The 60948-nt window shown below is 43.8% G+C and overlaps 2 protein-coding genes across 3 annotated transcripts in view; one reads left to right on the top strand and one right to left on the bottom strand.

Moving 5' to 3' along the window:
• The first annotated feature begins 281 nt into the window (after positions 1 to 281).
• NCAPG (non-SMC condensin I complex subunit G) lies at positions 282 to 45321 on the top strand. Of its 2 annotated transcripts, none has more exons than XM_073646993.1 (21): positions 282 to 525; positions 8954 to 9160; positions 11792 to 12020; positions 13016 to 13161; positions 13257 to 13341; positions 13415 to 13607; positions 14471 to 14620; positions 15995 to 16135; positions 17500 to 17623; positions 18823 to 18912; positions 21019 to 21198; positions 21285 to 21395; positions 22760 to 22879; positions 27044 to 27304; positions 28531 to 28712; positions 29990 to 30164; positions 30271 to 30432; positions 40367 to 40496; positions 43558 to 43629; positions 43718 to 43787; positions 45094 to 45321. In XM_073646993.1, exons 1-21 carry the CDS (start codon positions 415 to 417, stop codon positions 45212 to 45214), a joined length of 3060 nt encoding a protein of 1019 aa, XP_073503094.1. In that variant the 5' UTR covers positions 282 to 414; the 3' UTR covers positions 45215 to 45321. The 2 variants fall into 2 exon arrangements, with proteins under 2 accessions (XP_073503094.1, XP_073503102.1); XM_073647001.1 differs by lacking the exon at positions 282 to 525 and adding an exon at positions 8764 to 8861.
• A 15107-nt stretch (positions 45322 to 60428) lies between these two features.
• Positions 60429 to 60948, bottom strand: part of LCORL (ligand dependent nuclear receptor corepressor like) — a 109579-nt gene continuing 109059 nt past the window's right edge. Inside the window, exon 9 of the mRNA XM_073646971.1 lies at positions 60429 to 60948. This exon is cut by the window's right edge and continues 72 nt beyond it. The gene's annotated coding sequence lies outside the window, so the exon portion shown is untranslated.

Genomic DNA, 60948 nt, shown 5'->3' with positions numbered 1-60948 from the left:
TGCCAATGACTTTGGGGCACCCTGCCTGTATACCAGTGCTTGGCACATAAATCCCTTCTGAAAGGTTTGACCCCCTGTGGCAGAATCGCTATCTCCAAAAATAAAGTTCAAGTCAAACACCGTGATGTCCAGGTGACGGCCGTAAAGCAGTTTCCGTCACTGCCAGAGAAACGTCGCGCAAAAAGAACACTATTTACAACGGCGGGACGGCTGCGCAAGCGCATAACTCCTACCAAGTCGGGAACGCGCCGGCAGAGCACGTAGCGTGGCGTGATCAGATCACGTGACAGACGTTTAGTATTCCACTGTGCGCACTGCGCAGGCGCAGAGTTTGAAAGCTGGCGGGTTGTGGTGTAACGGAGTTCGTGTCGTTGTGTCGCGGTGATAACGGGCTCTGATACACGGATTGCAAACATGACGGTGGAGAAGAAAGGGCTCCAGATAAAACTGGCCCTGGACCTGGCGCAGAAGCCTCACCAGAATATCCCCAAGCTGGTGTCCGGCCTGAGAGTCACCTATGACAAGGTGGGTGCGGAGACCCCGTCATCTGATGCTCCTGCTGGACATATCATATGGTGACTGTACATAGGCGCAGTGATAGAATTACAGGGGAACACCACTCATTGCCTATAGGGGGCGGGCAGGAATAACCCTGTATTGGTGTGCGGGGGGTCTCAGCTGCAGGGCGGCTCTGGGTGCGGGGGGTCTCAGCTGCAGGGCGGCTCTGGGTGCGGGGGGTCTCAGCTGCAGGGCGGCTCTGGGTGCGGGGGGTCTCAGCTGCAGGGCGGCTCTGGGTGCGGGGGGTCTCAGCTGCAGGGCGGCTCTGGGTGCGGGGGGTCTCAGCTGCAGGGCGGCTCTGGGTGCGGGGGGTCTCAGCTGCAGGGCGGCTCTGGGTGCGGGGGTCTCAGCTGCAGGGCGGCTCTGGGTGCGGGGGGTCTCAGCTGCAGGGTGGCTCTGGGTGCGGGGGCCCCAGCTGCAGGGCGGCTCTGGGTGCGGGGGCCCCACCTAGTATGGGCAGTCTGGCTCTTCTTGCACACAGCACTACTTTTCCCACTGTTCTCATTCTAGTGCTTTGACTGTAAAGCCGGGGCCTCATTACCCCTGTACAGGCATCTGGTGATGCTTTTCCTCAGTGTCCGCTCCTGTGCAGGCCGCTCACTGCTGGTTATTGCTGACCTGTTACTGTCTAATATCTGATATTGTTTGTTCACGTCCTTTCTGCATCAGTCAGTGCTGTGATATCTGCTGGACAAGATTCTGATTCTTAAGAATAAATACTTGGAGACGCGTTCCAGGCTCTTACAGAGTAACTATGATATGTGACCACACACGCAGCGTAAAGGGAACCTGTCATGTCCTTTTTGTCTATAAAGGCCCCGTCACACTTAGCGACGCTGCAGCGATCCCGACAACGATACGACCTGTCAGGGATCGTTGCTATGTGGTCTCTGGTGAGCTGTCAAACAGGCAGGCTCACCAACGATCAGGGGAGCAGCGACATCGTGGAAAGAATCTTTCCACGATGTCCTGGTTACCAGCCTGCTGAAGCAGAAGCAGGCTGGTAACCATGATAAACATCGGGTTACTAGGGGCACACGCGCACCTAGTAACCCGCTGTTTATCATGGTTACCACTCTGCTATGGTGAGCGGGAGGTTACCGCTCACCGTAGCAGAGTGGTAACCATGATAAACAGCGGGTTACTAAGTGCGCGTGTGCCCCTAGTAACCCGATGTTTATCATGGTTACCAGCCTGATCGCTGCTCCCGCTGGTCACACACAGTGATGTGTGCTGACCAGCGGAAGGGCAACGACCAAAAAAAGGTCCAGGACATTCTGCAGCGATCAGCGACCTCACAGCAGGGGCCTGATCGCTGCAAAGTGTCACACATAGCGACATCGCTGGTGAGGTCGCTGTTGCGTCACCAAAACCTTGACTCAGTAGCGATCTCGCTATGTGAGACGGGGGCTTTAATCTGCCCCCAGTGTATTAGTATGTAATGTGCATCACTGACATTGTTTTCTCAAAGAAAAGCTCCCAGTAGATAAGTGGAAAAACACTTTATATCATTAGGGGATTCTCTCACATACCTCTCGTTTCCATAGGGGGGCAGTTAGTCACGCTGTTCAAAATTATTCATGCCCTCCGCATGTGATTGTTTGCAGTGACTGGCCTGACGTCACGGTAAGCACCTAGCAAATCCCTCGCACTGCCCATCCGCTCCCCAGGCATGCACACTGACTTTGGGTGTACAGCCCCAGCTTCATATCAGAAGCATGCTCCGGAGGCTTACCCTTTTATCTTGAACTGTATTGACAGCAGCGGCCCCCAGAGAGGACACTTTGGCGCACATAGCATGCACACTCGCATGTCGTATAGCCACTAACTCACAGCAGCTCCGCAGCATGCCCACATCTGATATGAAGCTGGGGCTGTACACCCAGAGTCAGTGCGCATGCCCGGGGAGCGGATGGGCATTGTGAGGGATTTGCTAGGTGGTTGCCGTGACATCAGGCCAGTAACTGCAAACAATCACATGCGGTGGGCATGACTAATTTTGTACAGGACCGTGACTGAACCAGTAAAAAGCGCCGCCCCTATGACTGAAAGTAAAGGTCTGTTATGCAATCTACTAATGGTATAAAGTGTTTTTTACACATATCTACTGGGAGCTTTTATTTAAGAAAACAATGTTAGTGATTGCACATTGCAGAATATGGCTGCAACACATTTCACTGTAACTAAAGTTGTATGTAGTTACAGTAAAAATCATTGAGGTAGTAATGCATGTAGAACAGGTTTAAAGAGGTGTCCATGACTTTAACATTGATGGCCTTAGGATAGGTGATCAATGTCTGATCGGTGGTGGTGTGACACTCGGCACCCCTCTGATCAGCTGCTCTTGGAGTTGGCCGTGGCCAGGACTGACCAGTTACAGAGCTGCTCTATCTACTGTATAGTGGCTGTGGCCGGTACTGCACATCTGCCTGCTATCTAAATCAGTAGGATATGTGCAATAACCGGCCATGACCACTATACAGTAGACTTAACAGCTAAGTAAATGAGCAGTTCCGGTGTCTGCCAACACCGAACAGCTGATCAGCGGGGTGTCGCACCACCACCGATCAGACATTGGTGACCTATCCTAAGGCTAGGCCATCAACGTTAGTCATGGACAACCATCTAAAGCCAGCAATGATGTGGACTTGGGTCAGCTTTTTTTTTTCTTGCATGTTACAGTGGTCTGAAATCCAAATTAAATCTCATCCTAAATCCCCAACTATTTGATGCCATAATCAAAATGATTTTCTAATATACTTGAATTAAAAATTAAAGCACCACTCCAGCGCGTTTTTTTGATCAGTAATAGTACGTCTTACTGACCTGAGCCTATTGGACCAGGTATGTACTATTACGCATCACGGGATCGCTCCCACACACAAGCATTGCGGGGCGATCGGCGCCTGGTGTCAGCTGATTCTCACAGCTGACATCGGTGCTATGTGCAAGGAGCGGTCCTGCACCGCTCCCGGCATATTAACCTCCGAAATGCTGCGATCTAAGTCGATTTCAGCATTCCGGGAGCAAGGGGAGGTAAGCGCCGCTTACTTACCTCCTCTCCAGCGTCCCGCGCTGTCTGTGCCCTGTCCTGGAAGTTATCATGTTGACCCGATGTCATCATGACGACATCTGGGTCACCAGACAGCAGGAAGTTTCTTTGATCATGCGCAGTGCGCGATCAAAGTAAATTCTGCCTGTGCAGCGCTGACAGGCTGTATAGCATAGAGATGCTGCTGCATCCCTATGCTATACAGGCGATCAGCCTGCAAAAAGGGAAAGTCCCATAGTGGGACAAAGTGTAAAAGTAAAAAAAAAGTGTAAAAATATAAAAAGGAAAAAAAATAATCCTCAAAATGTAAAAATTACTGTACCCATAAATAAATGTTATTGTGAAAAAAAAACAAACCAATAAAAGTACACATATTTGGTATCGCCGCGTCTGGAATGACGTGACCTATAAAACTGTCCCACTAGTTAACCCCTTCAGTGAACACAGTAAAAAAAACAAAAACATTGTTTTTTGCTTCTTTTTTATTTATCATCATACCGCCAAGCAAAAAATTGAATAAAACACGATCAAAAAGACTAATGTAAATAAAAATGATACCGCTGAAAACGTCATCTTGTCCCGAAAAAAACAAGCCGCCATACTGCTCCATCAGCAAAAAAATAAAAAAGTTATAACTCTCAGAATAAAGCGATACGAAAAAAATTAATTTTTTTCTGCCTAGCAAAAATCGGAATAGAAAGCGATCAAAAAATGTCACATGTCTGAAAATGGTACCAATAAAAACGTCAACTTGTTCTGCAAAAGACAAGCCGTCACATGACTGTCGGCCGAAATATGGAAAAATTATTGCTCTCAAAATATGGCGATGCAAAAACTAGTCTTTGCAACAAAAAAAAAAGCGTCTTTTAGTGTGTGACAGCTGTCAATCATTAAAACCCGATATGAATCTGGTATCGCTGTAATCGCACCGACCCGAAGAATAAAGTCGTCTAATCACTTATACCGCACGAGGAACGGCGTAAAAAATGAAACTCTAGTGCTAGGGTTGGGTTTTTCAAAAGTAAAGAAAAATGATAACGATATGGTGACTAGTGTTGAGTGCAAGTGCTCGCTACTTGAGTTTGCATCGGGTGCTCGGGTATGTACCGAGTATCGCGGGTGCTCGAGTGACATGCTCGAGTCTCCGCCCTATATGCTTCACGGCCGCTAATTATTCAACCAAATTTTACATGCAAAAAGTTCCCTTCCGAACCCTGCCTTGCGCCCAAACAGTGTTTTTTTTCCCCCACATATGGAGTATCGGAGTGCTCAGGAGGAATTGTACAACCAATTTTGGGGTCCATTTTTTCCTGTGACCCTTGCAAAAATGAAAAAATTGGGGTCTAAAGTAACATTTTTGTGAAAAAAGTTAAATGTTAAATTTTTTTCTTCCACATTATAATAATAATAATTCCTGTGACGCACCTGAAGGGTTAACAAACTTCTTGAATGTGGTTTTGAGCACCTTGAGGGGTGCAGTTTTTAGAATGGTGTCACTTTTGGGTATTTCCTGTCATAAAGGCCCCTCAGTCACTTCAAGTGTGAGGTGGTCCCTAAAAAAAAAAAAAAAAAAAAAAAAAAAAAAGGTTTTGTAAATTTTGTTGAAAAAATGAGAAATCGCTGGTCAACTTTTAACCCTTATAACTTCCTAACAAAAAAAAAAAATGTTGGTTGCAAAATTGTGCTGATGTAAAGTAGACATGTGGGAAATGTTATTTATTAACTATTTTGTGTGACATATCTCTCTGATTTAAGGGCATAAAAATTCAAATTTTGAAAATTGTGAAATTTTCAAAATTTTCACCAAATTTCCTTTTTTTTCCCACAAACGCAAGTGATGTCGAAGAAATTTTACCACTATCATGAAGTACAATATGTCACAAAAAACAAATCTCAGAATCAGGGAGATCCGTTGAAGCGTTCCAGAGTAATTACTTCATAAAGTGACAATGGTCAGAATTGTAAAAATTGGCCCGGTCATTAAGGTGCAAACCACCCTGGGGGTTAAAGGGGTTAAACTCAAGTCCCTTGCCCCCTGTCTTATACTCACCTTCTAGCATCTTCCCAGTTTTTCCGGTCCCCTAACGCCATCTTGTGAGCGCTACGTTACAGCCTTTCAATCTACAGTAAGTCTATGAGAGTCCAGAGCGAGGCTCTCATAGACTTACATTGAATAGTGACCTCCAGCTCCTCCAGCAAACACTGGAGCAGTCAGCAGGTGACAAACTGCAGGAGACGGACTGGAGCAGCTGTGAGAACAGATGGAGGCGCCGGAGGGTGAGAATGTGCCTGGGGCAGCTGAGTGAGGTTTAAAGTGCCACTCCAGGAGTGAACTAAAAAAAACAAAAAAACAACTGCTGGAGTGGTGCTTTAACTGCATGAACAGCTTTTCTTGTTTTCTACTTCCTTTTGATGAGGTTTCATTTGAGAATGCTATTGCCTACTGGGATGCTCAAACGAAGCATCATCAGATAAAAATTGTAATCACTCCCTCCTTTACCCTAGTTAACAATAAAGACGTGTTCAAAAGTACGATCTATTGAAATCTAAAATTATCCCAATCTGTAAAAACTACAAGGGCTCACTCACTTGAGTGAATAAATTGGGCAAGTGCATACCCGATTTAAAAAAAAAAAAAAAAAATGGATTGTACTTGGCCAGTGTAACACTATGGGGCAGTGCACATATGTCATTATATTCTCACGCCGATTCGGCATGCAAAAACAATGGCAGCGAGAATTGTATTATGTGCACCCATACATGTCTATGGGTGTGTGTGAAATATTGAACTGCACTCGGATGTCACTTGAGTGCAGTGCGATTTCTGCAGACATCGGCAATGGAGGAGATGGAGAAATTACTTTCTCTGTCTCCTCCACTGCTGTGCTGCGGTTCTGTCATGAGAGAGAATGAGCGCACAGAGCCATGACACTGCTCACACTCGCAGCCGAGCTGGAGCCGAGGGTCACTAGCATATTGCATCCAATGCTATACAATCGTGTGACTATGGCCTAGAAGAGAAAACAAATTTGGTCACCACAATTCCACAAAAAATACAATAAGAAGCAATCGCAAAATAGTATTTTTTAAAAAAAAATTAAGATCCCTGTTACTCTCATGTTTTGAGTCAGTTTCACAGGTTGACAACTTATAGTCAGTCGGCCGCCCTGGGGAGTCACAAGTCCCATTTTGGCCCGGCAGGAGCAGCAGGGGGCCAGTAGAGTAGGTGGTCATACTTCAGTGACTGCATCTCCCATGAATACTCATATGTCGCCTCCTGATCACATTACCCGTATGTAGCCGAGACTGCAGAGAGAAATGCCTTTTTGGTTTTCTGTAAACATACATTTAAAAAAAAAAATGGCCAAGTGTTTGTATACATGTATGAAAAAATTATATATAATAGTTGCGGCACGGTGGCTCAGTGGTTAGCACTGTTACTTTGCAGCACTGGTGTTCTGAGTTCACATCCCACCAAGGACGACATCTGCAAGGAAAATCTGTGTTTTCTCCTCGTATTTGCCTGGATTTCTTCCCACACTCCAAAGACATAGTGAATGTCTGTTCTCCATCTGCAGCAGGCGAGTGTTAGCACAGTAAGGAGCTCTGTAAAACCACTAGCCGTGGCAGCTATCGGCTGGTCCGTGGGGGTGTCGCCTCTCATATTTATGACTTGTCAATATGTGAGTTTTTACATCACTTATATAGCGCCATCATATTCTGCAGCATTTTACAGACATCATCACTGTCCCCATTGGATAAGGAATTTAGACTGAGCCCAAAGTATGTCTTTGGAGTGTGGGAGGAAACCAGGGGAGAACATACAAACTCCTTACAGATGTTTACCTTGATGGGTTTTGAACTCAGTACTGCAGTGCTACAGTGTACACTGAGCCGCCGTGCTGCGCTTTGAAGGACTTGTCCGGCACCACTAGCTTCCACATTGGGAAGTGAATGATGCAGGAATGTGTAGACGCAAAATTACTGGCACCTAAGTGGAGCTGGACAACCCCTGTAAAAGTGTCTTCCAGTGAGGGGGGAAAAAGATAAATGATCTTCAAATAGTAAGGTAGACAATGTACTGTGATAGTTGTGTTAGCCCAGGAGCAACCTCTAGTAGTCACTCTATCCTGGGGTTCTGGTCACTTTGCTCTACAACATTTCTTTTGTCAGTGCTTGACTGGAGCTGTGTAAGAAAGGGGGCTGGCTTGCATGGTCATTTCTATAGCTAAACCAGCCTCCTTCTCTGACTGTTCATAGAAGGATGGGGCAGGCTTACTTGTACAAAATTAGCTGTGAAGCCGCCCCCTGCTCTACTGCCCCCTGCACTGCCCAGGTAACATGCTGTCCTGGGTGAAGTGGCAAGCAAAGGATCTTGGCGTGTGGCCTAATGGGACTGTGTTGCTAAATTATTGTTTAAAATTGTTTTGTTTTCACGGGGAAAAAAAACATTTAATGAATTTGACACCGTTAGTAGTTGGAAGGTCGTAATGGGTATCACGTGATCAGCTGCAACCGTGGTTAGGAAGAGGGAGCTGAGACTCTTGTGGCTCAGACAGAACATCAAAGCTGCAGCCAATCAGTGATTGTCTGCATCAGTCATGTGATATCCCTCGGTTGTCATACACATTGATCAGTCTCATGAAACTAAACCATTTGGCTTGTGGACAGTGAGAAAGAACTTGTGCCAGAAGTGGTAAAGTGTTGTCGGCTTTCACGACTGCATTGTGCACATCTGTTATGTTGGAGCTCTGGACTAAGTGGAAACCTGAGACCTGACTCATCAAGGCTGGCGGTTTGTACCACAGACTCGCTGAGCGGCACCACATGTATTATCAGTGAGCTCCTCTTAATGACTTTGTCAGGTCCTCATGTACTGCAGTCCATGAGATGGAGGGGACGTTTCTGCACTAGTTTATGCCACTGAGTTGTGCAACAGTTTTGCAACACTTCAAACCATTTTGCACTAGATTTCTAGCAAAAACTGCTCTGTAATACTTGGTATAATTGAATTATAGTTTTTATTTTATTTTTTTGGGTCCCCTATTTTTTAAAATTGAGAAAATGTCGATTTAATATTTACCCTGCATTTTTTTTGAGGGAAAGCCAGCTGTAACATGGCAGATTTTCTCTCCCTAAACGTTTGCCATCAGGAGGAGGTCCGGAGGCTCCGTACACCTTGTAGATGGCTGACCTGTCCTCTAGGATCCAGCAGTTTTGATAAGCAACACGCCCTTTAATGGCAAGCAAAGTGTGTGTTTTTTTTTTGTTTTTTTTGTGTGTAATATTTCCAGTTTTTTTTAATTTTAAGTGATCTTATTTGTTCTGACTTTTATGTTATAGATTGAAGATAAGTCTATTTTCCTTGAGGAATTCGTCCATTACTTGAAGTACCCTTTAATAGTGTACAGGAGGGAGCCGGCCGTAGAAAGGGTGATGGATTTTGTGGCCAAGTTTGTAACATCGTTCCACAACTGTGACAGCGAGGAGGAGGATGAAATGGATGAAGAGAACTCCCCTGTGAATTACCTCTTTAACTTCCTTCTTCAGGTTGGTGTGAGCACTGCTTCGCTTTGTTACTCCATATCCCTCTGTATGGGATTGCGTTTTATGGTAAACGGTGCCTGACTACTACACAGCAGTATGCAGGGGCTGGTGCAGAGCAATGTAGGGGCTACAATACATAGCCTGGTGCATGGAGCGTGCACTGATCACTTACATAATGGTACTGTACAGCAATCTGATGAAGCCAGATAGACAGCTCAGCTGTTGGCCATTTCCCCTATTTAAAGGGGCTGTCCATTACAGGACAAGCTGTACTGAACGTCCCCAATGGATATCATTAAGATTGGAAAAAATAATAAAAATGTCTGTGATGTGTTCCCCGACAATCACATGACATTGTGCGTCATACACCGCAGCGATAGCAGGCACTGATCGGAGTTCTGTACGGTGGCCGTCCACTCATAGAACAGCGAAGGCTGCAGCCAATCAGTGGCTGCTGATTGGCTGCAGTGCTTATATGATGTAAACAATGCCAAGTGGCTTTCATGATGCTATGGCAGTAGCAGCCATTCGTTGCAGTGTAGCTCTGGCATAAGGCATTGTCTATGAAAGGTTACTCCTGTTTTCTATGTTATTTCTCTCTCTGTAAATTCCACTTCTTTGTACAATCTGTTTATATACAATATTGCTGCTCCTACATTTTTGTTTGAATGCTGCAAAGTACAAAATTTAAGCAGCTAGGACAATCAGCTTTGTGTATTTTTATTGTTCAAGCAGATCTGTTGCCAAATTTCACAGTATAACCTGTATACATTATAAAAGAAGCACTCCTTTGAATTTTTTCCCCCTAAACCTGTGTAAATGTTAGTGTAATGTACTGTCGGCTTGTTAAAGGGAATCAGTAAGCAGGTTTTTTTCTATGTAATCTGAGGACAGTAAGAGATGAGGGCTGAGGCACTGATTTCAGCGATGTGTCACTTATGAGGCTGTGTGCTGTTGTTTCAATACAATGAACATTTTATCAGCAGGAGATTATCACTCCCAGACTAGCTCCCAAGTGTCAAGTCGCCCAAACCTGCCCCCAACACTGATTGTGTATTGACAGTAAGATGCTAATGTACACAGAAAGCTGTGGTGTGGGCGTCTTTCTGAGCTCTGCTACATCTAAGAACTGATTTGTATCACAGCAGCTGCACCCAGTAAACTAAACAATGCATCACTGGAATTGGGGTCCTTTTTTCCTACATTATCCTGCTCCCAGATGAGGTAGCAAAAACCTGGTGACAGGTTCCTTTTAATACACCTACCAATCGCAGTCTTCTCCGGTATCCAGCATTGTTCTGCTTCTTTTCTGAGACCCTTGATGTCTGACACTCTTGGGATCAAGCTGCGCTCTATGTGACCCAGCAGTGGCATTTACAATGTAAGCCTATGGAGCGTCAGAACGAGGCACCAACCATAGACTTGCATTGTAAAAACGACTATATACGCCCACCTACCTACGTACACGCACGCCCACCCACCTACACGCAGACAGAGGGACGCTTGGCCCGCTGTCTGTCAATCAGCATGATGTTGGCAGTCATGCCCTGTCGACAGAGCAGAAAAGAACCCGGCACTCTGTCGACGTGACGTCAGCAGCGTCCGCTGGAGCTGTCTGTGACGACGAAGAAATACGCCAGGCATGCACGTAGCAACTACCTGCCTGTTAGTGTTTAGACACATTTATTTATTTTACAAAGTCCCGGAAAACCCCTTTTAATGGGATTCTTCTTTAACTAAATCGAATACCTGATGAGGCTTGTGTACTTACTTTGAAAATCCACATCAGAATGGCTTTTTATGAGCCCTAATCGAACTGGACTCATAAAATGTTAATTTTAACATTAAGTGGGAAAACTTTCAAAAAGAATCAGACACCCATTCTGATATGGATTTTCACAGTAAGTACAACAGCCATATCAATTTAATAATGTGCGTTTTGTCTTGTGAAATCTAGTGACTGTACTAATAAACTGAAGGCTTATTCCCATCTCGGCCTTTCATAGCTGACACGCGGCTCCATCCAGTGGCTGATTTCATACTCCACAATCTGTATTTCCCATAGATGCGAATAAGCATTTAACGTGACAAATGCTCTTGATTAAAAACCTCAGTTTAGTGTCGCGTCCTCTGCGGCCTGTGTACCGGACTCAGAGTAAGTTGCCTGGTCTAATCCTTTTGTGTTTGTCACCCAAATCTTACTAACGTGCATTTTTCTTGCGAACACATGAAATTCATAACTGTAAGGTGATCTGACCGTAGGATCAGACTACAGAGCCATGACTGGGAGCGGTGCACAATACCTGCTGCCCGCACACGTGTCCCGGCAGGTATCTGTAGATGTGATGTTCCTTCTCCGCTCAGCTACCAATACTGAAACGATCTGAGCAGGGCTAACCCTTTTTAATGTCTGGAAATGAGAATCTTTCTTGATTCTAAACTCCAGTACATAATTCTTTCCTGTTTTGTTATGACACTACATGGCCACTAGATGGCGGTGGTGATATGGGAAAGGCACAGAACAATAGCAGCTTGTGTATTATGTCCATGTACTTACACTTTATGCAGATGTAATACTTCTATGTTGTATCTCGGCAATTATAAATTTTATTTTTTTTTTTTTCATTCTTTCAGTCTCACGCTGCCAACAGCATGGCAGTGAGGTTTAGAGTTTGCCAGCTGATCTATAAGCTGTTGGTAAACCTGCCAGAAAATGCTCTGATTGACGACGATTTGTTTGATAAGATCCACGATGCCATGCTTATTCGCGTAACAGACAGAGTGCCCAATGTTCGGATCCAGGCAGTGTTGGCTCTGGCCAGGCTCCAGGACCCAAGTGATGTGAACTGCCCAGTTATCAATGGTAAGAATTAAGTGATGCTGGTCTATATGGGCTCGTCTCACCAGAGACATTTACGTGGTACCAATGGGATATGCCATCCATGTCTGATCGGTGCTGGTGCCAGCTCTAGGACTCGCTCCTATCTCCAGAATAGTGGTCTCCCAATCTCCTGTTCCTATTGGTTCATGGCAACAAGTGAGGGGAGAGATGGCGACACATGCGTCTCATTCATTTCTTATCAGCGTTCCTAACATGGATAAGTGTTTTCCCGCCTGTATTTCAAGCTCACAGTAGTAGTGGAAGAAGAGGGCCGACCGGCGCGCCACCCGGGTGGGGGTGAGGGGCCGACCGGTGCGCCACGTGGGGGGAGGGGCCCACCAGTGCGCCCCCCCTTCTCCACTCCCTGATGGTGAGAACAGGGAGTTGGGAGACCACTATTCTGGAGATGGGTTAGGGTCCAGCACCTATCAGACAGTTATACCATCCTATTACTGTTCCATATGTGTCTCTTGTGATATCATCTGCATGAATGGTATCATCTGTGATTTTATTTTAGAAGTTGATTTGGGGGCTGAGTCTCATTTGGAACCTCCATAAATTAAAGCTTCATGAAGGGTCTAAAGAGTGGTCTAAAAACAGCAAATGTCACATACTCGCTTACCGATCCCTGGCCTCTCCACTGGTACCGCTGCTCCCCAGGTACCTGCTGGTTTCCTTACTTTCTCTACCATTGATGTCTACAGACACACAGAATATTCCACCTCATCCCTTGTAGCCCTTTACCATGTGGGTCATAGGACCCATTCTCGGCATAGATGCAGAGCTTGGAGGTGAGATCTGCAGACGTTTGTCATATCTTATGGAGATGCCATACACGTCCATAGTAGGAACATACATACATACATACACATTTTTTTTAACTCATAGGCTGAGCTTTCACTTTGGATTTAGATCGATTTTCCGCAATGACTCTCTTCACTCGCCTTTTGGGCCCTTACATCTCCTTTGTTTTCTAGTTTACATGCATCTATTGGAAAACGACCTGAACCCAGAAGTGCGGAGAGCCGTGTTGTCGTGCATCGCTCCATCTGCCAGGACTCTACCAAAGATTGTCGGCCGGACCAAGGATGTGAAGGAGCTTGTGAGGAAGCTGGCGTACCAGGTAGTGAGGGTGTTGCTGATAGTTCAGCATATGGCTAATCTATTGTACAGATTGAATTTGCCAGGTGATGTGTTTACTCCTGATATCATACATAGGTCTTAGCAGAAAAGGTCCACATAAGGGCACTGACGATCGCACAGAGGGTGAACCTCCTGCAGCTGGGGCTGAACGACCGCTCCGGTGAGTGATGTGAAAGCTGTGCGTGTTGTCCGGTTCCTATATGGCGGTTACTTTAACGCTTCTTGCTTCACAGCGGCAGTAAAGGAAATCATGCAGAAGAAGCTACTGCAGTCGTGGCTGAAGTACACAGAGGGGAACGTCTTGGAGCTGCTTCACCGGCTGGATGTGGAGAATTCTTCAGAAGTCGCCGTTTCTGCCCTAAACACAATGTTCGCTCTCTCCTCTGTCAGTGAACTTGTGGAGAAGTGTAAAAACATTGATGAAAGGTAAAAATTACTTATTTTTTTTTTAAATTTGGACATTTCTGGCAAGTCTGTTATAGTGAATTCACCTTTATTTAGAGCTCTGCGTTTAGACGTTCCTCTGTCATTCCTCCTGAATAGTTATATATTTGGGCAATTCCATTTTATAAGGACACACTCCGACTAATAACGCCCAGTTGTCAATTTATTCATTTTTATTTTTTATTAGGATTATCAGAGGAACGGCACCAGATAGCGTTCAAAGAAATGATGATATATTTTTTTTTTATAATGTAAAATAGACGTGACTGACAGGCGATCTATTGGACACCCTCACATTGGAGCAAAATTCTATTTTTGTTCTTTTGGTTTATCCTTCTATGAGTCATTTTATTGTTCTGTTGATGCAACTTTCAGAGAGTTTTACACCATTTACTTTACAATATAATGTACTAGAAAACAAAAAAAGACACTAATAATTTAAGGGTTCATTTTTACAGTGTTCAACATGTGGTAAGAATGACCCGTGAACATGATTCTTTAAGTCAATGCGATTACGTTACCAAACTTATTTTGTTTCTGTGCGTTAAATGAACTATATGTTGGTTATGATACAGACGCAGCAGTACCAAATATTCTTTTTTTGTATTTATGAAATGGGAAGCTGAAGATAATTCTAACCTCTAAGTTTTAAATTTTTTTTTTTCATTTTACTTATAAGCCACCCCCTCCCAAAAGCAGGCTGTACATGTGCGTCCAATATGTGTGAGGGCTCATAAAGGAGCATAAGTGCTGCTGTCAACGTGGTCTCAGAGGACCTGCCGTGTATGGAGTGGGCGCAGTGTTGTGTGGGTGGGATTTCTGATCACATTTTCTTTCTTCCTTAGGAAACTGATCCCTTTGGACACTTTGAGTCCAGAAAATGTCTTGTACTGGAAAGCACTTTGTGAATACTTCAAGTCCAAAGCTGATGAGGGGGAGGCTGCACTTGAGCAGATTTTACCTGAGCCAGCGGTGTATGTGGAGTATTTGCTGAGGTGAAGTTCATTTTGTCTTTGTTTTTATTAAATTCATTACAGATTAGCTACTTAAAGGGGTGATCTGAAACTAATATTGATTTTAATCCTAAATGTCTATCTACTGTAATAATCTAAACACTTTTCTAATATACTTTAAGTAAAAGTTCCCCACCGTCCTGCTCAAACTACTTTATTTTTTTACTTCCAGTTTGATGACATTTTTTTTGAGAGTCCCCAGTGCATGCTGGGATACTCAAATGAGTCGCCATCAGAGGGCAGAGGCTACATTCACTGTCACAGCCTCTGCCCCTTACCTGAAAAGAAGCGTCATCCCAAGGGCTGGAGTAGTCCCTGCTGTATTGAGCACACATCCGTTGTCAATTCCGACGTATGCTCAGGACAAGCTCCCTTGTCACCGTGCACTATTCTTTTCAATGCACAGTGACAGTGCATTCCCTCACCGACTCTGATGAGAAGAAACAAGCCGGCAAAGAGTGCACTGTCAGTGCGCATTGCAAGGGGATAGCCCGGCAAGCATAGACAATCCCTCCCCCCCCCCCCCCACCCCCCCCAAGTGACATCTGTTTCCTCTGCTCTCCTTGCTTTCCATTGATTTTTGGGGGATTTGTTTTTATGGTGTACATTGCATGTGGTAAAACTGACCTGGCAATATAATTCTCATCAGTATGATTATGGTGATGCCACATTTTTTTTTTTTTTTTTTTATTGTCGCCATTTTCAGAGGGCCGTAACATCTTCAATTTTCAGGTGATGGAGCTGCATAAAGGCTTGTGTTTTTGTGCCCTGAGCTGATGTTGATGTCTTTAATCGCCTCCCATTGCAAATTTTTTGCACTGTTACAGCAGCCAAGAAACGGCAATTTTGACTTTCACTCACTACGTGTGTGTGTGTGTGTATGTGTATATATATATATATATATATATATATATATATATATATATATATATATATATATATATATATATATATATATATATATATATATATATATATATATATATATATATATATATATACAATGTGTGTGTGTGTATGTACACACTCTGCTATCTCTCACTCTCCCTGTTTAGTGTTTAATTTTGTATGTGCGTAATTTACATGTGCTTCTAAAATGTGCTTTAAAAAAAACATACACATTTTCATTTACCCATTTTGATAGAAGTAGAGTTAAATATTGAAGGGTTCAAAAATTGCTTGTTGAGTCTCCGTATCCTTTTACTGGAGGGTGCATTGTTTTTGTTTTTTTGTATCTTTATAGTAAATTTAACTGAAGTGCAAAGCTGTGCCTGTCATCAGGATGCGGAGCTGGGTGTTATCTGTGTGTTTTACTCTAGAAGTAATAATCATTATCCGATGTCTGCCTCACTGCAGCTATCTCCGGACGCTCCCTGTTCTCGCTGAGCAGGAGATGGCCGATATGACAAGAATTGAAGACCTGATGACTAAAGCCTTCATCGGCCAGCAGCTGATCCTGCTCATCGGCTCCCTGGACACCAGTGAGGAGGGAGGCAGGTAGGTCGCCATTCTCCCCGGTGTGGTCACGGCACCTTCCCACCACTTCTTGATGTCCTGTTACTTGTGACCATGTTACACCCGTCCAGTAAATGTGCGCATTCTACAGAAATCAATCATTAAAATTTCTGCCAATTGTATAAAGTCTGACTGAAAATGGCAGCTAAACGGTGACGCTTTATGTCCAATATGCACATTATATAAGGGGGGGTAAATCTATAAAAAAGTATGTGAGTCTGGCCGAGCGCTTCTGATACTTTGCTTTACAGATCAGTGGAGGTTTCAGCGATCAGTACTTCTGCAGAAGTGGTGACGTGTTTCTATTATACCTTTCCTCTGATTGTTCCACTCCTGATTCTGGCTTACACATAGTGATGTAAAATACTAAACGTGTGTTGAACGTGTGAACATGACCTTACAGGGATAACATTTCAACTTTGGTGGGGGTCCCAGCAGTCAGACCCTAACCAATATATGTCCTTTTTAAAGGGGTTGTTCACTACTTTATAATCCCCCCCCCCCCCCACCCCCCCATGTATTCCCCCGGGGCCCCTAAGACAACTTGTAAATGCCTTCTGTTGCTGACAATGTCTGGTCAATGCGATGTCACGACAAGTGCTGGAAGCAGCCGGGGGTCATGATCTTCCTAGTTCCACGGTGGATGCCAGGCTGTGGGCGGGGTTACGCCCTCCCCACGTCACACCCGGCATCCACCGCACGCTATGCTTCTCTCCATTCATTGGTAAAGCGTGCGCTGGGTGTGACGCGGGGGGGGGGGGGGGGGGGTAACCCCACCCACAGCCTGGCATCCATCACGGGGGCCACAGTGCTTAGTCACGCCTCACTTGTCATGACGTCCGCGCAGGGTCACTTGATACCTGTGAGCGGCCAAGGATAGCGCCGCTCACAGGCGTTATCAGCAACAGATTATTTACAAGAAGTCTTAGGGGCCCCAGGGGGATACATTCTGGGGGGAAAAAAAAAAGTACTGGACAACTTCTTTAATAGGTGATGGCTTCTTTTCACTGGACATCCCCTCTCTGCTCAGTTCGCTGTAAAAACAAACACAAATCCTAACTTTACTTCCCCCTCTCCTGGTCCAACAGTGTCTCTCCAGCTCTTCTCTGGTGATTATGTATAGGCTGCAGCGGTGACAGCATGTCGACAGCGATGCAGCCAGTCACTGAGCTCAGCGGCTCTGCTGATGTAGGCGGCACAGGCCCCTGAGCTCAGTGATTGGCTGCAGCACGGTCGACGTGACATCATTGCTGGTGCCAAAAAACTCGGAGGGTGAGAGCTTGCTTTTTTTTTTTTTTTTTTATAACCTTCCTTAACAGACAGCATAATCTATTTATTTTCTACAGGAAACGTCTCCTTACCATCCTGCAGGAGATACTAATCATGCCCAATGTACCGACCTCCTTCGTATCTTCTCTTGTGGCCATCTTGCTCGACATTCTCAAAGATGACGACCGCAGAATCCTAACCGTACGTAGCACGTGACTTACTGATCTGGATTCTTGTGTCTGTTTTTTTTTTTTTTTTTTTTTTCTTTATATTTCTTCACTTTTTCACAACCAAGAATATTTTCCATTCTTTAATCCTGACCAGTCCTTTCATAATGGACCCAAAGTCCTCTGCGCCCCGCGGACTAGAATGGGATGTTTTTGTGTACTTAATTTTAGCAGATAAAGGAGCACCGTAAAAATGTCAGAAAAAAATATCAGGTTCTAATACGTGTAAACCTAGCTTTAATCGACAGAGGGTGAAAAGAAAATAAGGGTATATTTTTACATCATGTTTTGGTGGTTTTTGATTGCTGTGTATTACTTTCCCAGTAAAGGGAATAAAATTTTGCAAGTCTTGTACAGACGTTGCTCATTATTTCTTTGCAGATGTGAAGCAGTTTCATATCTGTAGCTTGTCAGTTTTCAGCATTTTTGCATCGTTCTTCAACCATTCTAATGAATGGGAAAATATGCATGTTTCATATTCAGCATTTTTCCTGCCAAGAGACAGTTTTTGATTTCAAAATGTCTACAGCAAATACTTAATGGGTGCACATACCCTGATGATGGTTATAGAGGTTGTCCACTATTCGGACGTCACCTTCTCAATCCTGTCCCCATATAAAATAAAACCGGCCTGTTCTCGCCTCCGTTGCGGGCACCGTTTCAGTGATGCCAGCACTGGCTCTCCCGGGGCTCGTGTGACTTTATTCTGCCACGTAAGTCCTGCAGCCAATCAGCGACCGCTTCCCTCTCCCCTCCTTTGGTCACAGCTGACTATGGAGAAAGTAAGAGCATGCTTGCTTCATCACGTACTGGATTAGAGGTGCAATCCTCTAGAACAGATGTCCAACTCAAACACACAAAGGGCCAAAATGGAAAACTTGGACAAAGTCGCGTACTGAATAATGGGCCCCACTTAGTCCTCCATACAGAATAATGGGCTGCACATAGTCCTCTGTACAGAATAATGGGCCCACATAGTCCTCTGTACAGAATAATGGCCCCACACAGTCCTCCATACAGAATAATTTTTTTTTCTATAAATACTATAACGTGGCCTGTATGGCTTTTTGTTTTTTTCTTTGCTTGTAGATTTTATATGGTGTTAATGAGGGAAGTTGTTGAAATAATTTATGGGGTGTAGTTGTTGTTCCACTATAAAACCTTGTTTAATAGGTGGCAGAAATCATTTCTGAGCTGCGAGAGCCAATTGTCACCGTGGATAACCCACCGGATGTCGCAGAATCTAGAAAACTGCAAGTACAGGTACGTTGGGCAAGCAAATTATGAAATGAATATATTTACTGGGTGAAGGGGTACCCAAAGGGTGGGAGTGCCTTGATTTTGGGAGTAAGGGAGGGGACAGGAGTCCTGATTATAGGGGGAGGTGGGGCGGGCGTACTGTCTTGGAAGTAAAGGTATTGGGGGCAGACGCACCGCTTCATACATTCGGACGTTGCCATGCTGGCTTCTGCGGCCCTCACGACTTGCAGATCACGGGTGTTGTAGAGGGCAGACCTCACATATAGAAATCAGTCATGTATACTGTAGGATCCCCTTTACAATATACAGTGGGGGAAATAAGTATATGATACTCTGCCAATTTTGCAAGTTTTCCCACCTAAAAAGAATGGAGAGGGCTGCAATTTTTTATTGTAGGTACAATTGACCTGTGAGAGACAGAATCTAAAAATAAAAACCAGAAAATCACATTGTATGATTTTTAAATAATTTGCATTTTATTGCATGAAATAAGTATTTGATACAATAGAAAACAGAACTTGACATTTGGTACAGAAACCTTTGTTTGCAATTAGAGGTCAGACGTTTCCTGTAGTTCTTGACCAAGTTTGCTCACACTGCAGCAGGGATTGTGGCCAACTCCTCCATACAGATCTTCTCCAGATCTTTCAGGTTTTGGGGCTGTCGCTGGGCAACATTGAGTTTCAGCTCCCTCCAAAGATTTTCTATTGGGTTCAGGTCTGGAGACTGGCTAGGCCACTCGAGGACCTTGAAATGCTTCTTACGGAGTCACTGCTTAGTTGCCCTGGCTGTGTGTTTCGGGTCATTGTCACGTTGGAAGACCCAGGCACGACCCATCTTCAATGCTTTTACTGAGGGACGAAGGTTGTTGGCCAAAATCTTGCGATACATGTCCCCATCCATCCTCCCATCAATATGGTGCAGTTGTCCTGTCCCCTTTGCAGAAAAGCACTCCAAAAGTATGATGTTTCCCCCACCATGCTTCACGGTTAGGACGGTGTTCTTGGGATTGTACTCGTCCTTCTTCCTCCAAACACGGCAAGTGGACTTGATACCAAAAAGTTCTATTTTGGTCTCATCTGACCACATGACCTTCACCCATGTCTCCTCTGGATCATCCAGATGGTCATTGGCGAACTTCTAGCGGGCCTGGACATGTGCTGGAGTTCTTGCGTGCCCTCCAGGATTTTAATACATGATGGCGTAGTGTGTTACTAACGGTAATGTTTGAGAGTGTGGTCTCTGCTTTCTTCAGGTCATTGACTGGGTCCTCCCGTGTAGTTCTGGGCTGATTCCTGACCTTTCTCAGAATCATCCTTACCCCATGAGGTGAGATCTTGCATGGAGCACCAGAATGAGGAAGATTGACAGTCATCTTGTGTTTCTTCCATTCTCTAATAATTGTTCCAACAGTTGTTGCCTTCTCGCCATAGAAACAAATGAATCCTGGCACTCACGTGTATATTAATGCTCTTTAATGAAGATCCATATGACAAAATGTTTCAGCCTATCCCAGGCTTTTTGTCAATTGATTGATTTGTTTCTATGGATTGTCGTTTTCCAAGTGCGCCAAGATCCATAACGAAGTGCTGCCATTTTTTTTTTGAATTACAGTTGCCTTCTCACCAAGCTGCTTGCCTATTGTGCTGGTCTACAATTTTGTCCCTGGTGTCCTTAGACAGCTCTTTGGTCTTGGCCATGGTGGAGAGGTTGAAGTGGGATTGAGTGTGTGGACAGGTGTCTTTGAACTCGTTACCTGTATAAAGCAGGTGCAATTAATACAGATGAGTGCAGAGTAGGATGGCTTGTTATAGAAAAACTGACAGGTCTGTGAGAGCCAGAATTCTCTCTGGTTGGTAGGTGATCAAATACTTATTTCATGCAATTTAATTATTTAAAAATCATACAATGTGATTTTCTGTTTTTTCTTTTTAGATTCTGTCTCTCACAGGTGAAGTGTACCTGCGATAAAAATTACTGACCTCTCCATTCTTTGTAGGTGGGAAAACTTGCAAAGTCAACAGTGTATCAAATACTTATTTTGCCCACTGAAGTTGTTGGGTTAATGCTGGGGGTTACTCTTCATACATCATGTGCTCCATAATGCAGATCGCGGAGGTAAAAGTGAAGCTCAACGAAGCCAAGCAAGCGTTAGAAGAAGCCATAAATTCACAAGACTTCAGCCAGGCCTCTGAACTAAAGGAAAACGTGGCAGAGCTGGACAAATTAAAGGCCCAGCTGATTAAAGAGGCAGAAGAGCCAGAGCTTAAAGAAGTCCGAGTGGAAAAGGTTTGCTTTCTTTTCGGTGTGCTTTTTTTTTTTTTTATTGCTACTAGCTCTGAACTCTGCTGCTAAAGCGTTAATTTCTCCTACAGAATGACCCTGAAACGCTTCTGAAGTGCCTGATCATGTGCAATGAGCTGCTGAAGCAGATCTCCCTTTCTAAAGGACTCGGAGGAACATTGAATGAGATTATTCAGTCACTGGTAAGTGTTTGCTCTGGCGGGGTCATTGTCTGGGATTAAATTCATTTCCGTTGTGGTTGCGGTGATGGTAAATAATTGTTTCTGATATCACGGCCGTTCACATGCGGCATAAGTCATACTGGTAATGGAGAATGATGCATGATTGACAGCAGAACGAAGAATAGCTTAATTGCTTATCATGGCTTTTATAATGTAAAAGTGGTTTGTTTGTTTTGTTTTTTTCTTTCTCCAGCAATTAAAAGCTTAACATGTTTCAATGGCACATCACCACCTCTCCTCCATTGAATAGATGATAACTTACTGATTAGTGGGAGTCCCACCGCTGTGATCAGCATTGACCGGCAATTTTGGACATTTTTTTTTTATCCCGCCGAAGAACTTTATATTTTTTTTTATCACGCTATACAAAATGGCACTACTGATCAGATACCCTGACCACCACTCCATTCATTCTCTATCGGGGTTGCGATTAAAAAGCGGAGTGCAACGCTCGGCAGCCCCATATGGGATAGATGGAGCGGCGATCGGGCAATAATATACTCACCGATTGCAGTCTTCTTCAGTCCTCTGCTGGGTGATGTGACTGCAATTCCGACTTGCCGGCTTACATGCACACCTATGTGCGTCACACCGAGACTCCATAGACTTGCATTGTACAGCGACATCCAGCTCTCACACAGCCCACTGTGAGCCGGCAAGTTGGAATGGCCGTCACTTGACCCAGCAGAGGCCTAGGGCCCACTGGGAACAGGAGAAGACTGTGATCGGTGAGTATATTAATGCACCTACCCTACAATTACACAGGTTTTACCCAAAACAAATTTCATGGCATTGTTTCTTTGCATAGTTCATTTTATACACAGAAAAAAAATGGTTGTAATTAGAAATGCCGCTTAGTTTTTTGCCGACAGTTCTTATGCCATTTTCACACATTCATGTTTCGCGGTCAGAGGGCGGACCACAATGCGCAGACTGGCCACGGGTTTCCTGACCCGAGCTCATCAGCGTACATACAGCTTGGGTCAGGAGACATCGTAGTCTGCACACGGACCATGGAACACAGATGTGTCAAATTGGCCTTGTGCAAACCCTTGTGTTTCTATGGAAACAGACTATAAACAAACGTTTTGCAGCCTAATCCTACAGTAATGTTACAATTCTCCTGCCCCGCGGCTACTCCAGGAAAATACGGCATACCTGAATACATGTCCCACATTTTTGTAAAAGAAAAGTGTGTGTGTGTGTGTGTGTGTGTGTATATATATATATATATAATGTATGTATGTTTAATATTTTCCTTTATCTAACTCAGTCTCTGTTACATGTTGACTGATTTTAATTGGCTTTTTGCTGCTTTTTAACAGATCCTGCCAGGCATAACCAATGTTCAACCATCTGTGAGAAACATGGCCGTCTTATGTATGGGATGCTGTGCGTTACAAAATAAAGATTTTGCTCAGCAGCACCTGACCCTGCTGTTACAGGTGAGACTCTTATGAAGTACTGGGGTGCGCGGGGCATTTTGTGACAAGATTTGCAGCTGCTTGGTTCTTGGGGAACCTATAAAGGTGTCTATTAACCCCTTTACCCCCCGAGGGTGGTTTGCACGTTCATGACCAGGCCAATTTTTACAATTCTGACCACTGTCACTTTGAGATAATTACTCTGAAATGCTTCAACGGATCCCCCTGATTTTGAGATTTTTTTTTTGTGACATATTGTACTTCATGATAGTGGTAAAATTTCTTCGATATCACTTGCGTTTATTTGTGAAAAAAAAAGACAAGTTTTCAAAATTGTCATTTTCATGCCTTTAAATCAGAGATGTCACATAAAATAGTTAATAAATAACATTTCCCACATGTCTACTTTACATCAGCACAATTTTGGAATCAAAATTTTTTGTAGTTAGGAAGTTATAAGGGTTAAAAGTTGACCAACGATTTCTCATTTTTCCAACAAAATTTACAAAACCATTTTTTTTAGGGATCACATTTGAAGTGACTTTGAGGGGGCCTTTATGACAAAAAAGCCCAAAAGTGACACAATTCTAAAAACTACACCCCTTAAGGTGCTCAAAATCAAATTCAAGAAGTTTATTAACCCTTCAGGTGCTTTTTTCACAAAAATGTTACTTTAGACCCAAATTTTTTTATTTTCACAATGGTAACAGGAAAAAATAAACCCCAAAATTTGTTGGGCAGTTTCTCCTGAGCACACTGATACCCCATATGTGGGGAGAAAACCACTGTTTGGGCGCACTTCAGGGCTCGGAAGGAAGGAGCGCCATTTGACTTTTTGAAAGTAAAATTTGGTTGAATAATTAGCGGAAACCACTTCTCGTTTGGGGAGCCCCTGATGTGCCTAAACAGCGGAAACCGCACACAACTGACCCCATTTTGGAAACTAGACCCCTCAAGGAACTTCTCTAGATGTGTGGTGAGCACCTTGAACCCCCAGATGCTTCACAGAAGTTTATAACATTGAGCCGTGAAAATAAAAAAAAATCTAACTTTTTCCACAAACATTATCTTTTAGCCCCAATTTTCTTTTATTTTCACAAGGGTAAGAGGAGAAAATGGACCCAAAAAACTGTTGTGCTACTTCTCGGGAGTACGCCGATACCCCATATGTGGGGAAAACACACTGGGCGCACGGCAGGGCTCAGAAGAGAAGGAGCAATGTGTGACTTTTTAAACGTAAAATTGGCTGGAATCGAGAGCGGACGCCATGTTGCGTTTGGAGAGCCCCTGATGCGCCTAAACAGTGGAAACCCCCCCACAAGTGACCCCATTTTGGAAATACAGCCAAAAAAACCTTGCGGGGATTGCCTGCCATGCACGAGGAATCCCCGCTTGTTTTTTTGGGTGTCTAACAATCGTGAACCATTCGGGGCAGGGACTTGAGAATCCGTGATACATGGTGCGTACCCGATGCAAACTCAAGTAGCGAGCACTTGCACTCAAGACTAATGACAACTTATTCAATATGATGACCTAATGTTATCAAATTCTGTCGTACCTCTGGGCTCAAAATGTTCACTATACTCCTTGATAAAATCCTTGAGGGCGAAGGGTCTAGTTTCCAAATTGGGGTCACTTGTGGGGGGTTTCCGCTGTTTATGCACATCAGGGGCTACCCAAACGCCTGTGTGTAACAGAATTGCTCACTTGCTATGAGCGCCGACCGCTGGGCGGCGCTCATAGCAATCTGGCAATGACAACCGCAGGGGTCTCCTGGGTTGTCATGCCAACCCATCGGCGACCTTCGGTCATGTGACGGGGTCGCCGATGGGCGGTCCCAATGACTTCCGCGAAATTGGGATTTAAATGTCGCTGTCAGGGATTAACAGCGGCATTTAACTAGTTAACAGCCGCGGGTGGATCGCGATTCCACCTGCAGCTATTGGGGGCACATGTCATCTCTATTGATCAGCTGACGTGTACGGAAAGGTGCGGGCTCAGTGCCGGAGCCTGCACCAAACAGGGGATATGTCGTACTATTACGGCACATGTCATAAAGGGGTTAACAGGGTGGGAGCTTCATCTTTAACCCCATCGGCACATTGAGATTATGATTGTGTGGTTCCTGATGTGTGCCATGGCAATTCACGGCCAAATAACGTCATTGAAGTCTGCCAGATATAGTGACCTTTTCAGAAGTTAGCAACATTTAGGTAATAAAAATAACTTTTTTTCATTTGTCATGTCACTTTGCATTAATTCCTGAACTGCACCTGAAGGGTTAATAAACTACCTGACAGCAGTTTTGAATATGTTGACTGCTGTTTTTAAAATATCAATTTTGGGGTTTTTCATATAGATAGGACCCCCAACGGCACTTTTCCTTGAAAAAATGAAAAATTACTTCAACATTTTTAAACCTTCTAAAATGCTAAAAAAAATAAAAACCTTTTTGGTGCAGATGTAAAGCAGACATGAGTGAAATGTTATTTATTAATGTTTTTGTGTGCAAGGACTATCTGGACTAAAGGGATAATCATTAGTGATGAGCGAGTATGTTTTGTTAACCCTTTCGCCGAGTATACTCGGCCGAGCACCGAGTATTTATAGCATGCTCGGGCTTTAAGTTTTCGTCGCTCTGTGAACATGATTTGCGACTGTTTGACAGATTTAATACATGTGAGGAATGCTGGAAAAACAGGCTTTCATCACATGTATTAAATCTGTCAAGCAGTCGCAAATCATGTTCACGGAGCGATGAAAACTTAAAGCCCGAGCATGCTATAAATACTTGGTGCTCGGCCGAGTATACTCGGCGAAAGGGTTAACAAAACATACTCGCTCATCCCTAATAATCATTCAAAATTTTAAAATTGCGCATTTTTTTTAAACTTATCAAATTTCTGTTTTTTTTTCTACATATATATAAACACAAAGCATATCAGCCTAAAGTTACCACTAACGTACAGTGTAACGAAAAAACAGTCTCAATCACTGGGATATGTTGAAGCATTCCAGGGTTATTACCACATAAACTGACAGTAGTCAGATTTAAAAAATTTGCTCATTAAGGGGTTAAAATATATTTATATCAACATAATCTCCCAAACAATTTTTAAGGCTCATATCCATATTATTGTCCATTGCCCTGCCTGCTTCATCACAGTTTGTATGTGACATACTGACATGACTGGTTCTGTACTCCCATCTTGCACAACCACAGCTCATGTGTGATGTATCAAGGAGCATGGAGTGAGAACTGGGGAAGGAGAGCGAGAACCATGGCATGTTACATACAAGCTGAGAAGGTGCAGTCTGGGAGCACAGACTGTGCTATGTTCGTGTATAATCTGTACAGATGTGGTTTGGTCTGCGCTCCCAGCCTGCACATCCACAGCTTGTATGGAAGCTATGAATGTCACATACAAGCTGTGAAAAAGCAGGCAGTGAGCACAGGGGAAGTAGCGGAAGCTGAGCAGAAAAAGTCATGGTAGTCCAAACTGTCACACACCTTACACAGGCTTTGTCACGGGATTGGCTTGCATAACAAGCAAGCCCTACACACTGATCTGAGGAAGGAGGTGTTGAGCAGCAGCAAGCCATGCCCCCCGATCAGTGATACAGGGTCTGAAATGGAGCATTCGGACGCAACATCTCCGTCAGTGAGTAGTTCTAAAAAGTGCATAAAGTGGCAATTGAAAACCGTAATACAGATGGTGCACCTTTTATAGTTTTGATGTTATGACACTGTATATAATTTTTATCTCGCCACACAACCCCTTTAACACCTTTACTACCCTAACCCTGCAGGGATGCTGACCTTAAACCTCTCACTTCTTTGCATGTCACCAGGAATGATGAAACAAGCATATGACTTGCATTAACCTTTTAATGCCCTAGTCTGGGGATGTAGGCAAAAGCTTTCCCTGCCCTTGACCTGGATGCCATTAATAACCATATCCATGGATGCAGTAGTCCTTCAAATCTGTCTGCTTTGTAGCTAATTAATATGTGACTATGTTAATATTTGATGCGTTCTGTATTGCCCGGCCTAGAGGAAACTTGCCCAGTTCTCTTAACTGCACTGCTCACTAGCTACAAAAGCTGAGTGAGAACATGGGCCGACTCCTCTGATGTGGTGAGGAGTGACCAGCATATCCACTAATGCATTCTGATCTTTTGCAGATTTCACAGCTTGATGAGGTCAAGGTCAGGACCAGTGCTCTGAACGCAGTCATTGACCTCCTCCTTCTCTATGGACTTGAAATTTTTGCAAAATCAAAGTTAGATGGGGCCGAAAATCCCCCAAATAATCCTGAGGAGCTAAGTGAACCTGCTGAGACTGAAAAAGCAGACTCTAATAAAGCCGAGGAGGAGAACACAGAAAATGAAGTGTCAACTGTGAATGCTATTTTAACGCTGTTCTCTGACTTTCTGGATAGTGAGGTATGTAGCGAGATCCTGAACTACTGATCCATCTGATTGAACCAATTGAGGGCTATAGATCCGTGTCACTTTAATAGAGATTTTAGGGATAGAAATGTAACAGTGCTGTCACACAGAAAGCCGCCGCATCGTCATTTATTACACTGGATAGTTTTGGTGAAGGCACAAAGACCGCAAATTTGGATATTGGCCATTTATGGCACCTGAATACTATACCTAGCTTATCATAGGATCTTTTAGATTGTTTAGGGATTCCTGGCTTTCATTCACTCTACAGAAAAACACTTTATAAAGACTACCGCCATGTTTTTATGGTGGCAGGCTTGGCAACCTTTTTTTTTTCTTTTTGGTACAACTGCAGACATGACTAAGGGGGGAGGCTTCTTCTCCAGCCATTTGTCATACAACCAAACATGGGACATGGCTGAGCTCCTAAAACAGACTTATTTTTATATAGGTCTCAGTTTAACTGTAATTTAAGGGGTTAAATTGACTTCTTGTAGGTTGCTAACAACCTTCCTGTTCTGTCCTGCGACTATCTCTGCCAGCAATTCTGCTTCCTTTGACGCAACGTTGACAGAGCAGCTCCTCTTCCTGCCCTCTGCTCGATCAATGGAGCGTCACTGCCGGCTACGCGTTAATTGACAGCTGGCTCCCAGCAGTTAGGCAGCAGGAATCCAGTTATCAATCAGTGTGATGTTCCATCGACAGCAGAGTGAAAGAGAAGGAGATTGCCTGTTGACATGTCCTAAAAAGCCTGATAATCGCCGACAAGAGCGCTTCATGACCTCTCTGAGCCAGGAGACAACATCACAGGGCAGAACGGGCGGGTAGTTAGCAACTACCTGAGAGTAAGTTCTTAGCCCCATAGGAAAAAAAATAAAGTCCTGGGTAACCCCTTTTTAAGTCTGATGGCAGGAGACAAAAGAAAGAAGTGCAGTTTAATCATTTAAAGAAGCACTCCCATGAAAGTTTTTATCCTCTTTTTCCTTTATTAAGAGAATAAAAACTTTGATGGGAGGAGGAGGCGTTAAGGGGCAAGCACTAGATTGTGCTGACTCAATCTGAGGTTGCGTTCATAGAATGCAAAGCCTAAGTCTTTTACCCAATTGCATTTAACTTTCAGGCTGTAATTACAGTGACTGGAGTTGGGGGGATACCTGTTACAATTAAAAATTCTCTAATGTGAATTGTATCTATGTTCCATTCTTATTCTCTGATATTAGATACCAGAAATAAGGACTGAGACGGCTGAGGGTCTGGCAAAGCTCATGTTCTCCGGGCGACTGATCAGCTCCAAGCTCTTGTCTCGTTTAGTTTTGCTTTGGTACAATCCAGTGACAGAAGAGGATACAAAGCTGCGCCACTGCCTGGGGGTTTTCTTTCCCGTATTTGCTTATTCTTGTCGGTGAGGTTTTTTTTGTTTGTTTTTTTTCCCATTAACTAAATACCTACAAAAAATAAGGTTACAAATAAGGTGATGTTTGGAGGGATTTACATAGTTGCAGATCTCACCCATTTCCAACATGATATCATAATCTGCAGTTGGCCCAAATAACCCAACCAGTGCATGGGCTTTTCATAACCCCATTCACGTGAGCTCACTACTCTTTGATGCAACTTTTCGATGCAGACTCAAATATGTAACTGAAATTAGGCTAAGAATTGCCCCGGAGGGGTTTTAATTATCAGTACAAGGGTTCTATTCGATGACAATCTTATTAAATCCTTAGAGAATGTGTCTTCAGAAAATTACTTGTTTAACGCCTAAAGGGCTGGGCGATTTTTTTTTTTTTTTTTTTTTTTTTTTTTCATTTTTGTGCTTTTGTTATTTCCTAACTTTCTTTCAAGAGGTACAACTTTTAATTTTTCCATCAGGGAGGTGACTGCAATTCTGGCATTTTAATTTTTTTTTCTTTTATGGTATCTATTGAATGGGTTAATCTTATACTTTTTGACAGAATGGACATTTTTGGACGTGACGATAGCAAATGTCTATTTTATCATTAATATTTACCAGAAGAGGAGGATATTTTTATATCTTTTTTTTTTTTTTTTTTTTTTTTTTACTTTTTACAGTCCCCTATATGCATATTTTAAATATATAATGTAAATTGCAGTACCTTATGAAGCTCAGCCCCTTACTGACTTCAAAGGATTACCCAATGGCAGCCATGGGGGATTTCAGAAGGTCCCTAGCTGTGAGGGTAACCCATCGATTCCTCACAATTGTGTTGCCTGGAGCTTGTGGGTGTTGGCATCGACAATCACTCCATGTAAATGCTACTGCTGAAAATTAACAGCAGCATCTAAATGGTTAACGGCCACAATGGGAGCTTAGATCCGAGTGTGGGTGATAGACACCGATGACTGCTATTTAATATAGCATTTACCGCGTGAAAAATATATATTCAATTTTGCCATTGTTTTTTGGGTTTTGCTTTCGCATCGTTTATAAAAATGAGCTAACAATATGACTTAATGGGTCATTATGATTACAGCGATACCAAACTATTGTAAAGTGTGTGTGCATGTTTAAATATATTGGGGCTTTAAAAAAAAAAAAAAATCCGTGCCCTGGTAAGTTTGTATCGTCAAGTTTATATCATTTTTTCCCAACTTTTACTATTATACAGTATATTACATTTTTTTCCCTTTTGATGACATGTGCACATTGTCCCATAGAACAAATCAGGACTGCTTTGCGGAGACGTTCCTTCCTACCCTACAAACACTTTTCAATGCTCCGGCCTCCTCGCCGCTGGCTGACGTGGATGCTTACAATGTTGCTGAGCTCCTAGTGGATCTTACAAGACCCAGCGGCCTGAAGCCACAAGCGAAAAATCCTCCGGACTACCAGGTGAGTTTTATTTTGGCCCTCGTGGCAGCGATCCAACGAGCCTGCAATCTGTTGGTTCAGGATATGACATTTTCCTGGTAACATTGTCTGACTCATCCTCTTCCAGATCTCCACCGTTCATGACAACCTGGCTCTTAAAATTTGCAACGAAATAATGAAAGATCCCACTTCTCCAGATGTTCGCATCTATGCAAAATCATTGTGTTCTCTCGAACTGTCGAAAGAGTTTGCAAAAGACCTGCTTCCTCTGCTGGATGCTGCTCTGGAGGTGAGGGTGTACCTATATTGTCCTTTGGGGGAATTGGAAAATAATCTCCTATTTTAACTGTTCCGACTTCATAATTTTCTTTATAGTGGATTGAGATCTGTATTGGTTATGCCTCTTCTTCCATTAACACATCCAGAAGAGTCGCTCGAACCTTGCAGATTTCAGTGTTCTTGACTCCCCTTAGTGCTAGTGGCATTTAATAAAGCCATTTTTATTCTATAGAGAATGGAAAAAGATATTTGATATGCCGCCACCAACAAGGATTTTTAAGCTGGCATGTATGATCTAATCACCTGACTAATGAGCTTTCCTCATTTGTCGAGTGATTGCCAGCATCTTTACACAGGCCAGTAGTGAGCGCCCTTTCGAAAGCTCATTTGTCAATTATTGCACCCGCTGTATATTCATAGTCAATAAGTATTGAACACATCACCAATTTTCTAAGTGAAAATATTTCTAAAAGTGCTATTGACATGAAATTCTCACCATGTGTCAGTAATAACCCATACAATCCACACAGGCAAAGAAATCAGACCATAGGTGTCCATAAATTGTGTAATAATAAGAAATGACACTGGGAAAAAGTATCAAACAATCTTACTGAAATGTAATTAATACTTCGTACAAAAGCCTTTATTGGTGATGATAGCTTCAAGACGCCTCCTGTATGAAGAAACTAGTCGCATGCATTGCTCAAGTGTGATTTTGGTCCATTCTTCCACACAAACACTCTTCAAATCCTGAAGGTCCTATGAGCTCCTTCTATGAACCCTGAGCTTTTGTTCCTTCCATAAATTTTCTATTGGATTCATGTCAGGTGATCGGCTCGGCCGTTCTAGTAGCTTTATTTTCTTTCTCCGCAACCAATTGAGAGTTTCCTTGGCTATATGTTTGGGATCATTGTCTTGCTGAAATGTCCAGCCTTGTTTCATCTTCATCATCCTGGTAGATGGCAACAGATATTTATTAAGAATATCTCAATACATTTGTACATTCATCCTTCCTCCAATTATGACGTTTGACAGTTCCGTATGCCGAAAAACAGCCCCACACCATGATGTTTTCCCCTTCTCCCATGACAGCACCACCTGAGAGAGGGTATCCGCCCACCAAGGACAGGAACCTACTGAATAAAAAGGCGGTACCTCTCCTCCGCATCAGTTTTTGGTTCCTGTCCCTGATGGGAGCCTCACCAGGTGGTACCTCACGTACCTGGATTATGGACGGTGCGGCCTGGAGGCCGTGGAAGCAGCAGATGGTCCCTGTTCCCAGCCCGTCTGGCTGCTGCCCGGGTCTGCGTGTGGGGAGGAATTGCTGCTTTTTTTTTGATTCCTCCCCGCGTGCGCCGGGGCCTGCGGCCGGGTCTGCGCCCCGCAAAGACGAACTGAGCGCGCCGGCCGGCAGGTCTTCCGGGCTGCGCACGTGGGGGTCGCGTCGCACCCTGTGACGGAGCGCGCCGGAAGTCCGGGCTGCGCACGTGCGGGGTGCTGACGCGCCCTATCACGGAGTGCGCCGGAAGCCGGGTCTGCGCATGCGCGGGTGGGAAGCGGTCATCCCGCTGCAAGCGTGCTGGGTGCCGATGGGCTGCGCACGCGCAGAAGCGAGTGGATCTGCGGGTAGCGCGCCAGCTGGCTAAAATTTAAAAAAAAAAAAAAAGAGAGAGATTGAAATGAGCACTCTGCCGGAAGGGGAGGAGCCTAAAGGAGGTGGAGCCCTGCTGCTTTTTAAGGATGGGGAGCAATCAGGATGACGGTGTCTGCATCCCCGCCATGATGGATGAGGAGCTGCAGTCACCTGGGCAGCAGCTGTCACCGCCACAGGAAGTACAGCAGCAGCCACAGCCATCAAAGCAGCGCAAGCAGCTCAAACAAATGGAACGAGAATCTTCCCATCGACAAAGTCACAGCAGTGGAGGGCGTACAAGTTCCGGCAAGACTGGTCAGAAAAGACTTCGTCAGTCCACCTCCGCCAGATGGGAGCCCTCATGTGAACGGCAACCACCGCCTCCGGTACCCTAGTCTGAACGGCAGTGTGGTGAGTGATCTTCGTGAAAGTGTCACCCTGAATAATGTGCTCTTCTCTCTCTCTTTTCCTCCTTCTTCTCCTTTCATTTCTTGGGGCAGGAGGCGAAGAAGTGTAGTGCTAAAAGTAAAAACAGGGAATGTGCTTTATGCAAAATCGGTCTTCCCACCTCCTATGCCAAAAACCTTTGCTCGGACTGTATTCAGAAAACCATTGCAGAGGAGTCCCCCAGGTTTTCTTTAGAATTAAAGGATCTAATCCAGACAGAGGTCAGAGAGTCTTTAAGAGGCTTAACCTCACTCAAAAAGAAGAAGCGAAAACTAATTTCTTCAGAATCAGAGGAATCAGTGGAGTCCCGTTTTACGAGAGAACTGCCTTCCTCCTCTAATCACTCCTCATCGTCATCGGATTCTTCGGATGATGATGGGGGGAAGGGGGGGGGGGGGCAGACCTTGTTTTTCGGTTGATAATACTGAGAAACTAGTTAAAGCCGTCAGAGGAACTATGGGTATTACCGATGCCAAGGTGCCCAGAACAGTCCAGGATGTTATGTTCGGGGGTTTAGACCAAAGGAGGAGATGCTCATTCCCGGTCAATGACAGGATTAAATCTCTGATAGAAAGGGAATGGAAGAAACCGGAGAGGAAGGGTCAGCTGCCGTCATCCTCCAAACGGAGGTACCCCTTTGAGGATGAGGATGCGGCTAAATGGGACAAAACCCCTAAGATTGACGTGGCCATTTCAAAATCTTCAAAAAAATCCACTCTGCCCTTTGAGGATTTAGGAGCCTTAAAAGACCCACTGGATAAAAGAGCGGAGTCCTTCCTTAAACAAGCCTGGGAGTCGTCAGCAGGGGCCCTTAAACCGGCAGTAGCAGCGACCTGCACAGCTAGATCTATGATGATCTGGCTTCAACAATTGGAAGACCAGATCAGGGGGAATGTGTCCAGGGAGAAAATTCTATCAGACCTTCCTCTTGTGCAGGGAGCGGCTGCATTCCTGGCAGATGCATCGGCAGATTCAGTTAGGCTGGCTGCCCGGTCTGCAAACCTCTCTAATGCAGCCCGTAGGGCGCTATGGCTCAAGAGCTGGCCAGGGGATGTGCAGTCAAAGTCTAAACTGTGCTCAATCCCTTGTGAGGGGGACTTCTTGTTCGGCAAAGGTCTAGATGACATCCTAGATAAAGCCGCAGACAAAAAACATGGATTTCCCACGGTGTCTGGTTCCCGATTTAACAGTTCCTTTCGGAAGAGAAAATACAGCCGCAGTAAAGCTCCCAGAGACCAAGGTAACTGGAAAGACCGAAAGCCGTATAACAGAGGCTTCATGTTCGGGGGTCCCTCCTCCGAGAATAAGAAAGCCCCTAAGTGACAGTTCCCCCCAGGTGGGAGGAAGATTGTCCCACTTCCTGCCTGCCTGGAAGGAAATTTCATCCAATTCTTGGATCTTAGGGATAATCAGGAGGGGGCTCACATTAGAGTTCAAAAGCAGGCCCAAGAACACTGTCAAAATATCAGCCCCCAGAGGTTTAGCGAACAGATAGCCTTACAGCAGGAAGTTCTCTCTCTGCTCATGAAAGGAGCTCTGGTGGAAACACCTGCACCCGAGCAAGGGAGAGGATTCTATTCGACTCTCTTCCTAATAAAGAAGCCGGACGGCTCCTTCAGGACCATTGCGAACTTAAAGAGGCTGAACGACCATTTAATCTACAGGCCGTTCAAGATGGAAACAATAAAATCGGCCATAAAGATGTTATTTCCGGACTGTTTTATGTGCGTCCTCGATCTGAAGGACGCCTACTACCTCGTCCCGATTTTGCCAGATCATCAACAGTTTCTAAGAGTAGCTGTACAATTCGGCAGGCACGTAAGGCATTTTCAGTTCGCAGCTCTTCCCTTTGGCATTTCCATGGCGCCGAGAGTCTTCACAAAAATTATTCTGGAGGTCACGGCGCACTTGAGGGAAAGAGATATTCTGGTCATCCCTTATCTGGACGACTTCTTAGTAGTGGGCAGATCAAGTCAACTCTGTGCTCTAGCCCTGGCGGACGTCATGGCCAGTCTAAGACGCCTAGGTTGGCTGTTAAATCTGGAGAAGTCAAGGCTGGAACCAAAGAGGGTTCAGTCTTTCCTGGGTCTCATTCTGGACTCCGAAAACCAAACCTGTCTTCTGCCAGAGGAAAAGAAGCTGAAGATCAGATCCCTAATATCTCAGGTTGTCAGCAATCCGACCATGACCCTGAGGAGTGCAATGTCTCTGTTGGGTACAATGACATCTTGCATCCCGGCGGTTCAGTGGGCCCAGCACCATTCCAGATGTCTTCAACAGGAGATTCTGGCAGCGGACAGGCGGCTCCAAGGTCGCCTGAATGGGAAAATATCTCTTCCAGATGGCGTGATCAACTCCCTGGTCTGGTGGACATCTCCGGTCAACCTATCTTTGGGGGTTCCTTGGACCTCCCAGGTGTCGGATACAATTACAACAGATGCAAGTGCGGAAGGTTGGGGAGCTCACCTAAGGGATCGTTCTGTACAAGGCTTCTGGTCGGACAGCGAGACAAGTCTCTCTTCCAACATGAAAGAGCTGTTGGCAGCCAGAAACGCTCTAAAAGATTTCAGTTCTGTTCTTCAGGGCCCTCACGTCAGGATAATGTCAGACAACAGATCAACAGTCGCCTACATCAATCATCAGGGGGGTACCATGTCTCTCCCTCTGATGTTAATAGCGGATCAGATCTTCAGGTTTGCCGAGAGTCGGCTGGTTACGCTCTCGGCACTGCATATAAAAGGGGAAGAGAACATAAAGGCCGATTTCTTGAGTTGTCACATCTTGAAACAAGGAGAGTGGGATTTGAATCCAGCCGTTTTTCAGCAGATTATGGATCGGTGGGGACAGCCCCAGATAGATCTATTTGCAAACAGACACAATCAGAAGACCGAAACCTTTGGCTCCCTGAATCCAAAAGAGGGGGCGTTTGCGGTGGATGCGCTGCAGATTCCGTGGGATTTCACTCTAGCTTATGCCTTTCCCCCTTTAGTACTGATCCCTACTATCCTGAGGAAGATCCGAGAGGAACGGGCAAGGGTTATATTGATCGCCCCGTTCTGGCCCAAGAGACCATGGTTCACTTGGATGAAGAGAATGTCCCAAGCAGATCCATGGGTTCTTCCGGACATCCCGGATCTCCTCAGGCAGGGCCCAGTCTGTCATCCCCAAAGAGGGGGCCTGCATTTGACAGCTTGGATTTTGAGAGGTCGCTATTGACGCAAAGGGGGTTTTCTCCGGATCTTGTTACTACCCTTCTAGCAAGTAGAAAACCGATAACAACTAGAATCTATGGTAGAACCTGGGCTAAGTTCTTGTCTACCTCGGGTCAGTCCGCCAAAGGGAGGATTCCTATTGAGGCCATACTAGAATTCCTCCAGAAGGGGTTAAACATGGGACTAGCCACCAGTACTCTTAACACTAGGACTACTGGACTCGTGATCCCGCCTAGAACTACTGAAAGGAGTCATTTTGACTCCTTGCTTGTTTTCGTTTATTTTTAGAGTTTCATTTGTGGTTATTTATTAATAATTATATTTTTTGTAATGTATTATTATTGTGAGATCCAACAGTAATGCTTTTGATTGTTTTTTTTCTGCTTTTCTTATTTTTCTACAGAAAATAACTAATTATAATAGACGTTTTTCAAACATTTTTTTTTATTCAAGTGCACACATATAAACAACAACTGAAGAACAAAAAGCAGAGAAAATGTAGGTGGAGGAGCATAAAAATGAAAATATGGCGCAGAATTCACCTTCTAAACATTTAGTGTTTCGCATTTTAGGCATTGCCTTTGATTTATGGCAGTACATTGCCCACACAAAGACTTACCACAAGTCTTACAATTTCCGACAGATCTATTTTTCTTGCACTTTTCTTTGATCTGGCAAAATTTTGTTTGAACCATCACTTCTGAGCATGTAGAAACTTGGGACGTGGAACCCTTTTCCCTATCTGTGACATAAGGACCACTCAACTCTCTCACAAGCGTTTGCAAAAATGCCTTGCGTGACATTTTTTGGTGGGTAATCTCCTTGAATATTATCCATGCATTTATACCCGCAAAGTCTAAGGCATTTTCAAATGCATGAACAGGCCATCTCCTTGTGCATGTTCGTGTGGTATATTTTCGTGCCATCTGATCCACTACATCTACTCCATATTTTGTTTCATTGTAAAACTTTACCGTTTCTGGAGTTTTTTTAGCGGAATCAGACGCAACAACAACATCTGGATGGACGGAACTCAAAATGACAACATTTTTGTTGGGCTTTCCCAACAATTGTCTTCATTTCTAAACACTTTAGTGTTGTACAATTCCTCTTTCATGGATTTTATTTCTTTAGGCACTTCTCGCCTTATCTTGTTCAGTGTTCCCACGATGGTTGTTCCTTTGCTTTTTAGCTGTTTAGCTAATTTTACTGAAGTAAAATAATTATCGGTTGTAACATTACGACCTTTTTTCAAAAACGGGTCCAATAACTTCATTACCACATGGTCAGCTAAACGGTCCTCAGCACGGCGTGTGTCATCTTTGCCTAGATAAGGGAAGCCATTTGCCAGATATTTGCTCCTCTTATCAACAGCTAGCCAATATTTGTGGCCATATTTATCTGGTTTGGAAGGCATGTACTGCGTGAATGGACACCTAGTTTTGCTTGGGAAAAGTTGCTCATCCACCGTTATGTATGGGCCAGGTTTGTAACACGCAATACAATTTTCAATAAACCTGTCCCACACAGTAGAAAATAGAGCAAACTTGTCCGTTTGCAGTCTCTCCGATCGAGTAGATTTCTCATCAAATCTGAGAAACCTCATAATTTCAACAAAGCGGTCCCTAGACATTGTCGCTTTGCAAAACGGTATTCCCCAGTCATTACACCAAATACTGCTAATCGAGTGACGGTTCGTGCCAGATATTCCACGAGCATAGAATATCGCAATGAATGCATCTAGCTCCTCATCAGATAGAGTTTGTTCAGCATTACACAGTAATACAAGCAGGTAAAACACAAGGAAAATGTGAAAAGTTGACATGTAAATTGAACTACATCTATATGAACATCAGGGTAAATAAGACAGGGTGAAAAAATTATGCACAAAACTTTATAGCAACATTTAGTGACAAAAGGACCTCAAAATATAGTAGGGAGTCAAAATGACTCCCTTCAGTAGTTCTTGGTAAATTTTGAAAAAAACGCGCAAATTTTTCACCAAAATTATTTATTCTCACAAAATCTTTTTTCACATCATATTTGAGGAAAAGTCACCGAGTTTCAAGCCGGAATTCTGAAAAATGTAGTCACAGAAGAGAAATAAAAAACGAAAGGAGTCAAAATGACTCCATCAGTAGTTCTAGTGTTAAGGTACAGGTATCCGCTCTGGGGGCACTGTATAATTATGACTTGGCAGCAAATAGATGGATCATTAGATTTATTAAAGCCTGTCATAGATCCAGACCTATTCCTGTTCCAAGAATGCCTCCTTGGGACCTTAATTTAGTTCTGGAAGCATTAACCAAACCTCCCTTCGAGCCCTTAGAGAAGGTTTCAGAAAAAATCTTAGCTTTAAAGACTGCTCTACTGGTGGCCCTGACATCAGCTCGTAGAGTCAGTGACTTGCACGCACTATCCGTTAACCATCCATTCACTCAAGTATGTATGGATAGAGTAATCTTAGGCCGGGTCTGGTTTTATCTTCCAAAGGTAGCCTCCAAGTTCCATAGGACGCAAGTAATCACTCTCCCTTCCTTCTATCCTAATCCTAGGGATTCTGAGGAACATAAGCTTCACACCTTAGATGTTAGGAGGGTGTTAGTCCAGTATTTGGAAGTGACAAAAGCCTGGAGAAAGAGTGACGCTTTATTTATATCCTTTCAGGGGGCTAGGAAAGGACTTAAGGTTACAAGGGGGACCATAGCTAGATGGGTCAGGGATACTATTACCTTAGCCTACTCTTCTAGCAATCTGCCGGTTCCAGAGAACCTGAAGGCCCATTCCACCAGAGCGGTAGCTGCTTCCTGGGCTGAGAAGGCGGATGTGCCCATCAACATCATATGTAAGGCGGCAACTTGGTCATCCCCCGCTACATTTTACAAACATTACCGTCTTGACCTTTCCTCTTCTACTGATCTGTCCTTTGGTAGAAGGGTGTTGCAAGCGGTGATCCCTCCCTCTGGTATTTGATCTCTATAAATCTCTCAGGTGGTGCTGTCATGGGAGAAGGGGAAAAGATCCTAGTTACTTACCGGTAACGGGATTTTACCGAGCCCATGACAGCACCCTATTAATTCCCTCCCCTTTATCACTGTGGTGTGCACTTTTTAAGGTGTTTAGTACAAATGTTGAGGTGGTGGTTATGTATTAACCTGTCTTCGGAGGCCCTCTCATGCTCTGAAACAAAAACTGATGCGGAGGAGAGGTACCGCCTTTTTATTCAGTAGGTTCCTGTCCTTGGTGGGCGGATACCCTCTCTCAGGTGGTGCTGTCATGGGCTCTGTAAAATCCCGTTACCGGTAAGTAACTAGGATCTTTCCACCTCCAAATTCACTGTTTGTATGGTGTTGTTGGGGTGATGTGGAGTGCCTTTTGGCCTCCAAACATGGTGTGTATTATGGCATCCAAAGAGCTCCATTTTGGTCTCATCTGACCAGACTATATTCTCCCAGTATATCCTCCTAGCATTTCACAGACTTGTCATGCTTTTTGTTCAGCAATGGAGTCTTGCGTGGTGAGTGTACATACAGGCCATGGAGGTAAAGTGAATCACTTACACTGTATTTTGCGGATTATAAGACGCACCCCAAATTTTGGGGTTTAAAAAAAAATGTTTTTAATAAAATGGTAGTGCGTCTTATAGTCCGCTTTCATGGGGGCTAATTGGGGCAGGGGGAGGCGGCTGCGGTGGAGCGGGGTCCCAGGAGGCAGGGGCGCTGCTGCAGGAAGCTGGCGGCAGGAGTGGGGCGATGCTGCGGGCCTATGGTACGGCTGGGAGGAGGGGGTGTTCGATGGTGCGAGACTGCACGGGCTCTGGACTTGCAGAAAATGTCGGGAGTCCCCACAAGTCCCATGTTTTTCACTGCGGCGGACTTCTGGAAAATGGCCTCTAGAAGTGGCGCATGCGCAGATTGAGATCATTTTCCCAAAGTCCAACGCAGTGAAAAGGATGGGAAGTACTAGGACTCCCCTACTTTTTCTGAAAGTCTGGAGCCCTCAGCATTACCTGCTCCTGCTGCTGTTATCTTCCTGCAGCTGTCTTCCTGCCTCCTGGGACCCCGCTCCACCATTGCCTGCCCCCTGGTAAGCTACATTTGGATTATAACACGCACCCCCCATTTGAAACTTGATGGAAAGCCTCCCTGGGGGATGGGGAAAATCAAGGCATATTGATTGCCACCAAACACCCACCTTCCCTCCTTCTCCAGTGCTGCTGCTTCGATGACCAGACTGGAAGTAATGATGTCCTGAACGACCGCCAGTGACCTGATCGGTGGGTGGGAAGTTATGGCCATGTTTCGGACTACAGTCTCATAATCTATGGTCTTTTACTCGCTCGTAGAGAAGTCTAAGGCTTTTATGTTTACAACAGAGGCTGGTTATCTAGTGTTTGCTGTAAAGTAAATCCGAGGGGAGAAGGCAGAGAATAAGGGAGGATTCATGCTTTACATTTGCAGGAAACATGATCTTTGTTGTCCAGTGGATAGTCGGGGGTTCACCTGTATTCGCTGGGTCCACATTGAAAACTGTAAAGCCAAGTACATCAGCCGGGACTGACTATATCCCTTGCGGGTGATATCACCAGCTGTACCCGCCACAGACATGTATCACCCAGATTCTTACTTTTACCCCCTTGCAATATTTTTTAGGATATTACTGATAAAGTTTGCTTAAGAGCAATGGAAAAGGTCAAGATGCAGCTGTGTAACAAGGACCCAAAGGAGCGGAGTGCACCATCTCAGGAAGCCACTTCGACTATTGACCTAGAGAGCGCGGAAGGTAATGTACCAGCTGAAATGTGAGCGCTCGTACAGGTAATGCGTCTGTTGCTGTTAAATTTCGTTTATTTGCTTCTTAAAGGGAATCGGTCACCAAGATTTCTCTATGTTGTTCGTTACCGACATGTCTTAACCCCTTGTAGCAGCAACCCTACATCGCCTTTTTATAAACCCCGGTGGCCCAAGAAACCTTATAAAATGTCTAATTGTTTCCGATATACTCCTGGTCCATGCAATTGCCGCCCCTCAGAAGTGCCCTTCGCTCCGTTCTAATCCCCCTGTGCCCGCAGTCGGGTCCCTGCAGCTTTGACGTGGATGACCTCTCCTACATCATCCATGTGGCTCGTACATATCTTGTTCCTACGCAGTGGTGATCTAGCCCCAGTGCAATTTGCAAAATGTATTTTCACGTGTATTATTGATATATAGGAAAACAAATATTTAAAGCGCCGGTTAATCTTTTTAACCCCTTAACGACTTATCACGTTTGCCATAAGTCGTCTCCCTGCCTGTGTGTGTGAGCGAGCCTGCATCTTTCCCAGCAAATGATGGCTGTGTTATGGGAGGCGCGGAGCCGGCAGGGGAGGGCGCCATTCTAAAGTGGCATCACGAGCAAAAATATATTTTTCTTGTTTTACAAATTTCTGAATTTTTTAGAAAACAAAAAAAAAAAATGCATGTTTGGTATCGCCATATTTGTACTGACCTAGAGAATCATAAAATGAACGCTGTAAATAAGAAAAGAAAAAAGAATCTCTCTTTTTTGCTATTTCACCACACTTGGAATTTTTTCCCACTTTCCATTACAACATGTGATTAAAATAGATTGTCATTCACAAGTACAACTCGTCCCACAAAAAAAAAATCAAGCCCTCATGGTTATATCAACGGAAAAGCAAAAAAGGTATAACTCTTGGAATAAAGTGAGGAAAACAACAAAACGCAAAAATGAAAAATCGCCCAACCCTTAAGGGGTTAAAGAGAGCCTGTCACCAGGTCAAGAGGCCAATCTTTGCTCTTATTTTATTCACACTGCTCCCCGATGATATATGGATTCAGAGAGATGGGTCTTCTGTCATTAGTGGTAATATTCGTGGCCTTTATGAAGGGGCCGCGCCTGGCGGGATCCTCTGTGTGTGTTGGTGGGGGGGGCGTCTGGCGGGATCCTCTGTGTGTGTTGGTGGGGGGGGGGCGTCTGGTGGGATCCTCTGTATTATGATCCTGTAAGCAAAGCCTGTATCCCGTTAATTAGTAGGAAATAAAAAGACCATTCATAAAAAATCTCTGAAACCATATAGGAGATTTAAAGAGAAAAAAAAAAACACGTAATCCGGGGTCGTGGGAAGAAAATAAGGGCAAGAAGTGGCCACACTTGCCCTCCTTTTAAAGGGGTACTCCAGGAAGATAAGAGTGTATTCATTTCCACATAACATTATAAAGGCTCATATCCATATTATTATTTTTAATTGTCACTTTATGCTGTCTAGAACTACTCACTGTAACGAAGATACGGCGCCTGAGTGCTCCCATTGCTTTGGGTCGTTAATCGAGGGGGGTAACTTGCTTCTGGTTCCTAATAAAAGCTGGCCGCCTGATGAAGCCTGCTTCCTCACAGATCAGAGGGTGATTTGCTTCATGCTGATCATGCAAGCAGATCCCCTGACCAACCCTGATGTCCGTTGTGTGCCTGTTTGTATGACCGACTGCTGCAGACAAGCCGTGAGCAAGTATAGATCACAGGAGGAAGGTAGGTAAAGCAAGTCAGCACCCCTGACTAAGTCTGAAGTTGTGTGCCTGTTCCTACTACCTGCCTGACTTCCTCCTGTGATCTATACTTGCATGTTCACAGTTTATCTGCAGCACTCCTAGTTATACAGATAGGCACACATCTGACATCAGGGTTGGTCATGGGGCTGGCTTGCATAATCAGCAAGAAGCAAGTCACGCCCGCTGATCTGTGACTATGGTGATGGAGGCTTTATCAGGGGGCTGGCTTGGGCAAGGAGCCAGAAGCAAGCCATAACCCCTGATCTGTGACTTGGCGTTCCAGAAGGGAAGAAGAGCAATCGGCTTCATCTCTGTCACTGAGTAGTTCTGAAGTTGAAGCCTTTATCAGTTTAGAAGTGATGTCTATGTAAATACATTTTTTTTCTCCCCAGAGTACCCCTTTAAGTCAGTGACCTTGTTCTGAGTGTGGAACTTTTTTCTGCCTTTATGTGAGCGCTCCCTGTGTATACAGAGAGAGACCTGTCCATCTGAAGCGGGCATCTTGAATGTTTTTTTCCAAGCTTAAAAAAAGGTGCCTGCCGGTCATGTTATTGGCTTGTATCGTACGAACAACAAATCCATCTGAATCTTTTTCTAAAACGAGGAACTTTTTTGTGTTACAACCTATTGGCCAATCTGCCCCATATGAAAACTTGTCCATTACCCAGGATGCAAAAATGTTGTGAACCGAGCCGTACGCCCTACACACGTGCTGTAATAACGGCCATACTGCTTGTCGATAATCTGTCCCAAAGCCAGATACAGTGGCCCCTTCAAGGACGACCATTGTTTGCTGAAATCTTGTAACTTGAGACAAATTTTTATGGAAAACTAGTAACTTATTACCAAAACCATGATTCAGGTGTCTGAAGTCACATAAAAGTGATCAGGAAAATCTATCCTAGGGTATAGAATTCTTGTATTCTATATATTATTGGGGTAAGCAGGCCGAAGGGGTGGGAAAAACAAGAGATTCTGCCTACAAGTCTCGGTAATCCACTGCTACTTCCTATAACCTTTTTGTTTCCCTGCATATTGCTAGCTGCAGAATGAGTGAACTGAGGATCCACCAGTGAGCTCCTTCTGTCAGAGACTGTGTAACTGTTTTGTCGTTTTTGAGCTGATTTTTTTGCACTCTGCAATAAAGTCCACGTATACATGTTTGCATCAGTAGATCTGTTGGAGTTGCAGTGTAGCGATAATGGCAGAATAGAGTTGTGACTTGAATTGCAGACCTACAGTTCTCTTAGACATGTCCTTTGTGTAAACCTTTGCCGTTTTGTTGTCCCTTTTAGGTAATCAGAATGATGACAATGATGAGGTGTTCGATGAACAGAAGTCTGTGAAAGGCAAAGCTAGCAGAGGTGGTACGTGTTACTCATAGCGCCCGAATCCTTGAGGAAGCGTCTCCTAAGTGTGCGGGTCACATCCTAATGGTACTTTTACCTCCTACAGGTCGTAAAAAAGCTGTTTCTGCAAGTACAAGGAAAAAGAGCAGCAGATGTGCGGATCCTGGGACTGAAGGGTATGTCGTGCGGAGGTCTCCTCCTCAGGCTTGTTTAGGGATTTTTTTTTTTTTTATTACTTGTATAATTGAAGTTCAGGAAAGATTAGATTATAACCTATATTGTGTGTATTTTGTGAACTCAGGCTATTTGCATATTTAATTTTCCAAGGGAGCTTTGCATATCCTGTAAGTTTCCCTACACCAGCCTTTCTCCACAGGGATAAACTTCTTAAAAAAAAAAAAACGTCAAAGGCATCTCACCCAGCCATCCAGTTCTGCTTTGCACTGATGAGGGGCAACATCCCTGAAACACTAAAAGATAATTCTTTCCACTTCTGTGTCTTGCTCAGTGGTGGTCGAGCTCAGCCTTCCTTACCTTGTTCTTGTCTCTGAGCACTGATCACCTTGTACTTCTGGGCCTCCAGGGAGGTTTCAGCTCTGGAATATGACAGCACTGGAGGATAATGGCTTCATGGTCACTTCATGTCTGATTCTTCTCTAATCTTTGACCTTTAATGTGCATCTTCTTTTTTCTCAACGTGTTTTTTTTTCCACCCTGATGACTTTTGCCCTTTCTGTGCTCCCACCCCGATATCTTAGCAATATCAGAGTGCTCCATCCCTCTGTAAGACTTGTAACAATTTTTGTCTTTTCAGAGTCAGGTAAATCTCTTTTTTAGACCATTTTGCTTGAGGAAAACAATCTGCCTAATAATTCTGTACACCTTGATGAAAGGACATTGTATTCTTAGGCCTCACCCTCCTCATTACACAAATACACATCATCTGCTTCATCCAATAAGCATTTACATCTACCCAGTGAGGAGTTGCAAAATCTCCTTAAAAATGATAATCTGGTCAAAATACTGCCTGCTTAATAATCGTGCCCATAGTGTAAATGCTGGTGGAGCTGGCAGGTCACGGTTCACTATGTCTTCTCTGTTCAACGCTCCTCACTATTTAGAAAAGTTGTGGAGGCGGCTTTTTTTGTGACTATGCCTTATACAATAATTAGCAATTTTTCTAATGTAGGAGCCTCGGTGAATTCCTCCTTTTGTGTTTTTCTTGCTTTAATATTTCCGTACGTCTGATGGAACGTGAACAATTTTCTTCTTTTGAATCCATACAGAATATGACAAACCTCCATACGGCGATACAGCAGAGACCCCTGCACTTAAGTGGGCGCCCTCTTATTTCTCCGTACAATGTGGAGCGTTAATAGCCACATGCTTGAGTCCTTATGGCTTATAAGGGTGTTTAGTGCCTTGTATCTGTCATTCTCCCACAGTATCCTGATGTAACATGTCTATATAAATGTTTTTCAGGGAGGATAAAGAGGCAGAGCCGGTTCCCGTTTCTACAAGGCCATCACGAAGAGCTAAAAGCATAGCTATGGAGAAAACCAAAATGAATCTCTCTAAGCTTCTAAACGAAGAGGCACAATAATCGGGGTTATATTTCTGTAGACAGAGGGGAAAATCTTGTATCCTGACACACAGATGTATTCACAATATCACTATTGTACTTCAATAAAATGAAGTCTATTTGCTTTATTTTATTTTTTTCATTTATTTTGCTTTAACCAAATTATATTTAAGGCTTGAACTTTTCATCTTTTAAAAATTCTCCTTAGGCCTTTTTCACGTGTCCGTGTTTCCAGTACCCGGGGCTGTGGTTTGTAGAGGGACCCCGGGGCTGTGGTTTGTAGAGGGACCCCGGGGCTGTGGTTTGTAGAGGGACCCCGGGGCTGTGGTTTGTAGAGGGACCCCGGGGCTGTGGTTTGTAGAGGGACCCCGGGGCTGTGGTTTGTAGAGGGACCCCGGGGCTGTGGTTTGTAGAGGGACCCCGGGGCTGTGGTTTGTAGAGGGACCCCGGGGCTGTGGTTTGTAGAGGGACCCCGGGGCTGTGGTTTGTAGAGGGTAGAGGTGAAACAAGCATGCAAGATCCCAAAATATTTGATACCAAGTAACTAGGGTGGCTAAATTGGATGCAAGATTCCTCAGCTTGGTTCATGGCTGGATTAGGAGCCTCAGGTTTAGTTTAATTTATTTTCAAGTTGGACCAGGATTTGAAGTCGTCCTATTCAGCAAGAATACAGGGAATGCAGGTGTGGGGCTGAGTGATGTGTAATGATTAGTGATGAGCGAGCACTAAAATGCTCTGGTCAAGCACATTAGAATACTTAGGTGCTTGACCCGAGCAACGAGCCCAATGTAAGTCTATGGGAAAATCTAGCATTTTTCTGACGGTCCCCCCCGGCGGTCTGCAGAAGGTCAAAAATTGCCCAAATCGATGGGAACGGTGCTCAATTAAACGTCAGGCAGGCAGAATATATAGGCAGGCAGGGTATATAGGAGGGTGCATGAAAAACACAGGGCAATTGGAACACACTAGTGCCCTCCGATTTTCATGCACCCGTCTCTTTAAAAAAGCCGGCCGGCAATTCATCAGCAGCATACAGTTATAACACCGGTACCCGACAATTTAGAACAGAAAGAATACAGCATCACACATAGATTAGATAGATAGAAACATGTCAGTCACATATATATGAAGTACAGTGATAGTGTTGGTTACTGTACTTGTCATTTAGTGTTAAAATAAAGGATTTATTAAAAAAAAAAATTGGCGTGGGGTTCCCCTTAATTTTAGTCTCTAGCGGAGGTTAAGCAGACGGCTGGGGCAGATGTTTGAAGCCTGGGAAGGGGGTAATACCCACGGAGCTTCCCAGGCTGCTAATATCAGCCCCCAGCTGAATACCTAGCCTTTACTAGCTATTAAAATGGGGGACCCCCCAAAAAAATGACATGGGGTCCCCCCTATTTTAGTAGCTAGAAAAGGCTAGGCAGACAGCTGGGGTTGATATTTATAGCCCAGGAAGGGTTCCATGAATATTGGCCCCCTCCCAGTCTAGAAACACCAGCTGTCAGCCGCCCCAGAAATGGCGCATCCATAGGATGCGCCAATTCTGGCACTTAGCCTCGCTCTTCCCACTGCCCTGGTGCGGTGGCAGTGGGGTAATAGGGCTGGGGTTGATGTCAGCTTATAATGCCAGCTGACATCAAGCCCAGGTTAGTAATGGAGAGGCGTCTATAAGACACCCCCATTACTAACCCCATAGTCAAAGTTAAAAGAAAACACAAACACCCAGAATAAAGTCCTTTAATTGAAATAAACACACAATTCTTTATTGTTCTAAATTAAACCATACTTACAGTCACGCCCATTCCAGCTGAAGCCAACGATCTCCTGTAATAAAAGAAAAATAATAAACCAACATCATCCTTACCTTTCCATGGTTCCCACGACAGCTTCAGCTCTGCTACATCGAGATGACAGGCTGGACCGCAGCAGAACGCTGCCATCCAGCCTGTCATCCCGCAGACACTGAGAAGAGCAGGCATGCTTGCGCTCCTTAGGGTCTGGCTGTGACGGCATAAAGATGAGCCGAGTTCATGTCCAATGAACTCAGCTCACCTCATGCACGTCACTGACAGCGCAGGAGAATTCTCCCACGCTTATGCTATTGGTCATTGTGAATGGAGAAAGAGAGAATCCTAATTTTAGTTTAGTTCAAGGGTTGCAATACAGGGCCATTACCATAGAACCACTGATGAGTTCTTTGAGGGAATAATAAATAGTAGACCACAACACGACTCAAATGCCTATTCTGCGTTGAGAATGTGGATTGTTAGGAAACCCCATGATTGTGGGTGTATTGCTTGATGTCCAGTGTTGTCTGTATTGCACTCTATTTTCGGTACATGATTGAGTGCTGTAATATCAGGTGTAATATCTGTATATTCTTTTGCTTCCTCCCCTGCCCAGGAGCTGTGGTATGATCAGACCATGTTCCTGTACGGTCAGACACATCCATTACACAGTACACAGCAGGGGCACATTTATAAGATTATCTCAGCACAGGAACAATTTTTTAACACATCCAATTGTGGAAATTATTATTTTAAGATCTATTGATTAAAATGTACTTTGTTAATGGGACAATCTCTTTTAAGCGATTTGTAATTTAATTTCACCTGCTCTATTGCAAATGAAAATGACAATAGGTGATCTGCAGCAAGACAACCCTCCAAGAGGGAGTGGTGGCCACAGATAAGTACTTGATCCTTTCATCCTTCCTGACTGATTCTTTTCTAGTTTTACATTTTACGAATGTCCTTTTCACTACTGGTAGCATGATACAGAGTTCACAGAAAGCCCAGCTCCTTCAGAATGGCACATCCATACTTGCTATTGCAAATTTTGCGGTGTCTCCCAGCACAGTTATAAGAGTATGGAGCAAATAACAGGACATGGGTTGTTACACATGGAGAACCGGACAGAACTGTGGAAGGGCATCAGCCCAGCAGAACAATTGATATCTGTACCTTTGTATGAAGAACCCTGCCAGTGCCCTACAACATGACCTCCAGCAGACAACTGGTGGTCAGGTTTCTCACCAAACTCAAAAACAAACTCCATGAGGGTGGTATAAGGACCTGATGTCCTGTAGCGGGACGTGGTCATAATCCAGCTCCATTAAACAAGTCTGCCATTGGAAGTCTGTTCTATAAACAGTTGAGGACAAGTTCTGGACATGAGATCAGTATGATGTGAAAAAGTCTAGTGAATGTTATGCTGCCTACAATATCGTCCAGCATGACTGGTTTGGCAGTGGTTCAATGATTATTTGGGGATGCGCCGTCATGGTCTCATAACCCTTCACATGATAGCCAACAGTACACTGATTGCTCTTAGGTAATGGGATGAAATCCTCACAGCCAGTGGCAGCCCTTGGCCCTTGTTTTTTGGTGTAGGACACTGCCCGTACTCATGGCCAGAATGTGCAGGCAGTTCCCGGAAGCAATAATTCCATTCACTGTACCTCATATTCCCCAGACCGGGATTCAGTTAGAATTATATCAGTGTACCTGATGCAACCAAGTAATGGCAGACTGGCCAGAAACTCATTAATGCCCTGATCCAGGTGTGGGAGGAAATCCTCCAGGATATAATCTGCTCGATTCATCAGGAGCATGCCTAGACATTGATGGGAATGCATACAGGCATGTGGTAGCTATACACTGTACTAATGCATGCCATGAGGTGCAGTGTTCAGAATCTCCATGATAGGACTCATGCGCACAACCAATTTTCATGGCCAAGTGCCATATATGGTTTTTATGGATAGCACTCATACTCTATTCTATTGGGCTGTGCCCATGTCCGATTTTTTTTTTTTTTTCTCCTTGGACTGAGTGGTCCGAGAGAAAAATCTGAGACCTGTCCGGTTTTGATGGTAGTGTTTGATCAAAATCGGCAGAGCATGTCTATTAAAAAAATCGGACCACACTTGGAATAACTTTGTCAGAGCAAAACTGATCCCACTCTGATAAGAGTGATCAGAACAATCAGACCGTTTTGCTCAGATGTGGAGAAAACTGTTGTATGGCCTTACCCATACTCTGAGCCAGGTTTAAAGAGATCCCACAAGACATCCACCAGCTCCCAGGAAGCATCCAAGACCTTATCAGGAGTGCATACAGCCATCTGTGCAAAACTTGACTTTTTTTGTGCTTCATATGGTCTGACAAAGATTAACCCCTTAAGCCCCAGAGCATTTTCCGTTTTTGCATTTTCGTTTTTGCTCCCCTTGTTCCCAGAGCCATAGCGTTTTTATTTTTTGGTCAATATGGCCATGTGAGGGCTTATTTTTTGCGGGACGAGTTGTACTTTTCAACGCCATTACTAGTTTTACCATATCCTGTACGGGAAAACGGGAAAAAAATTCCAAGTGCGGTAAAATTGCAAAAAAAGTGCAATACCACAGTTGTTTTTGATTTATTTTTTTTACCACGTTCACTGAATGCTAAAACTGACCTGCCCTTCTTATTCTACAGGTCATTACGAGTTCATAGACACCAAACATGTATAGGTTCTTTTATATTTAAGTGGTGAAAAAAAATTCCAAAATTTGGTAAAAAAAAAAATAAATAAAAAAATAGCGCCATTTTCTAAGACCCGTAGCGTCTCCATTTTTCGTGATCTGGGGCCAGGTGAGGGCTTATTTTTTGTGCACCGAGCTGACATGTTTATTGATAACATTTGGGGTAGATCCGATGTTTTGATCGCCCGTTATTGCATTTTATTGCAATTTTGCGGCGACCAAAAAACGTAATTCTGGTGTTTAGAATTTTTTTCTCGTTATGCCGTTTACCGATCGGATTAATTCTTTTTTTATATTGATAGATCGGGCGATTCTGAACGCGGCGATACCAAATATGTGTATGTGGGTTTTTTTTTTTTAGATTTTATTTTGAATGGGGCAAAAGGGGGGTGATTTAAACTTTTATATTTTTTAATTTTTTTTTATATTTTTAAAAACTTTTTTTTTTTTACTTTTTGCATGCTTCTATAGTCTCCATAGGAGACTAGAAGCAGCAACTATCCGATCGACTCTGCTACATACAGGGGATGAGCAGGTCCCCTGCATGCAGCAGAAATGGTCCTGTGCTATGAGCGCCGACCACTAGGTGGCGCTCATAGCGACAAGATCATGACAACCACAGGCATCTGCTGCAGACCCTGGGTTGTCATGCTCACCCATCGGCGACCCGCGATCACGTGATGGGGTCGCCGGTGGGCGGGGCTTATGACGCGCTACCCGGAAGCGCACGTTAAATGCTGCTGTCAGAGATTGACAGCGGCATTTAACATGTTAACAGCCGCGGGTGGATCGCGATTCCACCCGCAGCTGTTGCGGGCACATGTCAGCTGTAAGAATCAGCTGACATGTGCTCCGTTCAGTGAGGGCTCAGCGCAGCAGCCCTCACTGAACGGGCAGTACGTAAATATGCATGCGAATACGTCCCCGGTAATTAAGGGGTTAAAATAACTCGGCTGGTATTGTTATGTAGCATTTCTTTGGGACTCCTCTGTGGGATATCACTCCTAAATCTAATATGTTTTGTCGTCTCCACATACTGTGGGATGTGCCTGTTCCAAATTAAAATGGTAAAATTCAAATACGTGCACGGAAGAGCCACACTGATACTTTTGAGCATCAAGGAAGGTCTGTGTTTTAGATCATTGGTCAGCGGTTTATAGGTTGAGTCATATATGGTAACAATATAATTGGCTCAGCTTATCTCTACATATGTGCTGCCATTAACGTATATACATCTCATTGGCTAAAGGTAAATCTGTCTACACCCATCTTTTGGGTTTAGGAATCTCTAACTTTCTAGTTTTGTTTCTCTTTCCTATGTTTTCTCTAAGTCTTTAGACAAAGACATTCCCAAGGGATCCCTTATCTAAAAACACACATACTGGCTCAAACTTCATTTCAGAAAGCAAGGAGTTACATGTACAAAAATCAAAATGGAGTCAGGATAGATAAAGTATAAATCCTGCTCACAATATCCTACCTAGATTAATGGCTGCAGTCCATAGCTAGGATAAGGACAATTATAGACAATTTTCTAAGGACCATTATAGATGTCAGTTGCAACATCACTAGAGCTGATTAAAATTCACTCATAGCGACATGTTTCGCCATGACTAGCTTCATCAGGGGATTGAGGCTAGTCTGAATTAACTCCTTTCTGACGTGTGACCTAATAGTACGTCATGGTGACCTTGGACTAATGACGTACTATTAGGTCATAGGGGCGATCGTCGCCGGGTGTCAGATGTGAATGTGCAGGGAGTGGTCTTGCACCGCTCCCTGCATATTAACCCCCTCAATGCTGTGATCGAAGTCGATCGCAGCATTGCGGGGGCAAGGGGAGGTGATCGCCGATACTCACCCCTCCTGCCGGCGTCCAACGCGGTCTGCCGCGGCTTCCCGGATGTTGCCATGATGACCTGAAAAATAAAAAAGTTATAGCTCTCAGAATAAAGCGATACAAAAAAAATATTTTTTCTATAAAATATTTTTTGTGTAAAAGCGCCAAAACATAAAAACAATATAAATGTAGTACCTCTGTAATCATACTGACCCGAAGAATAACGCTGCCTTATCAATTCTACCACACGCGGAACGGTATATATATATAAAAAAAAAAAAATCCGGAATTGTAGGTTTTTGTTTATTCTCCCTCCCAAAAATTAGGATAGAAAGTGATCAAAAAATGTCACATGCCCAAAAATGGTACCAATAAAAACGTCAACTTGTCCCACAAAAAAACAAGCCGTCACATGACTGTCAGACGAAATACGGAAAAATTATAGCTCTCAAAATATGGCGATGCAAAAACTAGTCTTTGCAAAAAAAAAAAGCGTCTTTTAGTGTGTGACAGCTGTCAATCATAAAAGCCCGATATCAATCTGGTATCTCTGTAATCGCACCAACCCCAAGAATAAAGTCGTCTAATCACTTATACCACACGAACAGCGTAAAAAATAAACGCTAGGGTTAGGATTTAAATTTTTTCAAAACTAAAGTAGAAAAAATGACGACGATATGGCGACTAATGTTGAATGCAAGTGCTCACTACTTGAGTTTGCATCGGATGCTCGGGTATGCATAGAGTATAACGGGTGCTCGAGTGACATGCTCGAGTCCCCGACCCATATGTTTTGCAGCTGTTATACACCCAAAAACACCTCTCGGGGATTGCCTGCCATGCACGAGCGATCCTGGCATATTGTTTTTTTTTTTGGGTGTCTAATAACTGTGAAACATGCGGCCGGGGACTCGAGCATGTCATTCGAGCACCCGCGATACATGGTGCATACCCGAGTACCCGATGCAAACTCAAGTAGCGAGCACTTGCGCTCCAGACTAATGACAACTTATTCAATATGATTACCTAATGTCAAATTCTGTGTCGTACCTCTGGGTTCAAAATGTTCACTATACCCCTTGATAAAATCCTTGAGGGGTGTAGTTTCCAAAATGGGGTCACTTGTGAGGGTTTTCCACTGTTTAGGCGCATCAGGGGCTCTTCAAAAGCAACATGGCGTCTGCTAATTATTCAAGCAAATTTTACATTCAAAAAGTCAAATGGCGCTCCTTCTCTTCCAAACCCTGCCGTGTGCCCAAACAGTGGTTTTCTCCCACATATGGGGTATCGGCGTGCTCAGGAGGAATTGCACAACAAATTCCATGGTGCAATTTCTCCTGTTACCCTTATGAAAATGCAAAATTGGAGGAAGAAAAACATTTTTGTTGCAAAAATGTGAACATTTTATTTTTACGGCTCAATGTTATAAACTTCTGTGAAGCACCTGGGGGTTCAAGGCGCTCACCACACATCTAGATAAGTTCCCTGAAGAGTCTAGTTTTCAAAATGGTGTCACTTGTGGGGGGGTTTCCATTGTTTAGGCACATCAGGGCCTCTCCAAACGCAACATGGCGTCCGCTAATTATTCAAGCAAATGTTACATTCAAAAAGTCAAATGGCGCTCCTTCCCTTCCAAGCCCTGCTGTGCGCCCAAACAGTGGTTTGCCCCCACATATGAGGTATTGGCGTGCTCAGGAGAAATTGCACAACAAATTTTGGGGTCCATTTTTTCCTGTTACCCTTTCTAAAATAAAAAAATAATGGGATGTAAAGTAACATTTTTGTGAAAAAAGTTAAATGTTCATTTATTTCTTCCACATTCCAAAACTTCCTGTGAAGCACCTGAAGGGTTAATAAACTTATTGAATGTGGTTATGAGCACCTTGAAGGGTGCAGTTTTTAGAATGGTGTCACTTTTGGGTATTTTCTGTCATAAAGGTCCCTCAAAGTCACTTCAAGTGTGATGTGGTCCCTAAAAAAAATGTTTTTGTAAATTTTGGTGGAAAATTTAGAAATCGCAGGTCAACTTATAGCACCCTATCAAAAAAAAAAAATTTTGCTTCCAAAATTGTGCTGATGTAAAGTAGACATGTGGGGAATGTTATTTATTAAGTATTTTGTGTGACATATCTCTCTGATTTAAGGGCATAAAAATTCAAATTTTGAAAATTGCTACATTTTCCAAATTTTTGCCAAATTTCCGTTTTTTTGCACAAACGCAAGAGCTATCAAAGAAATTTTACCACAATCATGATGTACAATATGTCACGAAACAACAATCTCAGAATCAGGGGGATCCGTTGAAGCGTTCCAGAGTAATTACCTCATAAAGTGACAGTGGTCCGAATTATAAAAATTGGCCCGGTCATTAACATGCAAACCTCCCTGGGGGGGTAAAGGGGTTAAAAAACTTAATGGGACCTGCACAGTAATGATACAATGGGACAAAATGTGGTCTGTTTTACAGGACCTTAGCATGTCATTGTGACATCATCACAATCCTTGTTTGGCAATTGGCCTGTGATCATCAGGTGACACAAACAGACATAGCCAATTACGAATATCCTTTTTGTTAGAGGATTTATTATGGGCTGTCAGCGTGACACATTAAGAGCTTTATTTCTGATTGGACACAATATGTGGGAACACCTGATTGGTTTGTTAATTTCATGAATGATGTCACAACAAAAGCCTTAAACGACCTTGCACTCTGATTTTTAACTCCGTCTAGCCTCAGTCCCCTGAGGAAGCCAGTCATGGCGAAACTGTCGAGGAGCCTAGGAGTGAATTTATGAGCTCTAGTGGTGTAGCAACTGACATCTATAATTGTCCTTATAAAAGCTATCCTAGCTAGTGGACTGCAGCCATTAATCTAGGTAGGGTATAAATTAGCTTTAGGAGCGTGATATCCCATAGAGTAGTCCCAAAGAAATGCTACACAGCAATACCACCTGAGTTAGTGTAATCTTTAATCATATTTATTCACAATAAAAGTCAAGTGTTAATCACATTATCACTTCAGTTGGGTCTATTTACCCTTTGGGTCATTTGTATGATTTCTCATCCCTAAAGGGTTTTGTTAGACATTCACCTCTCTACAGCCATGTGTGGGCTCATACACACTACTGGGTCACATTGAGCTATTGCCTCACACCTCTACCATCACCTTTAGTATTAATGTCCATGTGCTATGTGGTCAATATACATGTGCTAGACGTCAACACACTGCGATTAATGAATACATAAACTCATCATGGCTAAAAGTTTTGAAACTGCACATTTTGGTTTTCATATAGTTTGCTGCTTTAGTTTTTATAGTGATATTTGCATTAGCTCTAAATTGCTATGAAGAGTGATGAGATGAATTGCAAAGTCATTCCTTGTGATGAAGATTAATTTAAGAAAAGTTTTCACTGATTTTCAGGCTGGCTACAAATTGACCTGCTTACATCATTTCGCAAACATCTTGTTGGCCCAGGAGAAAGTGTTAACGAGGACAAGGAATCTGATGATATAGTCACGCTGGTTGAATTGAAAGAACAGACTGTTTTTTTTTTTTTAAAAGGGAGCTGATGCTTGAAATCATTGCCTTCTTCTGTGATCCATGGTTACCGCCAAAGAACAAGTAGTTAAGACTACTTTGCATCAAAAAGACCTTAGAGGGAAGGACATTGCTGCTTGTAAGATTGCAACTAATTCAATCATTTACCGTATTTTTCGGACCATAAAACTTTACTTTTTCCCCTCAAATTTGGGGTGCATCTTATGGTCCGAACGTAGCTTACTGGATAGTTGCGGTGGTGGTGTAGCGGGATGGCAGGGCCCCTCCGTTCCCTCCCTTCTTCAGGAGCGCGGCGGCAGCAGCAGGAGAAGAGGTGAGATTCTGTCGGAGGTGCGGTGAGCCGGTGCAGCAGAGCGGCTGGCCGTGTCCATCTTCATTAAGCCGTGATCTACAGGAAGATGGCTGCCCGAGCCGACACATGCACAGTCTGGGAGCTCAGGTGGCCCTTTCCTGTAAATCACAGCTTCAGGAAGATGGCCACAGCCACCAGAAAGCCGCTCTGCTGCACCGCCGCCAGAAAGCAGCGCACGCTGCTCACAGCCCGAGGCCGGGTCCCAGCCAGGCACAGGCAACGCAGCATCTCACCTCTTCTGCTGCAGCCGCCAGGTTTCTGAGGGAGGGAATGGAGGATCCTGCTCCACCACTACCGCAACTCCCCCGCTGCTGGAGCATCGCCTTCTCCCACCCAGGGTCCGCAGCATTCCTCTTCCACCGGCTTCCTGAAGGACCCTGCCTCCTGTGACCCTCGCTTAACCGCAAAACCAGGTAAGATATCTATTCAGACTATAAGACATACCCCATCTTATAAAAAATATTTTTTTCCTATTTTCCACCCCAAAATTTGGGGTGTGTCTTATGGTCCGGTGCGTCTTATAGTCTGAAAAACATGGTAATATTGGATCATCAAGAACTTGAGAGAGATGTTCAAAGGTTGTAAAAGCTACTTCAGTGTGCCTTAGTCCAGCATGTGCCAGGACTGTCTCCTAAGAGTTTACAGCTATAGGATCGATTCAACACCAGTACAGAGCTTGCTCGAGAATGGCAGTAGGCAAGTGTTCGTGCATCTGCACACAGTAACGTGAAAGCTTTTGGAGGCTGGCCTGGTGTTAAGATCGGAAGCAAAGAAGCCACTTCTCTCCAAGAAAAATATGTAGGACAGAGAAATTCTGAAGAAAGTACAGGGATTGGACTGCAGAGGACGGTGGTAAAAGTTATTTTCTCTGATGAAGCCTCATTCAGACTGTTTTAGACATCTGGAAAAATTAAAAGGTGAGCACCACGGGTCCTGTGTGATGTCAACAGTAAAGCATGCCAAGACTATTCACGTGTGTGGTTCTTTTTCATCAAAAGGAGTGGACTCACAATTTTGGATAAGAACACTGCTAGAAGTAAAGAAAGGGATCTAAACATCCTCTAAGAGCAACTTCATCCAACAACCCAGGAGCAATTTGGGGCGAACAATGCTTTTCCCAGCAAGATGGAGACCATGTCACAAGGCAAAAGTGATAACTAAGTGGCTAGGTAAAAAAAAAACATTGAAATATTGGATCCATGGACACGAAACTCCTAAGGTTTCCATCACATTGAGAACCTACTGTCAATTTTCAAAAAGTGGGTGGATAAACACAGACGCTGATGACAACTCATTCTTGTCTAATCAGTGTTTGGAGTTTATCACCATCAGGATTTGGCAGAGAAGCGGATATCGAGCTATGAGGGCGAATTGTAAAAGTCTTGAAAAATAGTCAACATCTTTGCATAAACTTCATGTATTTGTCAAGTTAATTGTACTTCAGTAACCACAGAAACATCTGATTAAAAGATCTAAAAACACTGAAGCAGCAATCTTTGTAAAAACCTACTGTGTCCGTTTCAAAACTTTTGACCACGACTGTAATGGATTAATTTATTCCTTTGTGTGAGGAGCTGGCCTTGTTCTAAAGACTATTGGACCAATGCAAGTAGAGCGGAGGCAGCGTCTCTAACGGATGTAGACTTTTTCCAGCACGGAGCACCGGTTACGTCAATCTTATTGTTGTGTTCTATTAGAGATTTGCTTGCTTGTCAGTTCAGCCTCAGGAATCAATGTCAGTGACTGTAAGCAGAGGAAGACGTGCAGGCTGGATCTTATGCATACATAAGGCCAGACCCAAGATTGGTAATCAGGATCGATTGCGGAGGTCCTGGTGCCCATGTATGGATGGCCTACGGAATTTGGTTGTCGGCTGGGCTGGACACACGTTACGGTTAAGGATCTGTCGTCTGGACTTGAGGAACTTTAAGGACTGTTGCTGCTAGACACATGTGCTTTGGTCGTGTTATCTGTCATCTGGAGGATCGTGGACCGCAACTACAGACTATACTAGCGGGAGGTATGAAATCTGTGGGCCAACCAAAAGTTGGGAGACAGTGAGTATCGCCTGGTACGGGGGCAGTGGGACTACAGGCCCCAGGGAGGGGATCTTGTGGACTGGGGACAATGTATTTTGGCCATCTACCCAGAGTTGTAAAACCATGTATTGTAAGGAATAAAAAATAGTTGCATTGTTAACCTGTCTAGGTGATTATTACACAAACCACAACCTCAGACCTTCACACTTTGTATGAAATGTTATTGACAATTAGGAATTCTCCATATAAATTTCATCTAGATATATTGAGTTATTAGATACAGCTACATAATAAATATTTCCAACCACAAACTGGCTCGGGAGAGGAGAATACTGGATCTTTAATGTGTATCTTTTTTGTGAGGATGTTCCTCTCCTATTTGTATGTCATAAAAGTAAAAAATTAATATTTCCTTTGGGCCCTTTATTACAGTTTAAGTTCTGAAAAGGAGCCCCAGCACTGTTATTTCTCCAATAAGTTGTACAGTAGGCAGGTTGCCTTCTGGCAGGTAGAGTTCTCCAGAGAATATTTTTGGAAAATTATTCCACGACGCATCTGACAGTCTTTGTTCTGATGCAACTTCCTTGGGCAGTTTCAAATTCTAAAATGAATGATGCAACAGAGCATTATTATTATTTAATGTAGCAAGTGTGTCAGCACTCGATCTAGCTTCGTGAATTTACCTGGTCTACAGCATCATTTCTGAGCAGTTATTAGTCACAGATGCTTTCACGTCACATTACCAGTAGGTACTGCTGACTGATGATATAATAGATCTGACATTTTACAAGCTCGCTTATGGCATATGGGCAGCACGGTGACTGTGGTTAGCACTGCAGCCTTGCAGCGCTGGGGTCCTGGGTTCAAATCCCACCAAGGACAACATCTGCAAGGAGTTTGTATGTTCTCCCAGTGTTTGTGAGTTTCCTCCGGGTTCTCCGGTTTCTTCCCACACTCCAAAGACATACTGATAGGGAATCTAGATTGTGAGCCCCAATAGGGACAGTGATAATGTCTGTAAATGGTCTGACTTGTAAAGTGCTGCAGAATATGTTGGCGCTATATAAATATTATGGCAAACTATGAGTGCCATAGTTTATACTACTCATACTGACAATGTTTGTATATGGAGATTGCATTGTTGTACACTATATTTTATGTATCGGTTTGCAATCTGTGTATCTTAGTATATTTCCTCAATTTCGATTCTGTAAAAAAGCACTTGAAGTCCATTTAGATAAGCCGATAATTAAAGAATGAGCTTTAGTAAGAACGCTTGTTCCCAATTATTGGCTTGTGCTAAACGTGACTGTGATCAACAAAACGCTCGGTGTAAAAATCAACATTAATGGCATCACATCAACTGTGTAAAAAGGAATGTGCTGCCGAAAACATTACGCTGAATGGGGACAGACGTATTCATTGGTCTGTGTACACAGGCCAGTAAACGTGTGATGATCTTTTAGGCTATGTGCCCACGATGCAAAAATGCCCCGGATTTTTATTTCTGCATCTCCCTGGCAGAAAAAACGCATGTGGATTGTACATGCGGATTGTACATGCGGATTGTACATGCGGATTGTACATGCGGATTGTACATGCGTTTTTCCTGCCAGGGACAAGTGGAACTGAAGCATTTTGATCATGCGATTTCGCATGTGGATTGACAAGCGCTTTCCAAGCGATTAGTATCACTTGGAAAGTGCTTGTCAATTTGGTCACACTATATAAATCCATTCAAACGGCATGGATTTTATATAGTGTCACCAAGTTAGTTAAAAAAAAAAAAAAAAAGAATAATAATGGTAAAAAAAATAAAAAAAAAAACAATATACTCACCTTCTGATGGCCCTTGGTCTCCTTATCTGATGCGTCCTGGCTTCCCGGTGTCTCGTAGTTGTGTAAAAGGACCTTCCATTACCTCAGGCGGTTACGTGACCTGTCACATGACTAAATGACGACATGGCAGGTCCTTTTAGACCATCGCGAGCTGCCGGAGAGCCAGGATGCATCGGATAAGAAGACTGGGGGCCATCAGAAGGTGAGTATAATGTATACTTTTTATTTTAATTCTTTTTTTTTTTTTTTACAGGTACTATGGTACCCGGGTCTGGATGAGAGTCTCCTCTTCTCCAGACCCGGGTACCATCCGCACATTGAATCGCTTAATATCTGCATGTGTACATGTAGTCATGCAGATATTAAGCGATTCAATGCAAGTCAATGGCGGCGAAAACGCTGCGATTACGCAAAATAATTGGTAATGCTGCGGATTTTTCCGCAATGATAATCCGCAGCGGAAATTTCTGCAGCATGTGCACAGAACATGCGGAATATCATTAGGGAACATGGCAGGCCTTCTACTAAGTGTTTTTTAAGTGTTTCTGCAGCGGAATTGCCGCTGCGGAAACGCTTAAAAAACGCATAGTGGACACACAGACTTAGATAGATGTTGGGCACTTGATAACAGGCTGAAATCATCTAAATTGACCTTTAAGGGGTATTCCCATCTCTTAAGATTATATCCCAATATGTAGTAGGTATAATAATAGTATTAGCAAATACCTCCAATTAGAAATGTAGTATAGTTCTTCTGATAAGCTATGTCGCTTACCCCATGTGCAGGGCATTGCAGTAGCTTAGGTATCCATGGTTATGACCACTCACACAGTGACAGTTGTTAGTGGCCATAACCATGGATACCTAAGCTACTGCAATGCTCTGCACATGGGGTAAGCGTCATAGCTAATCAGAAGAACTAAACTACATTGCTAATTGGAGGTATTTGCTATTATTACACCTACTACATATTGGGATAGGATTTTGGAGATGGCAATGCCCCTTTAAGTATGCGCATGTGGCCTGTATTAAGAAAATGTACACATAAAAGAGAGGTCATAGGCACATCGAAGTTTATTTTATAAAGTTACACAACAATTCAACTGATGTCCAGTATGCAATATCACTGCAGCGTCTGTAATATTACTCTTCAGAATTGTGCATTTCAGAATAACCTTTCAGAAGAATCAGGTCTTACAAAAAAAAAAAAAAAAAAAAAGAGCCCTACCTGGCAACTTTTATCATGAAATTTTTAATGCATCAAACAAACAGTTTATCGGAAACATATAACATTAACAAAAAAAAAGGAAAGCTTCTGGCCAAACTGCCTGTATATTGGTTCAATCCCATCACCTTTATGTTACCCCCACCTAAAGCCTCAACATCACAGCTGTATACATGTAGAAATGCAGAATCTGATTAGGAGAAACAGAACTGAAAACAATATATCCGGTAATAGTGCAATGTGTATTGTGCGGCACCATCCAACGGCTGAAGTTCCTTCAGAGCACCATAATGGACTGAATTAAGAAGGCACATTGGTTTTCTTTCTCCCATGCACTAATGATGGAGTGTGGACCACCGCTGAAAGAGGAGAACAA

Source organism: Phyllobates terribilis, unplaced genomic scaffold (assembly GCF_046119375.1).
Source record: "Phyllobates terribilis strain yellow unplaced genomic scaffold, ASM4611937v1 Scaffold_1__5_contigs__length_1240528914, whole genome shotgun sequence".
In the NCBI taxonomy this organism is placed as follows: Eukaryota; Metazoa; Chordata; class Amphibia; order Anura; family Dendrobatidae; genus Phyllobates; species Phyllobates terribilis.
Note: the sequence above shows the minus strand (reverse complement) of the source record. Positions and strands in the feature narration are given on the sequence as shown.

Excerpts from the sequence above, each read along its gene's own strand:
- NCAPG (XM_073646993.1), top strand. The coding sequence starts at position 415 with ATGACGGTGGAGAAGAAAGGGCTCCAGATAAAACTGGCCCTGGACCTG. Across the intron at positions 13,342-13,414 it reads GGGGCTGAACGACCGCTCCG|CGGCAGTAAAGGAAATCATG; the intron begins GTGAGTGATGTG and ends CTTGCTTCACAG. Across the intron at positions 21,396-22,759 it reads ATGAGATTATTCAGTCACTG|ATCCTGCCAGGCATAACCAA; the intron begins GTAAGTGTTTGC and ends GCTTTTTAACAG.